Source organism: Zingiber officinale, chromosome 9B (assembly GCF_018446385.1).
Source record: "Zingiber officinale cultivar Zhangliang chromosome 9B, Zo_v1.1, whole genome shotgun sequence".
NCBI lineage: Eukaryota > Viridiplantae > Streptophyta > Magnoliopsida > Zingiberales > Zingiberaceae > Zingiber > Zingiber officinale.
The window spans coordinates 13,957,103-14,029,191 of record NC_056003.1 but is presented as its reverse complement, the minus strand read 5'-3'; the positions used below and the strand labels follow the sequence as shown (position 1 = coordinate 14,029,191).

The 72,089-nt window shown below is 39.1% G+C and overlaps 1 protein-coding gene across 1 annotated transcript; it reads left to right on the top strand.

Moving 5' to 3' along the window:
• The first annotated feature begins 30,430 nt into the window (after positions 1-30,430).
• LOC122022827 (NDR1/HIN1-like protein 10) lies at positions 30,431-31,228 on the top strand. The gene has a single exon (XM_042580941.1). The coding sequence runs from the start codon at positions 30,431-30,433 to the stop codon at positions 31,226-31,228; it is 798 nt and encodes a 265-aa protein (XP_042436875.1).
• The last annotated feature ends 40,861 nt before the right edge of the window (positions 31,229-72,089 follow it).

Genomic DNA, 72,089 nt, shown 5'->3' with positions numbered 1-72,089 from the left:
CGTCAAACGTCACCCGTAACTAGGTGGACTATAAAGGCGATTACTGGGTATATAACAAATTATGCAGAGGGATGTGAGTGATGTAGATGGGATCTATCCCTCCTATATGACGGGAGAGACATCGGTATTCTTGATAGAGTGAGACCACGAAGTGCATGGCCATGCCCAAATGAGTCAATATAGGATATTGAACTCATTTGATTTAGTGAGTCTACTTGGAGTTCAAGATTTAGATTGGTCAGAGGATGACACGGTCTAAGCCTCACATTGACCAATCTAGATGTCTAGGATAGGACACTTGTCATATATTGTGAGGAGTCACAACTAGTAGTCACAAGGTGATATTGGATCTCAACATTCTTGTAACTTGGGTAGTAATGATGTGTTGCTAGATACCGCTCATTACTTATGCTCCTAAATGGGTTTAGGGGCATTGCCAACGTTACAAGAACCTATAGGGTCACACACTAAGGACAATTAGATGGAGATTAGGTTCATATGATGAACCAAGAGGACTTGATTCATTTGATGGATCCAATTGGATTAAGAGTAATCCAAATTGGGCTAATTGAGTTAGACTCAAGTTGATTCATGTATACAATGAGTCTAATTTAGATTTTGACTCATTGAATCAATTTAATTAAATGAATTAGATTCATTATATATTAAGTTGGCTTGAATCAAATGGTTGGATTCAATCAACCATGGAAGAGATTTGGTCAAGTTTGACTTGACTTGAGAGGAAGATTAAAAGTCAAGTTTGACTTGACTTTATGTCACCTCATTGGTGAGTTGGCATTGATGTGGACCAATGATGTTACTACACATCATCATGGGTGTCATCTCATGGAGGTTACAACTCTTTAATGGCTCCACATTAATTGCACTTAATGTGGAAATGGGAGTTACATTCTTTTGAATGTGGCCGGCCACTATTGTAGGGGAATGAAATGAATTTTTCATTCAAGCCTCATTTACTTCATCTTCTTCCTCTCAAACTCTCCCTCTCCTCCTTCCTTGGCCGAACCACATAGGTGCTAGCACACCTTGGTTTTTGGTCACCTCCACCTAGTGTGTTCGTGTGGATACGTGTAGAGAGTTGTCTACGTTGACAACTTCGAGATCCGGAGTACCGAGGACGAGCGGGAACGCGAAGGGTTTCGCTACAAGGGTAAATTTCTAAACATGTAGATCTAAGTGTAGATCTAGATAGTAAACTTGTACTCGTAAGTTTTTCGTAAATTTTCTTCGCACGGATCCATGGCTAGGGGCTTTCAGGGTTTCCGACGCGAAAAAGCGGTTTTCGCGGCCCGAAAAACCCAACAGTAGTATCAGAGCCACGTGCGAAGCTTGTACGAGTTTAATTTGATTTTTATGAAAAATTAAAGCTTCTGTACATTTCTGTAAATTTATGATTTTTATAGTTTTAAGAGTAATATTTCTCGTAGAAGCGAAGCACAAGTGTTTATGCACTTGTAGGCTTCGACTACCGAGAAGTTTTTCCCAAAACGGCATCATTTCGACCCAAATCCTTTTGGGACAGCGGGATAAGGTGCATTTGGATCGCTTAGGAGCAACTCGCGATGGTTAGATCGCGGGTAGGGGTACTGCCCCTAACCCCGCAAGGGGATTTGCTCCGCGATTGCGCCCGAAATCACTAATCGGGACCGCCGGGAAAAATTTACTCATAAAATCTGTAAAATTATGAAAAATTACAGAAAAATTACAGAAATATATAATTTTGAATTATATATTAATTTTGTGATAGTCATGGCCCAAAGACCCAATTCGATTGGACAATTGTATTGTAATTCATAATACGGCCTGCGTGTCGTTATGTGATGTGTGTGCTTGTATTTTATTTTTATTTTATTTTTCGCGACCTGCGCGTCGTGCCTTTCTTTTATTCTGGTTGTAAATTAGATTTAGACTCGAATGTAACTCGAGTTTCAAAATTGTAATGTACAAAAATTGGAGCTGTGGAAGTGTAACACCCATAGGGTCCTAAGCAAAATTCTAGAATATTTTATCATGAATAAAGAAAAAAAATATATATGCTTTAGTTAAATTTTGCTCCTAGTTGAACACTTAAACAAATAAAATAGAAATAAAAATATATAAGGTCTAGGACTTGAACTCTAGATCTCTCATTAGATGCCTGAATAAGATAACCACTAGACCAAGAGAAATTATTGTTAGAAAAGAGAGGGAAACCATAATTAAATGTAAGAAGAAAAGGCTCTTCTCTTAGAAGGAGAAGTGAGAGTTGTCTTCTTCCTCTCTAATGAAGAGATGCTCTAGAATATTCTTTTCTTACTCACCAAGAAGGGATGTATCTAGACTTTTCTCTTAATTATGAAGAGAGTAAAAGAAAGGAGGAAGAAAAATATATTTTTCCTTCCTCCACTCATGATGAATAAAAGGAGGAAATTAAAATGAGTTGGCATTTTTCCTCATTCACCTTCCTACTCCCTCCTCCTCCACCGTGACCTCTTCTTCACCATTTCCTCTTCTTGCCGAGACCAAGGAGCAAGGAAGCTTCCCCTCTCTAGGAAGGATCCACAACAAAGGTTAAATCTCTAAGGAAAACAAGCGCAAGGATGTGAGTATCCCCTCACTGCAGTACAAGTAGCTTCGGTTTAAAATGTTTTTCGAAACTCTAAAAATTTTCTTGCAAGAATGTGGTCAAGATAAAGAATAGGTAGTCACTTAGGGTTAACAAGTGATAAGAGATGCTTCATGTTATAGAAAAAGAAAAAGAGAAATTTAGAGCCTTATTGCATGTTTCGGCCAAGGATGGAAGAGAGGACCTAGAACAAGTTTTCTTTGATCACATGCTTAATTTTTCTACTCTATGATATATGAATTTCACATGTTGTTAGTTAAGTCTTCATTCTTCATGTTGTGAAAAAAAAAAAGAGATACCTATCTATATGGTTCGGCCAAAATTGATTATAAGGCCTTAGGTCAAGAATTTTAGATAGAAACTATACTAGTTGTACCTCTTTGTGATGTATGAATTTTTACATGTTTATAACCAAGGTTTTTTTTATGCTTCTTATGGAATAAAATGGTATGAAACCCTACTGATATGTTTGGCCAAATTGAAATAAATGGGTTAGGGTTAAAGTTTTGAACTCAAATATGCTTAGATCATGAAGTACAATACCTTGTATACACTTAGATTAAATGGGCTTGTTATATGTTTAAGTTTTATGCTCCTTATGGAATAAAATGATATGAAACCCTACTGATATGTTTCGGCCAAATGAAAATAAATGGGTTAGGGTTAGAGTTTTGAACTCAAATAGGCTTATTCATGAAGTATAGTGCCTTGTAGGTACTTGTACAATGCTCTATAGGTACTTAGATTAAATGTGCATGTTACATGTTTAAGTCTTATGCTTCTTATGGAATAAAAAGACATGAACCCCTACTGATATGTTTCGGCCAAATGAAAATAAATGGGTTAGGGTTAGAGTTTTGAACTCAAATAGGCTTATTCATGAAGTATAGTGCCTTGTAGGTACTTGTACAATGCTCTATAGGTACTTAGACTAAATGTGCATGTTACATGTTTAAGTCTTATGCTTCTTATGGAATAAAATGATATGAAACCCTACTGATATGTTTCGGCCAAATTGAAATAAATGGGTTAGGGTTAGAGTTTTTGAACTCAAACATGCTTATTCATGAAGTATAATGTCTTGTATGTGCTTAGATCAAGTTTACATGTTATGTGGATAAGTTCTATGCTTCATATGGAACCAAATGATATAAGAACCCTACTGATATGTTTCGGCCAAATTGAAATAAATGGGTTAGGGTTAGAGTTTTGAACTCAAACATGCTTATTCATGAAGTATAATGCCTTGTATGTGCTTAGATCAAGTTTACATGTTATGTGGATAAGTTCTATGCTTCATATGGAACCAAATGATATAAGAACCCTACTGATATGTTTCGGCCAAATTGAGATAAATGGGTTAAGGTTGGAGTTTTGAACTCAAACATGCTTATTCATGAAGTATAATGCCTTGTATGTGCTTAGATCAAGTTTACATGTTATGTGGGTAAGTTCTATGCTTCATATGAAATGAAATGAGGTTGAAACCTACTGATATGGTTCGGCCAAGATGGATTAATTGGGTTAGGAAAGAGTTTAAACCTAACCAAACATGCTTATGCATTTTCATGATATGTAGCCTTTGATATATAAGTAGATTAAGCTTTCATGCTTTATGATGTGATGAAAATATGCTTACGATATGTTGCATTTCTATGTCTTATGATAAGATGTGCCATGTTTATGATATGATATGATAGACTTATGACATGATAGGCTATGGTCATGATATGATATGCTAGACTCATGATATGATATGCCATGTTCATGATATGTTATGCTAAGTTCATGAGATGATATGCCAAGTTTGATGATAAGAAAATAACATGTTATACTTTATGTTATGATAAGAACATGTTATATAATGCATGTGTGAATGGCTTATGTAAGAAGAAAAGCCTAAAGAGTTGCTTCCCTTAAGTTGGGACCAAGAGCATTCTTCATGTTATGAAAAAGAGTTGCTTCCCTTAAGTTGGGACCAAGAGCACTCTTCATGTTATGAAAAAGAGTTGCTTCCCTTAAGTTGGGATCAAGAGAACTCTTCATGCTATGGTAAAGAGATGTTTCCCTTAAGTTGGGGATCAAGAGCTCTCTTCATGATATGACAAGAATTATGACATGTATGATATGATGAGATATGATATGCATGATATTTTACTTTGTATGGTTTGTACCAAGGGTGGGCTCCATAAGCGCCCCGGGGTCGACGGACTATGAACGGACCTCGTTAAGGGATGGGCTCCTCAGTACGTCCCTAGGTCGACGGACTATGAACGGACCTAGATCCCTACTAGGTTCGGGGCTAGCTACCTTGTCCTAGGGATTGCGCGCATTTATGTTTACATGTGGTACAAGCCGGGGCCCTTCTCATGATGATGATATGATATTCAAGTATGTATACTATATGTTTTGAAAGAAGCATGATGCATATGTGCATTCCATGATACATGTTTTAAAAATATACATATTGCATCTACATGCACATATTTATGAAATTATGTTTATGCACCCTTATGAACAGGTATGAGTTATGATACATGTTTACATGATATGATAGGCTTCATGATATGTGCTTACAGAATGTGATATGAATCATGATATACACTCACATGCTATACTCTGATATGTTATGCTCCTTATGTGATATGATATATTATGTTCTGTTTTCCCTCATGTTATGTTATGAGATGTTATGGTTTTTACATGATAAGATATGTTCTATGTTATGATTCTCCATGCTATGTTATGCTATGCTATGGTTTCTACATGTTATGTTATGTTATGTTATGTGTTTTTTCGGATTTATGGGTAGGCAAGGATCTCACTAAGCCTTTGGCTTATAGCTACACGTTTTCCTTGTACTGCAGATAAAGGCAAGGAATGGATTGTTTAAGGGGAGTAGAGCAGGAAAGGCAATGAGGATGTGTGTGGAAGTGCTGGTGGATAGATCTATTTAAGTTTTTGAATTATCTAAGTTATGCATGTGAACAATGTTGGACCTATGCTTATGATAATGTTCAGCTAGTATGATATCCTACTCATGTTATGTTGGTATGTTTGACTTCACATGCCATGTTAAGAGAACTAGATGCATATGGTATATGTTATGATATGAAAAAAAAAATTAATTATATATGTCTTCCGCTGCCATGAATCCATATGCATTAGTATAATTGATGTCTATGTTTTAGTGGCGTCCGTCCCTCTGGGGTGACCTTAGTGCTACCTGGAAGGGCGGGCGTTACAGGAAGGTCCACTCGAGACGGAGTTACGAGGAAGGCGCGAGCAATACAAGGTGGTCAAAAGGAAGGCGCTTGAGAAGTTGACCTTAGGTTGACCATCCGGTCTTCTCATTGGCTTGAGAAGATCGTAGTAGGGCCATGACTAATCACAAAACTTAGTTAATTACTTGTGTATATGATGCATGTTTAATTAAGTAATTAATTAGTGCCTAGCGATTAAGATTAGATCTAAATCGTGCACAAGATGCACCCTTACGATTAGATTAGATCTACATCGTGTACAAGATGCACTCTATCGATTAGATTAGATCTATTTCGTGTATATGATACAACATCATTTAGATTAGATCTAAATCACGACAACTCAAAATGCCTACCATGCCGTGATACCTACCACTACCTCGATCGCATGATGTTGTTGAATCTACCAAAGCATAGCAACACATACTATCTTGGTAGGGTACGGAGAGACAATCTTGGTCCCGCCTATCAACGCATGGGCGAGTATAAACTCAATTAGATTGAGTATTTCTAGTTTACTCGGTTGGATCGAGTACAACTATAGACATTCTTCCAATGGTTGGAAAGGTAGGACAAAATCACGTTTATATTAATTCTCTGGCGTATTAGCCAAAGCTAACTCGAGTTTTAATATAAATGCGGATTTTATCCTATAAACAAGAGTTGCATAGAGATGTAATTGGTAATCGTTACCTACCGATCATACTAAGTCTTGGGCGTATTAGCCAAAGCTAACTCAAGGGTTAGTATGATGTGGATCTTGTCCCACATGAAATTATAGAATTCAGTGGGAGCATCATTTAGTTAAAGACCTAATTAAATGATTTAGAATATGGTATTTATTTCTGCTTTTATTTCTGTTGTAGATTACCATGACGTCGAATACGAACACCTTCTCTCTGCGATCTGTCCTTGAGAAGGACAAGCTCAACGGAGCAAACTTCCTGGACTGGTACAGGAACCTGAGAATAGTTCTCACTCAGGAACGTAAACTGTACGTTCTGGAGAAGCCCATTCCAGAGGCTCCTCCTGACAATGCCCCGCGAGCTGACAAAGATGCTTACAAGAAGCATCAAAATGACGCATTAGATGTGTCATGTCTAATGCTCGCGACCATCAACTCTGAGCTTCAAAAGCAACACGAGTTAATGGGCGCTTACGATATGGTTGAACATCTTCGTCAACTGTATCAAGGTCAAGCGAGGCATGAGAGATTTGAGATCTCAAGGGCACTGTTTCAGTGCAAGATGTCAGACGAGGCTCCTGTAGGCCTATATGTACTCAAAATGATTGGGTACATAGAGAACCTACAAAGGTTGGGGTTCCCACTTGGCCAAGAGCTGGCCACTGACCTGATCTTGCAATCCTTGTCGGATAGCTACAGTCAATTCGTTCTAAACGAGATTGACAAGCCACTGCCCGAGCTGCTTAGCATGTTAAGAACTACTGAGCTAAACCTTAAGAAGGCTAAGCCCAACACTGTTCTGATGGTTTAGAAACATAAGGGCAAGGGCAAGCCCAAAGGCAAGGGAAAGTCCCAAGCCAAGGGCAAAGGCAAGGCACTGAAGCCTAAAGGGGGGGTCGCCAAGGATGCTACCTGCTTCCACTGCGGTCAGACCGGGCACTGGAAGAGGAACTGCAAGGTATACTTGGAGGATCTTAAGAAGAAGCGAAGTGAGACTTCCACTTCAGGTATATATGTTATAGAAGTCAATCTATCTATTTCTACATCATGGGTATTAGATACTGGATGTGCTTCTCACATTTGTACTGATGTGCAAGCGCTGAGAAATAGCAGGGCATTGACAAAGGGCGAGGTGGACCTACGAGTAGGCAATGGACCACGGGTTACTGCTGTTGCTGTAGGGACTTACTTTCTATCTCTGCCCTCTGGGCTTGTACTAGAGTTAGTCGATTGTTGTTATGTGCCTGCATTAACTAAGAACATTATATCAGTTTCTTGTTTGGACAAGAAAGGTTTCTTGTTTACTATAAAGAACAAATGTTGTTCCGTCTATTTAAACGATATGTTCTATTGTAGTGCACCTCTGATTAACGGACTCTACATTCTAGATCTTGAAAGCCCTATCTATAACATAAATACCAAGAGGTTCAAGTCAAATGACCTGAACCAAACCTACATCTGACACTGTCGCTTAGGTCATATAAATGACAAGCGCTTATCCCAGCTCCATAAGGATGGTATGCTGGACTCATTTGATTTTGAATCATATGAGGTATGCGAGTCATGCCTACGAGGCAAAATGACCAAGACTCCCTTTAGTGGGCACAGCGAGAGAGCAACTGATTTGTTAGGACTCATACATAGTGATGTATGTGGCCCTTTCAATGTTGCTGCTAGAGGCGGTTATAGGTACTTCATCACATTTACTGATGATTTCAGTAGATATGGTTATGTGTACTTGATGACACATAAGTCTGAATCCTTTGAAAAGTTCAAAGAATTCAAGAATGAAGTACAGAACCAGCTTGGCAAGAGTATTAAGATACTTCGATCCGATCGAGGTGGAGAATACCTTAGCCATGAGTTCCCTGACTATCTAGCTGAGTGTGGAATTCTATCCCAACTCACTCCTCCTGGAACACCACAGTGGAATGGTGTATCCGAAAGGAGGAATCGTACCCTATTAGATATGGTACGATCGATGATGAGTCACACAGATCTTCCGACATACCTATGGGGCTATGCTCTAGACACGGCAGCTTTTATACTCAACTGAGTTCCATCCAAGGCTGTGATAAAGACACCATATAGGATATGGACTGGGAGAGATGCCCAGGTGTCTTTCATGAGGATTTGGGGTTGTGAGGCTTACGTTCGACGTCAAGTCTCAGACAAGTTAGGACCCAAATCTGACAAGTGCTATTTTATTGGATATCCCAAGGAAACTAAGGGATATTACTTCTACATTCCCAGTCAGCACAAGGTAGTTGTGGCAAAGACTGGGGTCTTTCTAGAAAGGGTCTTTGTTTCTAGAAAGACTAGTGGGAGCGCGTTCGATCTTGAAGAAGTTCAAGATGCGAACAATAGCACTGATGCCTCGATGGAAATTGAACTAGAACCACAAAGTGTTGTGGATGATGTTGTTCCACAAGGAGTTGAGGAACAACAACCAGTTCAAGTAGACATACCTCTTCGCAGGTCTGATAGGATATATTGTCAGCCTGAGAGATACTCATTTCTCTTGTCTGACCATGATGACGTTATGCTCATAGAGGATGAGCCTACCACCTATCAGGAAGTTGTGATGAGACCAGATTCCGAGAAATGGCTAGAGGCCATGAGATCCGAAATGGAATCCATGTACATCAACCAAGTATGGACTTTGGTTGATCCACTTGAAGGGGTAAAACCCATTGGGTGCAAGTGGGTCTTTAAGAGAAAGATTGACATGGATGGACTTATCTATAAGGGTCGCTTGGTAGCTAAAGGTTTCAAGCAGATTCATGGTATTGACTATGATGAAACCTTTTCTCCAGTAGCGATGTTTAAGTCCATTCGGATCATGCTTGCTATTGCAGCCTACCATGACTATGAGATATGGCAGATGGATGTCAAAACGGCGTTTCTGAATGGAAACCTACTCGAGGATGTGTACATGACACAACCTGAGGGTTTTGTAGATCCACAGCATACTAGCAGAGTATGCAAGCTGCATAGGTCCATTTATGGACTAAAGCAAGCTTCTCGGAGCTAGAATCTTCGATTCGATGATGCAATCAAACAGTTTGGTTTCATCAAGAACGAAGATGAACCTTGTGTCTACAAGAAGGTTGTAGGAGACATAGTTGTCTTCCTCATATTGTATGTGGATGACATACTCCTCATTGGGAAGGACATCCCTATGCTTCAGTCTGTCAAGACCTGGCTAGGGAGTTGCTTCTCAATGAAGGACTTAGGTGAGGCATCCCGTATTCTAGGGATACAGATCTATAGAGATAGATCTAAGAGATTGCTTGGCCTAAGTCAGAGTACATACATTGACAAGGTACTCCTTCGGTTTGCCATGCAGAACTCCAAGAAGGGATTTCTGCCGATGTCACATGGCGTGAGTCTTTCGAAGACTCAAGGTCCCTCTTCTAGAGAGGAGAGAGACTGCATGGATCAGATCCCTTATGCCTCAGCCATAGGATCGATCATGTACGCCATGCTATGTACTCGACCTGATGTCTCGTACGCTTTGAGCATGACGAGCAGATACCAGTCAGATCCAGGTGAAAGTCACTGGATAGCGGTCAAGAATATTCTTAAGTACTTAAGAAGGACTAAAGAATATTTCTTGATATATGGAGGCAATGATGAGCTAGCTGTAAAGGGTTACAGTGATGCTAGCTTCCAGACCGATCAGGATGACTATAGATCGCAATCGGGGTTCGTATTTTTCATTAATGGTGGTGCTGTGAGCTGGAAGAGTTCGAAGCAGGACACAGTAGCTAATTCTACGATAAAGGCCGAGTATATTGCTGCATCAGAGGCAGCAAAGGAGGCAGTTTGGATTCGCAAGTTCATCACTGAACTTGGGGTGGTTCCTAGCATTGCTGACCCCATTGAGCTCTATTGTGACAATAATGGAGCTATAGCACAGGCGAAGGAACCTCGCTCACACCAGCGGACCAAACACATACTACGGCGCTTCCATCTCATTCGAGAGATTATCGAGAGAGGAGATGTGAAGATTTGCAGAGTACCTACAGAGGCTAACATCACAGATCCCTTGACCAAGGCTTTGGCACAGAGGAAGCATGATGGTCACACTAGGTCATTTGGGCTTAGAGCCTACACTGATTGGCACTAGTGCTAGTGGGAGATTGTTAGCTAGAGCCCTAGAGCCAATCATTTGATGATTGTATATTGGACTTATTGTATCATATTCTATATAAATAAATGCATTTGGATTTTGGTTATTATACTTACTTGTATTGGTGCCAAATAAACTAAGTATAATAATGTCCCTGAGTAGACGGTTCTCACCTATATCAATCGGTTAGTTGAACCGATAGTGAGATGATATAGGGAACACTACTCTTAATCATTCCTAGTCGAGTATTAACATTCAGGGACAATGTTAATGCAATAAGACTAGCATGTAGGTCAACTCGATGACTTGATCTCACAGGTCATGGATATAAAGATATCAAGTTGACACATGGGTATACATTAGAGAATGTATATTGAATGACCCGCCATGAGAAAGTATCATGGATCGTTATATGAGTGTCATATACTTTCTCATGTGGCTATTAGTATGACTACTAGTCCTTAGATCTGAAGTCACCATAGATCCCTACATAAGGAGTTATGTACTTTGGTTTCGTCAAACGTCACCCGTAACTGGGTGGACTATAAAGGCGATTACTGGGTATATAACAAATTATGCAGAGGGATGTGAGTGATGTAGATGAGATCTATCCCTCCTATATGACGGGAGAGACATCGGTATTCTTGATAGAGTGAGACCACGAAGTGCATGGCCATGCCCAAATGAGTCAATATAGGATATTGAGCTCATTTGATTTAGTGAGTCTACTTGGAGTTCAAGATTTAGATTGGTCAGAGGATGACAAGGTCTATGCCTCACATTGACCAATCTAGATGTCTAGGATAGAAGGACATTTGTCATATATTGTGAGGAGTCACAACTAGTAGTCACAAGGTGATGTTGGATCTCAACATTCTTGTAACTTGGGTAGTAATGATGTGTTGCTAGATACCGCTCATTACTTATGCTCCTAAATGGGTTTAGGGGCATTGCCAACGTTACAAGAACCTATAGAGTTACACACTAAGGACAATTAGATGGAGATTAGGTTCATATGAAGAACCAAGAGGACTTGATTCATTTGATGGATCCAATTGGATTAAGAGTAATCCAAATTGGGCTAATTGAGTTAGACTCAAGTTGATTCATGTATACAATGAGTCTAATTTAGATTTTGACTCATTGAATCAATTTAATTAAATGAATTAAATTCATTATATATTAAGTTGGCTTGAATCAAATGGTTGGATTCGATCAACCATGGAAGAGATTTGGTCATGTTTGACTTGACTTGAGAGGAAGATTAAAAGTCAAGTTTGACTTGACTTTATGCCACCTCATTGGTGAGTTGGCATTGATGTGGACTAATGATGTTACTACACATCATCATGGGTGCCATCTCATGGAGGTTACAACTCTTTAATGGATCCACATTAATTGCACTTAATGTGGAAATGGGAGTTACATTCTTTTGAATGTGGCCGGCCACTATTGTAGGGGAATGAAATGAATTTTTCATTCAAGCCTCATTTACTTCATCTTCTTCCTCTCAAGCTCTCCCTCTCCTCCTTCCTTGGCCGAACCACATAGGTGCTAGCACACCTTGGTTTTTGGTCACCTCCACCTAGTGTGTTCGTGTGGATACGTGTAGAGAGTTGTCTACGTTGACAACTTCGAGATCCGGCGTACCGAGGACGAGCGGGAACGCGAAAGGCTTCGCTACAAGGGTAAATTTCTAAACATGTAGATCTAAGTGTAGATCTAGATAGTAAACTCGTACTCGTAAGTTTTTCGTAAATTTTCTTCACACGGATCCATGGCTAGGAGCTTTCGGGGTTTCCACGACGCGAAAAAGTGGTTTTCGCGACCTGAAAAATCCAACAACATGTAATTGTTAATTTAAACACTTACATTACATGAGTTAATTGACATATGTTAGTTTTACGAGACGTTTCGCATTTTCAAAAATATAGATGTTAGTTTTATATATTATTGCTCGAGTAGTGTCCGTTGCAACAAAAGTCAATCATTATGAAAAATCAATTATACCAGGAACATTGATTTTAAAAATGGATACTCGAGAGGATAAAAATAGAAAAGAATTAGACACCACTATAAAATAGATGCAACTAGTTGAAATTTGGCCAAAAAGTGAAAAGGATGGAATATCAGTTTGGAAAACTCAACAAACTTAACCAACTTTATAATGATCTCAATGAGAGAATCTTTTTCACTCTCTTGAATTTTTGATTAACATAGGCCATAGCTCAAGATAGAACAACCATTGAACCTTATTGATATTTGTGATTCACAATAAGCTACAATAAGTGTTTCACCCATCTATCTCACTCCATGTCTAATGAAAGAGATAACAATTAATCAAAAGATGATAATAGAGAATCACTCAATCAATAGGCCCTCAAATCACCTTATTTATGAGATTGTAATGTGATTCAGGTCATAGCTAAAGTTTATGTGGAAAATTACCAATCGACGCATTAAAATTTAGCAACAAATGCACCCTACTTTGAAAATTATCAAAAAGGCACACCTTTGAACATTGATATTCCCAAAATATCCCTCTAGAATAATAAATAAATCTTATCCCACTAGTGGGATCAGCTATATGGATCCTTTTACGTCATTGAACTCTTCTCCTACTATATCATCATTTATATTTAAATAAATTTTATCTACTAATCAAGTCTCTTTTTTTTTTGTCTCTCTTTTCATCGTTTGATGTGCATATTTTTTATAATTTCATATTTCCTAACTGAATCATTTTTCATTTTTTTATCCTATCCATCCTTATATACCCGCATATCCACCTTAACATTTTTTTCTCTACAATTCTCATCTTCTATTCATGTACTACAAGCCTCATCTTCTACTCATGTGCTCGATTTATAGCCGAATATTCAGCTCCATATAGCATAGCAGGTCTAATCGTATTTTGTAAAACTTTTCTTTAAGTCATAAAGATACTTATCGATCCCAAAGAGCATCTGATACTCTCCTCTATTTCAACCATTGTGCTTGTATTCTATGTAAAACATCTTTATCAATCCCTCCATCCTTTTACAAGATTCATCCTAAGAACTCATCATTTCCGATCTTAACAATTATCTCATTACATCTAATATTGTTAAACTTAAATTTTATATATTCTTCTTTACTCTATTAAGTCTAAAACTTTCACTTCTAGCGTTTTCTACCAAGATTCGAGTTTAGAACATACACCACGGTACTACTGTATTCTGTCTTTATTATGCTAACCATAAAGTCTTTCACTTCTAACGTTTTCCATCAAAATTCAAGTTTAGCAACATACACCATGGTACCGCATTTTGCATGTGTCAAGTAAGTTCGTCAATGATTAGTGTAAAAAACTAGTGACTTAGAGTTGATCCTTAATCTAATCCTATCTTTATGGAAACTGATTTGGGTAATCTACTTGAAGTCTTCACGCTTCTCATTATATCCTCATACATATTCATAATTACTCCAATATACGTTATGCGAACATCACTCTTTTGTTATAATTCTTAATGCAAGTTCAAATGATGTTGATATGAATAATTTCAAAAAAAGATGATTAATTGGAATTCCACTATTTTGAAAGGAGAATATGTTCATATGAGATGTGTAGCTTATATAATCAATTTGATTGTTGCTAATGGCTTAAAAGATATAAATCAATCTATGATGAGGAAGAGGAATGTGATTAAATATGTTAAGCAATCTCCCTCTAGATTAAGCAAGTTTAAAGAATGTGCAGAGATTGAAAAAACTAAAAGCAAGAACTCATTATGTTTAGAGGTACCAACTAGATGGAACTCAACTTTCTTGATGTTGAATATAGCTCAAAAATTTGAAAGAGCTTTTGATAGGTTTGATGAACAAGATCCATGCTTCAAACTAGATCTTGAATATACATATTGGCATGTTGTTCCGAATGAAAATGAAGATTGTTTGGATCAGATGATAAACCTAAAAGAGAATTAAAGACTTTTGATGGGAAGCCAACAAATGTAGATTGGAATAACGTTAGACCTTTTGCATCTCTACTACAAGTATTTATGAGCAACGTTAGACTTTTTGCATCTCTACTGCAAGTTTTTTATGAGCTAACATTAAAAGGTTCTGGATCTTTGTACGCCACATCCAATACTTTTGCATACGAGATTAGTTCTATTCATACCATCTTGAAGGAGTGGCAAGAAAGTGATGATCTTGATGTGTATTCGATGGGAATTAAAATGAAAATAAATTTGACAAGTATTGGGGAGATCATGAGAAGATGAATAAGTCGTTTTATATTGTGGTGGTGCTTGATCCAAGACATAAATTGGATTTCGTAGAATTTATGTTGATTGAAACATATGGAGATGAGAAGGGTGCAATAGTGGGAAAGATGATAAAGGACACTTTGCTTTGTACAAGAATTATAAGGAAAAAATGAAGTCTCATTACAATATTTCAAGCATTCCATCTATTTCAGAATCAATTAATGGCCATGCTTCAAAAAATATGAGTCAAATGGATTTGAAAAGACAGTCAATTGTTGAGAAGTATAAGCAGCAAAAAGTTCAAGTTTTTGGTGATTGCAACATGTCAGAATTAGACAAGTATTTTAATAAAATAGTTGAAGAGTACTGTGATACTTTTGATATTTTGGGATAGTGGAAGCAAAATGGTCAGATTTCCTATAATTGTTCAAATTGCTCGTGATGTATTAGCTATTCCAATATCAACAATTGCTTATACTTGATTGTTTTATGAGTTCATTGACTCCTAGGGTGGTAGAAAGTCTTATTTGTACTCAAGATTGGCTTTGGTTAAGTTTGAAACCACTCAACATTGAAGAAAGTTTAGAGGATATAGAAAAAATTAAAAGCGGTAAAATTTTCCTTTTTAAGAAAATTATAATTAGATTTCAATTTATAATTATAAACTTATAAAGCATTTATTTATTTAACTTGTATTTATTTTTGTTAGAATTTTCAAAAATTATATTGGACTCGTCTTCTTCGACAATACTAACGGATGGATTGTATGTTATGCCTATTGTAGTAATCTGATAGCAGTTCATTTTCTTTCATAATTTGCAATTAGCATGTCTATTCTCATATTGCAATGTAATATTCAATTTCCTAATTGAATCTCATATTTTGCCTACTTAATGCCTTGAATCTGTCTGACAATAGAATGCCTAATTAGATTGCCTTTGTTTTGTGCTGTAGCGATGTGATTATAACCGTGTTAAGTAAAATGTCTGTGCTTCTTAAGGACAAACTGTATAAAACACACAATTAGCAAAGACTTGCAATCTACACTTTCAGAATATCATGCTGTCTAAATCTGCAGAATATTATTTGTTTGGATTTTAAGTTTCAGGTTTAGTCATTGTCTATGAACATAGATGACCTATGGCTTTATATTTTATCCACAGAAAATTTTCGGAGGAAGTTGCTGTGGACAGAATGTTAAAGTGTATGCTTTTTCTTCCTAAAAGAGAATTGTCTCTCTTTAGTTATAATCAAACTTATAAGTATCAGAAAGTTCTTTTATCTAGATTATATCTGTTTCTTCATTACTCTTTTTAGTCCTTCTATAATCGGGTTCTGATGCTCACACAATTAAAATTAAATATTTACCGGAAAGAGTGGACATTAGTTCACTGGCGGTAAAAGTTATGCACTAAATTTTTCTATTTTCAGGGTGATATTTGGGTCATAATCATGAGGCATCATGAAAGGTTTAACCACTAACATTTGCTATTATACAAATTCGAATCCCTTCTGAATCTAGCTTGCTTACCACTAGACTAAGCAATCATTGACAAATTCAAGATGCTTTGTTATGGTTCTAACTGCTTTCTTTTCCCTTTTCATTTTTTTAGAGAAATATATGCATCATTCGGAGGACTGCTTATGATGATGGAGTAAAGGGTGACACCTCCAATGCTGCTCAATTCGAATTGAATCAGAGCCTCTTTCTTCAGATAAAAAAAGTGTAATCTGTATGTTCCATAGATAGAACAACTCTTCATCTCAAGGCTTGATAATGACTTGGTTTTGGGGAACATGAACAAGTTGTGGAGACTTTACTTTTTGGATTCTGCATGATGTGATGTGTCTTTTTCCTTATCATGACTTTAAATTATCTTGCGAGTTTGGTAATATTCAGATTTCAGGCATGTTACTGATTCTCAATTCATTATGGAATCCAAAATAATCTTGTTTTATCTTTGTTTGATTATAAATTTTTGTATTTGATTGGTTGGGGAAAAATTATACAGTATATTTTTGATCATTTTAAAACTGAAGATATAGTATCTTCCACATCCGTCTAACCGTCTCTAACATAATTTGACTTCAAGGAACAGGATCTAAATGTATTGTACAGAGAGATGATGATCTCTGTATGACTGTATATATTAGCAAATCAACCACTACCGAGTAAACTTTCAATACAAAATGGACCAATTATCATCTTATTCTGTCTTAAAATGTCTAATTCATCCAAAAGGTTCATAAAATTTTCAAAAGAATTACCTCTATTTTTTGAAGTTGGGAGTATTCCAATTCTACAAATTTTTGATAAAAGGTATAATTATGCATTTTGATACCACAAGAAAACATAACAATCCTTAATTAAAATAGCAATTCAAAACAGGAAACCATGGCGTTAACAATTCGAAACAGAAATCAGATAACGTATTAATCTATTTATGAGTATTTTATTTTTTAAAAATTATATAAATTAGTTAATTTGGTTAAAAACCCGAATTAATTGATATTTTCTCAGTTTGGTTATTTTGGTTCTTTTAGAAATTTTGATCGGTTCAGTTTATTCGGGAAAAAAATCAATTTGATCGATTTCAGTCTATTCAGTTCAGTTTTAGCCAAATACTCAACCCTATTTCTAACTACTCTTACAACTTTCATCCTTTAACGAATTATCTATAATAATACCCATTTTATTCATTGTTTTACTCTTTTGTGTACCATAACTTAAAATTCGAGGTCTCTATCTTTGCCTTTTTTGCCTACCCATTTTGTCTCGTACACAAAATACTAATTCTTCTTCTAATCATCGCATCAACTACCTCCATTGATTTACCAGTAAGGGTTCCTTTGTTCCATATTTCAAATATTAGACTATTAGTTTTACTATAATATTCGTTCTTATCCAACCTATGGTATGAGAACTTTTGTCTATTTAACACGACACTCAAGTTCTCATGAAGATGTAATGGCCCTTGCCGTACGTTACAGTTGGGTCCTATAACGCGAACTCTTGCATATTTTATTACTACACCCGAGTGCTAGAAATGTAGTGGTCCTTGCGGAGATGTTACAGTCGGACCCTGCAATGCGTTCCTTCCGGAGAATAACCTAGCATTAACATAATAGTTTAGTAAATTCATTCATTGAACATTTGTCATACTTTAACGTTGGCTAGCAACCTAATACAACCCTCCTCCTATGTCGTTCAGACTAACTAATACGATCTGAAAGTTGAATAATTATGATAAATGGATAAATTGAAATCCTATATCAAAGTACTCAACCGCCCATATGTTGTGGTAGTGTGGTCGCCCATAGTCTAGAGTACTTGACCATCCATATTTGTTGTAGTAGCGTGGTCGCCCGCAGTCAGTTGTTATTGTTATATTCCACCAGTGAGGTGACTTTTAGCCTATACATCATATGATGTTATTACTCTAAGGACATAGGCTCAAGTGATTCACTTCTTATTTGATTTATTAGCTTTAGATCATTGATATTCATGTTGATACTCACGTGATGGTGATATTTATCTATGTAGAAATTATACCTTTGATGACGGGTATACGTGTTGATTAAATAATAAGAATTAAGAATTTATTTTAATTGATAATAATAGATGATGATAATTCTACAAGAATATACATTTATGTATAACTTGAGAACTTAAAGAAGAACTAAAAGTTATAATAAGAAATTGTGCTTCCTTGACCTCTTAATTAATAGGATGATATTCATGCACATCTTTTCTAATTACTATCCACGGATACCTGGCCAAAATCGGGAGGTTTTGAGAACCAGACGAGTTTGAGAGGAGAGGAAGAAAGGCGAGAAAGAGGTGGCGGGTATTGAATTTTGGGAGAAGAAAGAGAAAAATATGACCACACTAAGGAAGAGATAAAAAAGAGAGAAGGAAAAGAGGGATATAAAACCCAATTTTTTATGCCGTGAGGAAGTCGCCCATGACCACCCATATAGGGGTGAGTAGGATATATATATATATATATATATATTTTGATATCTAGGCGATGATTTTGATCGATAGGCGCCTAGATCATTTCAATGTGTTTTTTTTTCGGATTAAGTCAGCTAAATTTTACCTTTAGGAGAGATATAATACTTAAGGTGCGTAATATTTAGGATTTTTTTTAAATAATTAAAACAAAATTAAGACGTCTGAATCACTTTCAGACACTCTTACCGAGCAGGGAGAGAGATACAGGGTATCATGTCTCAAAAGATGCTCCGTGTTGAAAGATACTGCGTGTTGAAAAAAATATCAAATTGGTTCGGAAGATTTCCAAGCTTTCACAGTACATGATTCATTTATCATCAACGTTTTGTTATTTACATCAAGAAATATATGCAATGGTAGTAGACACATCCCAGACTTGTTATTTTCTATAATAATCTTATAGTCTGGATAAGTCTGAGCATGGCGCATATGCTGGGAAATCAATTTGAACCGAATTCTTCATTCCATGGCTGTAGCTCCTCCCACTTGGTGGCAAAAAAGAAGAATATGTTCGCCCCTAACGCCTCCGTCAATTCGTCCCAGGACTAACACGGATGAGCTAAATCACGGACGACTACTAACCTTTGGAATGATAACTATATAGCTCCTCCCACTTGCTTTTCTGTAAGATTGGTCTGATCACTACCATCTCTTTCTGAAAGTCTCCGGCCTCACCTGAATTCAAAGGTAATTAAATAAAAGTTACAAGTTAGAAAAGCATTAGGATTTAGAAATCTAATGTTTATCCATCAAGCAAGCTAAACATATAGGGCAGCAGTTTGTGTTTGTGCCATCTTAATTATATCATAAATCAAGTTATTCTAGTTAATATAATTATTTTATATATTTCAAAAATAAAATTATGAAATTTGATATTAGCTGTCTCTAATAAATTAAATTATATGGCATAAAAAAAGTTATTAAAACTTTTTTAAATTAGTAAGCATGCAAATGCATATCACTTACTGTTTTATTCGGATGGTATCGTGTTGAGAACTGTATACTACAAATGCACTGTTGAGAGTCATATCGCCCATTCATATATTCCGAGCTCAATGTATAATACGGAATTAATGGTTAATTATGAAATATATGATTTGACAAATAACAAAACCCATCCTCCATATAAATCTCTACGACAGACTTTAGGAAGACTTTAGTTTATGCACATTAGGAGATAAGCAAGAATTAGTGGAGAAATTGGTTATCATCAAATAAACAATGTGCACTTGTTTTGCATACCAGAGATGATATTTCAGATGCCGATGCAAAGAAAGCATAACGTCGTAGTAGGAGATCACACATTTTTTTTATGCCATCATGAACAATCAACTTGATAGTGTTCAGAACGAATAGTTTCGTAGTAGTATAATCGATGCATAAACTAGCTATGCTCGAAGTTGAAACAAATTAGTCCAATCAGGCAAAAATCTAACACAAACAGTTAGGCTAAGATTTGTTGGGAGTAAACCCGTTACAATATGTGTGATTGTCTCAGAAGCTCTTTTCCACGCTTCTGAGTGCGTACCAGAGTCACAAGAAATTACAATCAAGTAGGTTGAGCAGATAATCTCAAACTGTCGACTCTAGCGAGTCGAGCCACGCGCCGAGTAGGTGAGTCGAGGACACCGTGAGTTGTCGAGCGGCGCCACGTTGCTGCTGAGAATTGCTGACAGGATGTCGAGAGCTGCAACACGAACTCAGAGTGGATGCCGAGTCCAGCAGAGCGCTGTCTTCTTAAAACAGATTCGGCCCCTCTGCGGTGCTCAGAGGATCAGGTGGGCGTCTGTTTCCCAGGATAAAACGGCAGGATCACAAACACAATCGAGCACTGGTTGTCGTGACGATCTGAACTAGATCCGAAAACTATCACTATTTCTGTTGAGCAAAAGAAGTGCACAATAAAAGAGAAGGAAACATAGGGATTCAAAGAGGAATTGCAGCATGCTCTTCTCACACAAAGCTCACTTGAGCTTTTCCTCTCACAAAGCACAAAGCTCACTGGTGTTTGTTTTCAAAGCTCACTGAAGTTTTTCCCTCGTCTGCTTCATTCCTCTCCACTCCAATGTCTTATATAGACCTTGTTGTGCTTGTCTTGCAAGCACAGCAAGCCACAATGTGGCTTGCTGGTGGCTGCCAGCAAGCCACGTGTGGCTTGCAAGCTTGCTTGCCATGTGGCCTTGCGTGCCATGTGGCACAAGCAAGCGTGCCACGTGGCGTGTAAGTAAGTTGGCGACCTTCCTTATCTTGTATGCTGGCCAACAAGTTGTCTGACTGATGTAACAAATAATGGGGTTCACAAAAATACCCCTCGGGTTGATGTCATCCGGGCCCTAGATTTCCAACCCCCTTTGTTCCGAATCAGTCGGAAAGCCTTGCTTTCAATCGTTGTGGGACTACAACCCACATGCCGCGTTTTCACTCAATTTTTTTTCAACAATCCCCCACATGAATGAAAACAAGAATTTGTGATAGTTTTTGACAGTTGAGTCGAGTATAGGATAGGTAGGTGTTATCCTTTCAATCTTCCCTTGTAAACTCTGTTTGCTCACTGGCTGATTAGTAGACGTGATGTCTTTGAACTGTTTGGCCGTTGATGTAAGCAGGACAGATCTTACCCAAGACTCTCCCTGATATAGCTCAGGTCTTATGAGTGTGTTCGTTCTTGGCCATGAACACGCTTGGTTCTGTGAGAAGCTCTTAGAATTGTGCCTCCAATTCTCTTCGAAGCGGCCCCACTTCTTTCTCACATAGGTGATCTATCAAGAGTTACCATCTACTCTTTTTTTCTTATCATTAAAAGCCCATCGGCTTATCCTGGTCTAGTCACTGTTTCATGGGACTTCCTCTACAGTGTGTCTAGTCAGTGCAGATTAGTTGTCCCTTTGAACCTAGTTCTTGAGATCTCCAGTCAGCATAGGTTGGGTGTCCTCTGCACTGATCGCTGACAACGGCATCAAGCTCATTCCCTGTGATGAGCTTGCAACTAACTCTCGATTTAACCCCTTGGTTAGCGGATCCGCTAGGTTATCTTTTGACTTCACATAGTCAACAATGATAACTCCAGTTGAGAGTAGTTGTCTAATGGTATTATGTCTACGACATATATGTCTATACTTACCATTATACAGATGGCTCTGTGTCCGACCAATTGTTGATTGACTATCGCAATGTATGCAAATCGCTGGCACAGGTTTTAGCCAACGTGGAATATCTTCTAAGAATTGTCGTAGCCATTCAGTCTCTTTACCACATTTGTCAAGAGCTACAAACTCAGATTCCATCGTGGATCTGGTTATTACGGTTTGCTTAGAAGATTTTCAGGAAATGGCTGCACCAGCTAGAGTGAAGACATATCCACTCATAGACTTAGAGTCTTGTATATCAGATATCTAACTTGCATCGCTGTATCCTTCGATCACAGCAGGATATCTTGTATAGTGCAGTCCATATTCACGAGTGTACCTTAAGTACCTCAGTACTCTTGTTATCCCTTTCCAGTGCTCAATACTGGGATTACTCGTGTATCTGCTCAGTCTGCTTACTGCGTAGGCTAAGTCTGGTCGTGTACAACTCATCAAGTACATCAGACTTCCAATCACTCGAGAGTACTCTATCTGCGAGATACTTTCACATCGATTTTTCGATAGATGTTGACTCATGTCTATTGGCGTTCGTGCCAACGCAATATCACCCTTGGTGAAGTTCTCAAGAATCTTGTCCACGTAATGGGTCTGACTAAGAACAAGTCCTTCTGCCGTTCTAAGAATTTTGATTCCTAGAATCACATCAGCTAGGTCCATGTCTTTCATGTCAAATCTTGAGTTTAACATAGCTTTTGTGGATGTGATTATCTTATCATTACTCCCAATGATAAGTATGTCATCTACATATAGGCACAAGATGACATAACTATTTTCTGTGACTTTCATGTAGACACATTTATCACATTCATTAATCTTGAAGCCACATTCCTTCATGGCATTATCAAATTTCTTATGCCACTGCTTTGATGCTTGTTTCAAGCCATATAATGACTTCACTAATCTACAGACCTTGTTTTTTTTGTCCTGGTACAAAAAATCCTTCAGGTTGGTCCATATAGATTTCCTCTTCTAAATCCCCGTTTAGAAAGGCTGTCTTTACATCCATTTGATGTATTTCGAGATTCCATAGAGCGGCGATAGCTAACAATACTCTAATGAAAGTTATTCTCGATACCGGAGAGTATGTATCGAAGTAATCAAGTCCTTCTCGTTGTCGATATCCTTTGATTACCAATCTGGCCTTGTATTTATCGATTGTGCCATCTGATTTCATTTTCTTCTTGAAGATCCACTTGCAACCTAATGGTTTACTTCCCGGAGGAAGATCCACGAGTTCCCAAGTGTGATTTTGCAAGATAGAGTCTATCTCAGATGTAATTGCCTCTCTCCAGTGAGGTCCATCAGACGAGCTTACTGCTTCTGAGTAACTCCGGGGCTCACTTTCCAGCATGAAAGTGATAAAATCCGATCCATAGGATTTTTCTACTCGAGCTCGTTTACTCCGTCTAAGCTCAACCTCCACTGGTTCAGCATTTTTTTCTTTGTCTTGTGTTTCATATGCCCGTTTTGAGGAGCTAGCATCCTCTCGGGTCTTAAAAGGAAATACATGCTCAAAGAATGAGGCATTTCTCGATTCGATTATCGAGTTCTTGTGTATCTCCGGTATGTGTGACTCAACCACACAAAATCTATACGCAGCGCTGTTTTGTGCATATCTAATAAATATGCAATCAACAGTCTTTGGTCCTATCTTAATCCGTTTCGGATCAGGTACCAACACTTTGGCAAGACACCCCCACATTCGTAAATATTTGTAGGACGGTTGTCTTCCATTCCACAACTCATAAGGGTTCTTATCTATTTTCTTCCGGGACACCTTATTTAAAAGGTAATTAGCTGTTAACACAGCTTCCCCCCACATGGACTCTGGCAATCCAGAGCTTAATAGAAGAGCATTCATCATCTCCTTAAGCGTTCGATTCTTTCGCTCAGCAACTCCGTTTTGCTGAGAAGTATATGGAGCTATTGTTTCGTGTCTGATCCCATGTTCAGTACACAACTCAGCGAATGGCGATACGTATTCACCGCCTCGGTCACTTCGGACCACCTTAATCTTTCTATTACGCTGGTTTTCAACCTCATTTTTATAGAGAGCGAATTTCTCTATAGCTTCATCCTTACTTTTGAGAAAATGCACATAACAGTATTTTGTGTTATCATCTACAAAAGTGATGAAATATTTATTACCACCACGTGTTGGCGTACCTTTTAGGTCGCACACATCAGTGTGGATTAGGTCAAGTGGTTCATTACTTCTTTCAATATGTTGAAAGGATGACCTTGTCATTTTCGCTTCAACACAAATCTCACACTTGTGTTTTGGGTCAAGGTGGAATGTAGGTATGCTTTGCATGTTTATTAATCGACGCAATATATCGTAGTTAACATGTTCTAGTTTACCATGCCACAAACACGAAGACTCAAGCATATAAGTGGAAGAGCTTTCATTTTTATTTATCTTGGGCCTAATGGCCATTACATTGAGCTTAAACAGCCCATCAGATACATAGCCTCTTCCTATAAACACTCCATTTTTGGACAATACAACTCTGTCCGACTCAAAAACAATGCGAAAGTCATGCTTGCTCAACAGTGAGCCGGATACTAGATTCTTTCGAATCTCCGGAACATACAGCACATTGTTTAGAGTGAGATCCTTGCCCGAGGTCATTTTCAGCACCACTTTTCCTTGGCTTTTGACGTCCGAGGTTGCTGAGTTCCCCATGAACAGTTTATCTCCAGTGACTTCTTCGAAGTTGTGGAGCAGCTCTTTGTTGCAGCACACATGTCTGGTGGCTCCAGTATCAATCCACCATTGCCGAGGATTGGAACATATTAGGTTCACTTCAGAGATCACGGTGCAGAGATCCATATTCAGTTCTCCTGCCAGGTTGGCCTCAGGCTTTTTCTTCTTTGGCCTTTTACAGTCTGAAGCTTTGTGACCCATACGATCACAATTGTAGCATTTCCCTAAGAACTTCTTTTTCATGTTTTGTCCTTTGGGTTGCGTCGTGGAAGATTTTGGATGCTTCCGTTTTGAGCTTTGTCCGTGCTCAACAACATTGGCTTTTACAATAGCCTGAGAGAACAGTTTTATCTCCGAATTCTTATTGTCTTCTTCTATACGAAGGCGAACAACAAGTTCCTCCAGGTTCATTTCCTTCCGCTTGTGCTTCAAATAATTCTTAAAGTCCTTCCAGCCAGTTTGTAGCTTTTCGATGATAGCTGCCACTTGGAAGGTTTCGCTCAGAGTCATACCTTCTGAGTGAACACTTGAAGCTCCTGGACTTGACTGATTATAGACTTCGAGTCACTCATCTTATAGTCCAGGAAACGACCAACAATAAACTTTTTGGCCCCAGCATCCTCCGATTTATATTTCTTGTCCAGAGATTCTCACAGTTCCTTTGCCGTTTTTATCTCACAATACACAAGATAGAGTGAGTCGGCAAGATTGTTAAGGATGTAGTTTCGACAGAGGAACTCAGACTCGTTCCATTTGTCGAGCAGAAGGAGGGTGCTCACCTCATCTACACCCTTAACAACCTTGGGAATTTCCTCGGTCAAGATACGTGTCAGACCTAGCGTGGTTAAGTAGAAGAACATCTTCTGCTGCCACCGCTTGAAATTCACTCCTGTGAATTTTTCTAGCTTTTCCCCGTGATTGATTGGCACATTCCCAATCGGGGCGGAGGAGGCCGGCACATGTTGAGCCTGTTGCATCTCAACATTGTCTGCCGCCATGGTAACAGAACGAATCTGTTTTAAGATTTGTTGGGAGTAAACCCGTTACAATCTGTGTGATTGTCTCAGAAGCTCTTTTCCACGCTTCTGAGTGCGTACTAGAGTCACAAGAACTTACAATCAAGTAGGTTTGAGCAAATAATCTCAAACTGTCGACTCTATTGAGCCGAGCCACGCGCCGAGTAGGTGAGTCGAGGACACCGTGAGTTGTCGAGCGGCGCCACGTTGCTGCTGAGAATTGCTGACAGGATGTCGAAAGCTGCAACACGAACTCAGAGTGGATGCCGAGTCCAACAGAGCGCTGTCTCCTTAAAACAGATTCGGCCCCTCCGCGGTGCTCAGAGGATCAGGTGGGCGTCTGTTTCCCAGGATAAAACGCAGGATCACAAACACAACCGAGCACTAGTTGTTGTGACGATCTGAACTAGATCCGAAAACTATCACTATTTCTGTTAAGCAAAAGAAGTGCACAACAGAAGAGAAGGAAACATGGGGATTCAAAGAGGAATTGCAGCATGCTCTTCTCACACAAAGCTCACTTGAGCTTTTCCTCTCACAAAGCAAAAAGCTCACTGGTGTTTGTTTTCAAAGCTCACTGAAGTTTTTCCCTCGTCTGCTTCATTCCTCTCCACTCCAAGGTCTTATATAGACCTTGTTGTGCTTGTCTTGCAAGCACAGCAAGCCACAATGTGGCTTGCTGTTGGCTGCAATTTGCCAGCAAGCCACAACGTGGCTTGCTGGTGGCTGCCAGCAAGCCACGTGTGACTTGCATGCAAGCCACTTGGCTTGCAAGCTTGCTTGCCATGTGGCCTTGCGTGCCATGTGGCACAAGCAAGCGTGTCACGTGACGTGTAAATAAGCTGACAATCTTCCTTATCTTGTATGCTGGCCAATAAGTTATCTGACTGATGTAACAAATAATGGGGTTCACAAAAATATCCCTCGGATTGATGTCATCCGGGCCCTAGATTTCCAACCCCCTTTATTCCGAATCAGTCAGAAAACCTTGCTTTCAATCGTTGTGGGATTACAACCCACATGCCACATTTTCATTCAATTTTTTTGCAACAAGATTCACGTTAAGCATCGCTCGATAACTATGTTGACACATTAGTGATATTCTTCTTTTCATTTTATAGGACTCAAATATTTCACCTTTTTGAACTATTTTGTAAGGTTGCTTTGTGTGTCACCAGCCATTTTATTTGTAGTTATAATTATATCTACTAGGAGAACAGGAATCTGATACTTGTGTTGATTTTATGGAAATGAAGATTCGTTGCTTGGTTTATTATACGAAATCCAGTTATGACACATCTTCAATAGATTTAGGGGCCTGTTATTATTTGGAAATGCAATAGCAAGTTTTTATGGGACACTTGCTTTGCATATTGTCATATTTATCGCAGCATAGACTTTCTTTCCTTTTTTGCTAATGATTTATAATTACGAATGTTTAGATGATTTCCCTCAGAAAACATAAGGTTTGAAATCCTTTTATATGCTGGAATTTTAATCCTTGGCATAAATAAATTGTATTCATATTGTGCGTGCAGGTGATGGTAATAAAGACACTTGCAGGAGGAAATTGGAGATGAGAAAAGGAAAATAGAAAATCATAACGATCTAACTGTTGGAGCAGACATTGCAAGAGATTTGCAACGTTAAACGTTGAGGAGATGATTGGTTCATCTCCCTCAATGTTTAGTCCGATTAAGAGCCAAGGATGATTAGAGAGTGCATAGTGGAGGTGACGGTGAGCATAGAGAACATACTGTCGAGATTTGGTTTGTGGATAATCTGAGGAGGTTTCAAACGATGATCTTCTCGGCGACAACAGCAGCATCTTCATCGGCATCTTCTTCGATTTCTTCTCGGGAGATCACTGTGAGTGGTTTACAATTTTATCTTATGTTTCATACATATTAGAGGCAACAATGCATCAGAGCGATGTCTAAACATGAAACATGTCTCTTCGTTGAAAAGAAATGTCTCTTCCGCCATCGCTAGGTGAGATCGGTCGTGATCTGCTGCAGTTGTCGAGCTCCGAGAGATTGTTGGTTATCGACTTCCGAGGCCGGAGAGGGCCGGTGATTACGTCGAGATGCTGGCGATCGACAGTTACAGCAACCACATTCGTTGCGGTAGAAGATCACAGCAGAGAAGAGAAGAAAAAATTTAATCGATTAAAATAGATTTTAATTGATTCAAAAATATGTGTAATCTAAGTACAGTCAATCTTTGTAATCGATTGAATTAATCAATTCAGATAATTTTTTAATAGATCTAGGCAATCGGTTAAATGAAGAAAACAATATTCATTATTGTTACTCCAACGAAAATAAAAGAAAATGAAATTTTAATCGATTAAATCAATTGATTGGATTCTTAATCGATTGAAACATTCAATCATGAAGGAAAATGAATCATGAACAGTAAATCATGCATAAACCGTTGTTTATATACCTGATCAGCTGTTTATTTGATTAATAAATCTTTTCACTATTTAATCAATTAAGATTGATTAATTTATGATTTAATTAAAAGAATCAATTCAGAGTCTAATCAAATTCGGGTCTGGTTCAAATCATTGGTTACTTTAATCAGACTAGTTTAATTCAATAATATCTAGATCGGGTTTAAATCATTGGTTGGTTTAAGCAGATCAATTTATTATTAAATTAATTGGGGTAATTTGATTACACAAGTTGGGTTGATCAAATATGATCAGATTAGTCATATTGTGTCAGATTTGATCAAAATGATTAGATTTGTTCTAATGGATCAGACTTAATACAATGAGAATTAGATTAATCAAACGGACCTGAGTTTGATCAATAAGTCTGAAATTGACTTAAATGGACTTAGATTAAAACAATAACAAAATATAGATCAGAAATCTCTGTCCAATTAGATTAGTCCTAATAAGGACAATGGACTAAGTTTAGAATCTGGATTCCTAATTGACCAGTTCAATGTGTCAATCCACTGAGACTCATCAAATAAAGAAAATTTATTTTTCTTATTGCTTATGTATTATGTATATATTTGTTCTATGTATATGTGAGAATTGAATTTAACCGGTTTTATTACTGATTTATTGGTTTTGTAATCCAAGGCGACTCTGCTTTTGCGTGGACTCAGACTTGGCATCCGCTTGAACCAATAATCCAAGGTGACTCGTCTTCTACGTGGACTCGGACTTGGCACTCTCTCGGACCAGGAGTCCAATCGAGTAGCACACTTAGAGTATTCGATCAGACCGAGAGGACTTGCTTCTGAATTTGAGCTAAGAGGGTCTGGGTTTCAGTCGATCCAGGAGGACTAACCGTCTGGTCGGCACAAATGCTCGCTTGACTGAAGCTCTCAGCCCCACTTTATTTTGTATTGAACTGAAATGGTTCGGGCTTCATTCGAACCAAGAGAACCAACCATCCGACCAAGCGGAGGTCCGCTTGGCTAGAGTACCCTCTCGTCTTAGAGCGCTCGGTTGACCTGAATGTTGACCACTCCTAGACTTTGACTATCATTTCAACCGACCTTCTTGACTCTAGCTCTAACTTAGGGGCCCCTATCTTATTTACCGTATCACACGTGGAAATATATTTATATATAAAATTAGAGGAGTGTTTTTCAATGCTTCTTTTATACATTTTTGTTGGGGGCAAAATACAACTATATATAGCAATGGATCTCCCTAAGAATCTTGTGTTTTGCCTCACACACACACACACACACACGTATGATCAAAAGAACCCATTTAAATAATATAAGATAAGATCTGCTATCGACATCTAAACCTAGCTAATTCAAAAGGAAAGAAGGTAGAGCAGGAATATAAAGTAGTATGATTCTATTATGAAATCTCTCTTGTATCTCAGATATATAGAGTCGTTAAAATACATAATAAAGGAGTATAAGGTCTTGTTAAGAATTAGGTATTGTATCATGTTGGAATCATTGTTCTAAAACTTCTTTCTCGATATCAAAACTTGTTTTTGAAATGTATTTCCAAACTAAGTTTAGCAAATCCATAATAATGATTAACTAGTTCATTTTTTTCTAACTTAAATGAAAACTAAGATGAGAGGCCATAAATGCTGAGTCAAAGAGGCCAAACTGAGCCACCATCCAACCAATCTGCCATTAAGTAGGATATAACAGAAAAGACCACAATTGTATCGACTGAAGTTATACAATTCAATGCACTGTCCTACATAGTACTCATATTTATAGGAGATCGAATATTTATTCTATTCCTTTTTAATATTTTCTATATTAATAATTTTTTTATCATCATTTGTTTTTAAAAAAATTAAAATTATAAAAAGGGATAGAATAAATATTCGATCTCCTATAAATATGAGGGCGGAATATATATAAAATTTGACCGACTAATTGTCATCCATAATCCCAACAGAACCGGGCGGGTATCCGCAGCTAAATCTGGTCACATATTTATCCTCTTATTTAATTCTAAATTGGAAGAAATTTCTATTTATTTTTTTCTTATATAAATTAGTTTTTTTTTTCTGGAAGAAGCATCGCTTGGCCGAACCGCTTACGCGATTGGATTTGTTGAGTCACTTGCTTTAATTTGCCATGAGTTCCTCCGCCGGCAATCCCAAGACTGCCGTCGTCACCGGCTATCCCAACACTGCCGTCGTCATCGGCTGCCCCGTCCCCGCCTCCGGATCGAACGGCTCCCCTCTCCCGCGACACTTCTACCCTCCTCCTCCTCCTCCTCCTCCAGCGTACGCTCCTCCTCCTCCCCGCTCCCGCTACACCACCATATGCATATTCCTTACCCGCCATTGGAACCTCGCCATGGGGGTCTTCATGGCCCTCGTCTTCCTCGCCGTTGTCATCATCATTCCCGTCCTCTTCCTCGTCCCCCGCATGTCCGAGTTCGCCGTCTCTTCCGCTTGCGTCACTGGCTTCAACCTCTCCTCCGCTCAACAGCAGCAATTGTCCGCTTCCTTCGACCTCAACCTCACCGTCCACAGCCCCAACCGTCTGATGCGCATCTACTACGAGCAAGTCACCGCCAGCGTGGTATATGCCTCCGACATCTTGTCCGAAAACACTCTCGCACCCTTCGATCAAGGGAAGGGCGAAACCACCGTTCTCAGAGTTCGGTTGGCGGTGGTCGGGGAGTACGTCAATTCCGATGTGGCGAGGGGGATCGAGTCGGACCGTGGGCGAGATGGTGCAGTAGGATTCAATGTTAGGGTTTTCTCCTGGGTTATATTTCGATCCGGAGCACGGACGACCAGATGGTCTATCTTGAGTGTTCACTGTGATGACGTTCTGATTGGGTTCGGGAATGGTACGGCTAGCACCGGTTGTCTGCTTGGCTCGGCACCAAAGAAGTGTATTGTAATCTCTGACTCTAAGTAGGTGTGTGAATACTAATTACCTTGTTCAACCTCTTTACTATATATATTATATATAGTATTATTTACCTTGTTCAACCTCTTTATTTTAATCTTATTTCTGTTAATTAATTATATGAGTATGAATATTTAATCTTTTTTTCTTGATCCAATTATTATATTTAGGACCCATAATCTCTGAGGCTGATTGGGACAAGACATAGACAAGGATACTCTATGCTTTAGATCAACTCAAAATACCAAAGGTTATTGCTTCGAGTATAAATTTATCATCTGATCCGGTGGTAAGAACGGGGGACCCCCTTTTTGGAGAAGTCAACGCCACGAGGAGGTCAAAGTATCCGATGTCCGACCGGAGAAGCGGAGACCAGTCGGCCGAACGGGGTCACAGCTGAACCAAAGACGACCCGACGGGACTAGGGGTTCCGACGCTCGTTGAACAGAGGCATATGGCCGAACGGACCCTCATGGGCGGAGGGTCAAAGACACGTGGAGGTCAACCCCAAGTTCGCGCCGAACGGAAGCATGCCGGGCCGAACGGAAAGATGTCGGGCCGAACGGAAGGGTGCGGGGCCGAACGGAAGGGTGCCGGGCCGAACGGAAGGGTGCAGGGCCGAACGGAAGGGTGTCGGGCCGAACGGAAGCATGCCGGGCCGAACGGAAGGATGCCGGGCCGAACGAAGGATGCCGGGCCGAACGAAGGATGCCGTGCTGAACGGAAGGATGCCGGGCCGAACGAAGGATGCCCTGCCGAACGGAAGGATGCCGTGCCGAACGGAAGGATGCCCTGCCGAACGGAAGGATGCCCTGCCGAACGGAAGGATGCCGGACTGAACGGAAGGATGCCGGGCCGAACGGAAGGATGCCGGGCCGAACGAAAGGATGCCCTGCCAAACGGAAGGATGCCGAGCTGACCTGACATTCGGCCAGGAGCTTCCCGGGCCGAACAGAAGACAACCCGACCATGGGCGGGTTTCCGACGCTCATAGTGAAAAGGGTCACCTGGCCGAGCGGATAGCCCGCTCAGCCGAAGCATAAAGCATCGTTGCTGTGGAACACTCTCAGCCGAGCACCCGGTCGGGCCTATGCCTGCCGAGCGGCTGGCCGCTCGGCGCGGGAACAGAAGAGACAAGGACAAGGGGAACATCTCCTGACAGCGGGTATGTTCAACGACCAGGCCATACGCAAGATCTTACAACAGAGGATCCCGCTGTCCCATCATAGATGTGCTCGGACTGTAGCAGTATGGTGTCAGGTAAGCTCTTCTGATAAGCTCATACCGAGGTATGGACAGAGGACACGTATGCACCTCGGTATGTGTGCCCGAGCCTCTTCACAGCTCTATATAAAGGGTCCTCACCCGTCGCCGGAGGTATGCATTCTCTGAGATTTGGAGCCACTTCTTTGCTGTTCGCTTGCCTGACTTGAGCGTCGGAGGGTCGTCGCCGGGAACCCCTTCCCGGCCCGACTTCTGTGCAGGTCCGCTGGAGCCCCGTCCGACCGGCCGAGGATCTATGTCAGCTGCCAGGAGAGCGCCACGTGCCCAGCGTCCGTTGGTTCAGCGATTCGGACAGGATCAATTTGGCGCCGTCTGTGGGAACGCACCTGCATCCGAGCGGAAGCAATGGACGAGGCTGGACGACCGCCCACGGTGATGCTCTCCACGAAGGAACTCGACGCTCTAATCAAGGCAAGAGCAACTAAGCTCATAGAGAAACAGAGAGAGAATGCGCAAGCCGAGCGGCTAAAGCAACAAACAACGTCAGCATCAGGTGGCCGAGCGGAGGCAATTATCCCAGAGTGGAGGCAATGATCCCCGAGCGGACGCCTCCCCCAAGACAATGATCCAACCGGCATTCAAGGGGGAGCACCGCCGAGCGGATGAAGATGGATTGGGACTTGGATCAATCATGAAGCGCAAATCATCTCCAGCATTACCGAGCTGGGTGAGAGGTGCGCTGATGTAATTTTATATATGTTTTGGTCGCCTATGTCCTTGTAATGCAGGAAGCAGAAATAATTAAAGGATGGCAAATAGCTTCGCCGAACGGCAGTTTCAAAATTAGCCTTAATGGCCGTCGAGCTCCGACGTTAAAAATCGAGAGACGAGCCGGCGTCTATAAACCCGCCGAGCGGAAGACCGTTGAGCTCCGACATTAAAAATCGAGAGACGAGCCGACGTCTATAAACCTTCCGAGCGGAAGACCGTCGAGCTCCGACGTTAAAAATCGAGAGACGAGCCGGCGTCTATAAACCTTCCGAGCGGAAAACCGTCGAGCTCCGACGTTAAAAATCGAGAGACGAGCTGGCGTCTATAAACCTTCCGAGCGGAAAACCGTCGAGCTCCAACGTTAAAAATTGAGAGACGAGCCGGCGTCTATAAACCTTCCGAGCGGAAGACCGTCGAGCTCCGACGGTAAAAATCGAGAGACGAGCCGGCGTCTATAAACCCGCCGAGCGGAAGACCGTCGAGCTCCGACGTTAAATATCGAGAGACGAGCCGGCGTCTATAAACCCTCCGAGCGGAAGACCGTCGAGCTCCGACGTTAAATATCGAGAGACGAGCCGGCGTCTATAAACCCTCCGAGCGGAAGACCGTCGAGCTCCGACGTTAAATATCGAGAGACGAGCCGGCGTCTATAAACCCTTCGAGCGGAAGACCGTCGAGCTCCGACGTTAAAAATCGAGAGACGAGCCGGCGTCTATAAACCCTCCGAGCGGAAGACCGTCGAGCTCCGACGTTAAATATCGAGAGACGAGCCGACGTCTATAAACCCACCGAGCGGAACACCGTCGAGCTCCGACGTTAAATATCAAGAGACGAGCTAGCGTCTATAAACCCTCCGAGCGGAAGATCGTCGAGCTCCGACGTTAAAAATCGAGAGACGAGTCAGCGTCTATAAACCCTCCGAGCGGAAGACCGTCGAGCTCCGACGTTAAAAATCGAGAGACGAGCCGGCGTCTATAAACCCTCCGAGCGGAAGACCGTCGAGCTCCGACGTTAAAAATCGAGAGACGAGCCGGCGTCTATAAACCCTCCGAGCGGAAAAAGGCGATCAAGGGGACTCGTACTCACCGTCAATATCGTTCGACCACCTACGTGTTCCGCTCGGCCCAGTACCCAAAGTTACTTCACCAACATTCAATGAATAACCTCTTCTGTCGAAGCAGAATATATTCGTCCGAGCGGATGGTATTTTCATGTCGCCGCTCGGCCGAACTGATGGTCCAGTCAGTCGGACTAATCGCCTCCTTCAACTAGACTTGAAGGGGAGGCAAGTGATCTGGTGGTAAGAACGGGGGACCCCCTTTTTTGGGGAAGTCAACGCCACGGGGAGGTCAAAGTATCCGATGTCCGACCGCAGAAGCGGAGACCGGTCGGCCGAACGGGGTCACAGCTGAACCAAAGACGACCCGACGGGACTAGGGGTTCCGACGCTCGTTGAACAGAGGCATATGGACGAGCGGACCCTCATGGGCGGAGGGTCAAAGACACATGAAGGTCAACCCCATGTTCGCGCCGAACGGAAGCATGCCGGGCCGAACGGAAGGGTGTCGGGCCGAACGGAAGGGTGCCGGGCCGAACGGAAGCATGCCGGGCCGAACGGAAGGATGCAGGGCCGAACGGAAGGGTGTCGGGCCGAACGGAAGCATGTCGGGCCGAACGGAAGGATGCAGGGCCGAACGAAGGATGCCGGGCCGAACGGAAGGATGTCCTGCTGAACGGAAGGATGCCGGGCTGAACGGAAGGATGCCGGGCCGAAAGGAAGGATGCCCTGCCGAACGAAGGATGTCGGGCCCAACGGAAGGATGCCGGGCCGAAAGGAAGGATGCCGGGCTGAACGGAAGGATGTCGGGCCGAACGGAAGGATGCCGGGCCGAACGAAGGATGTCGGGCTGAACGAAAGGATGCCCTGCCGAACGGAAGGATGCCGAGCCGACCTGACATTCGGCCAGGAGCTTACCGGGCCGGACAGAAGACAACCCGACCATGGGCGGGTTTCCGTCGCTTATAGTGAAAAGGGTCACCTGGCCGAGCGGATAGCCCGCTCAGCCGAAGCATAAAGCATCGTTGCTGTGGAACACTCTCAGCCGAGCACCCGGTCGGACCGATACCTACGTCCGGTCGGGCCTATGCCTGCCGAGCGGCTGGCCGCTCGGCGCGGGAACAGAAGAGATAAGGACAAGGGGAACATCTCCTGACAGCGGGTATGTTCAACGACCAGGCCATACGCAAGATCTTACAACAGAGGATCCCGCTGTCCCATCATAGATGTGCTCGGACTGTAACAGTATGGTATCAGGTAAGCTCTTCTGATAAGCCCATACCGAGGTATGGACAGAGGACACGTATGCACCTCGGTATGTGTGCCCGAGCCTCTTCACAGCTCTATATAAAGGGTCCTCACCCGTCGCCGGAGGTATGCATTCTCTGAGATTTGGAGCCACTTCTTTGCTGTTCGCTTGCCTGACTTGAGCGTCGGAGGGTCGTCGCCCGGAACCCCTTCCCTGCCCGACTTCTGTGCAGGTCCGCCGGAGCGCCGTCCGATCGGCCGAGGATCTACGTCAGCTGCCAGAAGAGCGCCACGTGCCCAGCGTCCGTTGGTTCAGCGATTCGGACAGGATCAATTTGGCGCCGTCTGTAGGAACGCACCTGCATCCGAGCGGAAGCAATGGACGAGGCTGGACGACCGCCCACGGTGATGCTCTCCACGAAGGAATTCGACGCTCTAATCAAGGCAAGAGCAACTAAGCTCATAGAGAAACAGAGAGAGAATGCGCAAGCCGAGCGGCTAAAGCAACAAACAACGTCAGCATCAGGTGGCCGAGCGGAGGCAATTATCCCCGAGCGGAGGCAATTATCCCCGAGCGGATGCCTCCCCCAAGACAATGATCCAACCGGCATTCAAGGGGGAGCACCGCCGTGCGGATGAAGATGGATTGGGACTTGGATCAACCATGAAGCGCAAATCATCTCCAGCATTACCGAGCTGGGTGAGAGGTGCACTGATGTAATTTTATATATGTTTTGGTCGCCTATGTCCTTGTAATGCAGAAAGCAGAAATAATTAAAGGATGGCAAATAGCTTCGCCGAACGGTAGTGTCAAAATTAGCCTTAATGGCCGTCGAGCTCTGACGTTAAAAATCGAGAGACGAGCCGACGTCTATAAACCCGCGGAGCGGAAGACCGTCGAGCTCCGACGTTAAAAATCGAGAGACGAGCCGGCGTCTATAAACCTTCCCAGAGGAATACCGTCGAGCTCCGACGTTAAAAATCGAGAGACGAGCCGGCGTCTATAAACCTTCCGAGCGGAAGACCGTCGAGCTCCGACGGTAAAAATCGAGAGACGAGCCGGCGTCTATAAACCCGCCGAGCGGAAGACCGTCGAGCTCCGACGTTAAAAATCGAGAGACGAGCCGGCGTCTATAAACCCTCCGAGCGGAAGACCGTCGAGCTCCGACGTTAAATATCGAGAGACGAGCCGGCGTCTATAAACCCTCCGAGCGGAAGACCGTCGAGCTCCGACGTTAAAAATCGAGAGACAAGTCGGCGTCTAACCCTCCGAGCGGAAGACCGTCGAGCTCCGACGTTAAATATCAAGAGACGAGCCGGCGTCTATAAACCCTCCGAGCGGAAGACCGCCGAGCTCCGGCGTCAAAATTCGCGAGACGAGCCGTCTATAAACCCTCCGGCGGAAGACCGACGACAACTGATCGACATGGAGGCGAACCACCTCTAGCCTTACCGAGCGGGGTGAAACGAGCGCCAACGTAATATCGAGACGAGTATAAACCGTCCGGCGAAACCGAAATCAGGCGTTAAAAATCAGAAAACGAGCCGGTATAAACCCTCTGAGCGGAAGACCGTCGAGCTCCGACGTTAAAAATCGAGAGACGAGCCGGCGTCTATAAACCCTCCGAGCGGAAAAAGGCGATCAAGGGGAATCGTACTCGCCGTCAATATCGTTCGACCACCTACGTGTTCCGCTCGGCCCAGTACCCAAAGATACTTCACCAACATCCAGTGAATAACCTCTTCTGTCGAAGCAGAATATATTCGTCCGAGCGGATGGTATTTTCATGGCGCCGCTCGGCCGAACTGATGGTCCAGTCAGTCGGACTAATCGCCTCCTTCGACTAGACTTGAAGGGGAGGCAAGTGATCCGGTGGTAAGAACGGGGGACCCCCTTTTTTGGGGAAGTCAACGCCACGGGGAGGTCAAAGTATCCGATGTCCGACCGCAGAAGCGGAGACCGGTCAGCCGAACGGGGTCACAGCTGAACCAAAGACGACCCGACGGGACTAGGGGTTCCGACGCTCGTTGAACAGAGGCATATGGCCGAGCGGACCCTCATGGGCGGAGGGTCAAAGACACGTGGAGGTCAACCCCAAGTTCGCGCCGAACGGAAGCATGCCGGGCCGAACGGAAGGATGCCGGGCCGAACGGAAGGGTGTCGGGCCGAACGGAAGCATGCCAGGCCGAACGGAAGGATGCAGGGCCGAACGGAAGGGTGTCGGGCCGAATGGAAGCATGTCGGGCCGTACGGAAGGATGCAGGGCCGAACGAAGGATGCCGGGTCGAACGGAAGGATGCCCTGCTGAACGGAAGGATGCCGGGCTGAACGGAAGGATGCCGGGCCGAACGGAAGGATGCCCTGCCGAACGAAGGATGTCGGGCCGAACGGAAGGATGCCGGGCCGAACGGAAGGATGCCGAGCCGAACGGAAGGATGCCCTGCCGAACGGAAGGATGCCGGGCCGAACGGAAGGATGCCGGGCCGAACGAAGGATGCCGGGCCGAACGGAAGGATGCCCTGCCGAACGGAAGGATGCCGAGCCGACCTGACATTCGGCCAGGAGCTTCCCGGGCCGGACAGAAGACAACCCGACCATGGGCGGGTTTTCGACGCTCATAGTGAAAAGGGTCACCTGGCCGAGCGGATAGCCCGCTCAGCCGAAGCATAAAGCATCGTTGCTGTGGAACACTCTCAACTGAGCACCCGGTCGGACCGATACCTACGCCCGATCGGGCCTATGCCTGCCGAACGGCTGGCCGCTCGGCGCGGGAACAGCAGAGACAAGGACAAGGGGAACATCTCCTGACAGCGGGTATGTTCAACGACCAGGCCATACGCAAGATCTTACAACAGAGAATCCCGCTGTCCCATCATAGATGTGCTCGGACTATAGCAGTATGGTGTCAGATAAGCTCTTCTGATAAGCCCATACCGAGGTATGGACAGAGGACACGTATGCACCTCGGTATGTGTGCCCGAGCCTCTTCACAGCTCTATATAAAGGGTCCTCTCCCTTCGCCGGAGGTATGCATTCTCTCATATTTGGAGCCACTTCTTTGCTGTTCGCTTGCCTGACTTGAGCGTCGGAGGGTCGTCGTCGGGAACCCCTTCCCGGGCCGACTTCTGTGCAGGTCCGCCGGAGCGCCGTCCGACCGGCCGAGGATCTACGTCAGCTGCCAGGAGAGCGCCACGTGCCCAGCGTCCGTTGGTTCAAGGATTCGGACAGGATCATCATCTTTTCATCTGGATCATTCATCTTCTAATTTGTATTTGTGACACTCTTATTTAGGTCATGTTTCAGAGTCTCGTTTGCAGTTTTTAGTTTTTATAAGAGTATTAGAATCTTCAAAAAGTTCTGATATTTTTGATTGTAGCGGTTGTAAACTGATCAAATTTTCTGTCTTACAATTTTTCTAAAAGTCTTTCTTTTTCTTCTTCTTTATTTGATTTTATCCATTTTAATATATGAAAACTCTCTCCTATTCTTACAGGAGGTTCAAGGTATTATGTTTCATTTATTGATGATTACACTCGTTACTTTTGGATATATTTTATGAAAGATAGATATGATTATCTTATCATTTTTAATGACTTTAGAGTTCTTGTGAAAACTCAGCATTCTTGTGTTATAAAGTGTTTTCGTTATGATTTGGAGGATGAATACACTTTATATTATTTTTCATATTTACTTATTTCTGATGGTACTATTCATCAAATCTCGTGTATAAATACTCCTGAACATAATGATATGGCTGAACGAAAACATAAACATATTGTTGAAACAACTCATTTATTTTTATTACTTACTAGCGTTCTTAGTACCTTTTGGAGGGATTGTAAATAATCCTAGTATTTTTTAGCTAAAATGAAAATAAGACTATTGTATTAAATGATTTCTATCTAGTAACATTTATTTTTTAATTAATTTTTAAAATATTTATGTTATTCAACTCTTTATTCGATTGTCCAATTTGTAGACTCTAAAAAATATTAATTACATATTGAAAGGAGAACCATATTTTTAAGTGTAGATAATTTTTATAGTTAAAATAGACTAAAATATTGTAATTGGTTTTGTTTTTAAAGCTCAATTCAGACCATCAAAATTTCAAATACAAGACTATTGGAAGATGAAGAAAGTTGATTGTTGTCGGTTGCTTTGGAAAAACGAACAGCAATATCTCTGTTTTCAAAGAAGAACAAAGCAAAGGGAAGAAGTGAAAAGGACAACTAGTAGGCGTCCCAAGACGGTTGGTTACAACGTGAGGAGTGGAACAAATAAAAAAAGATGTTTTCTTTAGAATATACTAATTTATTTTACATCGACTTGGTCGAACTATAACTTATTAAATTAAGTGTAAATTTATCTTGGCTTCGAATAAATATAATCTTTATCTCTATATCTACTGAATGAATTTAGATCAGATCCAATCCAATTTAAATTCTGTATTTTTATTTCATGTTGGACGATTCAATTTGTTTATTTTATTTAAAATTTAATATTTAACAAAATTTATAACAAATTGAGAATTCTAAATCTATCATACTAAACTAATTTTTGAGTCCCCCTATAAAGTGGACTTTGAGTCGAGCACCTCGTCAGCCTCACCTCATGTCCGGATATTGGCCGGAAGAAACATAACGTGAAGTGTGTAAGATATAACATAGATGGTGACTTAGTGCAGGGCCTTACTTGTGTAAAAATAAGATTAAGCGGACTTTTAAAAAAATATCACAACAAAATTATTAGAATTTTTATAAATTCTCTTATAATTCAACAACGAAACATTATAATATTTTATTTATAATTCTATAAAAAATATTAGAATCACTATCAAATATCTTTTGGATCTTGAGTTTGTGTCTAAGATTCCTAGGTCGATGTCAACATCATGATCTTCTTTGTCAATTCTTCGAATCAACCGAGAGATAAAAATGTGAGCTAACTTTCTTAACTTTTTTCACAAATCAACTATAAATTTTTTTACTAAAGTGGGAGGGACATGTATTATATAGCATGATCGAGAGAGAACTGTGCATTATAAAGTGGGAGGAAAAAAATTGTGTTATAGATTTTATTAGAATATTTATAATATTATAAACATTTGATTTCTTCCTTTATATTTCTGTTGTAATCAAATTAATATTCCCTCTAGTTTAAATAATAAATAATTTTACTATTTAATGAATTTTATGAGAATAAATAATTAATCAAATTAATTATTTAAGAATATCCATCATAATTATACGAAGATGATTCCAATAAATTTAGATAAAATTAATTAAAGTTCTTTAATTAATTATCTAATTCATTAACTCTAAAATTATTCCACTAAAATTTGGAATTGCACTCTTGAGAATTATGGAACATGTTTACTCAAAATATTTGAACAGTTCATTGATATAATCATTTACATGTTAATCAACTCTTTATTCATAGTTCACAAAATAGAGCTGGGTGAAATTACCATTTACCTCTCTGTTTGTGTTTAAAATCTTAAGTACTATTGATTCACTAGTGAATAATTAATTCATACTCTAATTATGAATTAGAGCACTCAAACTATTCAGTGCTAGAATCGACACTCAAAAGAACCATTTTGCCTCCTTTCGAAAGTTACAGATTTCATATCTCTAAATTATATTCCCCGTTGAATGTATAATTGAGTCTCCAAAATGTATGCATTACATCTATTATTAAAACAGATTTTAACAAACAAATCAAGACACTTGTTAATACAAACAAAGAGTCTATGACTACTCATGATTTAAATTGATCTACATATGATCATCTTAGCGATGTTGATTTGAGTCTTTGTAATGATACTTTAAACATAGACTGTTAAATCACATCGGATTCTTGTCCTATATAATCATATTATATAAAATATCCTTGCTTAGTGTCACTATATTGACTGTCCTAGTAAGACTATCATATTCATAATGTTAGCAAACTTTATTAATGATTATTAATTAAAGATCCATACTTTAATCAAGCATAGACATTTTAAATATATTATTTATTATTTTAATCCTATTGTATATAATAATCTTATATACTAATAAATAAGTAATTAATAATAAATATTTATTTTATGGGTATATTCCTCTCTCTCTCTATCTATCTATCTATATATATATATATATATATATATATATATAGGGAGAGAGAGAGAGAGAGAGATTTTATGATTAGGATGGATATGAGAAAGGATACCCAACTCATAATTTTGTTTAGCATCCAGCCACCTCCCTAACTTGATTACTCTAACCTCTTCTCTGAGACAGGGCTGACCCTGAGGCATGTTACCGGGGGCGACGACCTAGGACTCTCAATTTTTAGGAGCCCCAAATTTGATATGCATATATAATATATATTACATATAATTAGACTGTTTTAATAAAAACAAAAAAATATTTTATTGGATTATTTTAATAAAGGTCAAAAAATATATATACAACATAATGTTTTATAAAAAAATATATTTTCCATTAAAATTTAAGAACAAAATCTAAAAAAGAAAAGAAAAAAAAAGAAAAAAAATGTAAGCAATATTTTTTTTTCCCTTTTCAAGACTATATTTCTTGTACAACTCTTTCTTTATTAATTTGTTTACAAAAGTCAAAAGACTATGAAGAGTAAAGTTTGAATCATAAACACTAATTTTCTCCCTTCTTCTCCTTTGAATCTCTTCTAATTAAATTAAAAAAGTCTATTCTCCAATTAAAATTTTAGTTTCATCAATATCATCATTCATCAATATATAAACTTACAACATAATTAAGTTACCTACTTATCTATATTTTTTCTTATTGTCAATATTCAATATTAATTTTTAATATTATATTAGAGTCTAATATTTTATAAATTTTCTTATAGATTTAAAAGAGTTTAAATAAATCATCCTAATTTTAATTATTATAGAATAGATTATATCGATTGCTTCAACCATAAAACCAGAGTTTATTACTCTTTAACTTCACTACTTGTGTTTGTTTCATTGCTAGCTTTGTTGATAGTTTTATGTGTTTTATTTGCATTTGAAATTTGTAGTATAAACATGTTTCTAAAGAAATATCAATCTAGGAGTAAAAAAAAAAATGAAACAGATTATTAAAACTCACAAAGGTGTTCTTCATAAGTTTTTTTAAAGCTAGCTCTTCAATTGAAGATTCAGTTGATGAATTATAAGAAAAAAGTCAAGAAGAACTAAATGATCATGCAACAAATGAGCAATAATCGAGTAATTAAGAAGAACTAAATGATTTTACAATCAATGAGTGAGAAGAATTAAGAGAAAATGATGATCATAGTCATGCAACGAATGAGCAGGAAGAATTGAGAGAAAATGATGATAATGATTTGAATATAAACATCTTGACAATTTTATGCATCGAAAATGAGGTATTAGAAAAACTTGATTTTGAAGACTTTATTATTGATTTTACTTCTCAAAATACTAGAAGATCTAGATTTTTTCAATGATTATTCATATTTGTTTTTTTATTTGTAGGTATATCACTTTTTGGAGAAACTAATTGGGAAATATATTTTTGTATGGTGTTGCACTTTTTAAAGAATCTTGAAAAATATATTTTATATAGAGTTTATCATATTTTAAATAAAATATATTAATTTTTAAATTTTTTATTAAACTCTATTATGTTAGTAAAAAAAATTTCCTATAGAGCTCACTTTTCTCTTTTCGCCCATGCTCCTAAAAGTCAGGACCAACCTTGCTCTGAGAATGTGGTATGGCAGGATCAGTTTTTTGCTCGCAAAGCAAACCAAGACTTCCAATTTGTAACTTGTCGATCAACATGCATAATATTTTTGACAAATTAAATGACAACATGATAGTTTGAAAATTCCATTAATAATGATATAAATAACATTAATTTAATAGAGTGCAATTCCTGCCCATATCTTTTTGCTGTCATTTATTATATGAGGGTTACATGTATAAATTATAATACTAAATATATGAGTGTTACATATGTATATCTGTGTTTTTTTATACATTAACAATGTGTGATATTTTTTAAAGAAAAATTTTGTTGGTCAGAATTTAATCAGTTAGAATTTTTTATTTTTTAATCATAATGTATGTATATACATATATGTAATTAATATATACATATATTATTACTAAAATACCTTTGTATATACATGTAGACCAGATTGCCATTTAGCATTATCCTATTTTTTATACATTAATAATCTGTGATTTTTTTATACATTAAAAATCTGTGATTTTTTTCCTCTTAAAATGATTTTATGCATTAAAATATTTGATTTTTTATACATAAAAATCTGTGATTTATTTCCCCTTAAAATCACATATTTATTTCCTTAAAATCACATATTTTTTCCGTGTCCCTGTAGGGTAAAAGCATAGCTTGGCCGAACAACTTGCGTCATTCCATCCATCTCTTCACAGCTGCGTTCTCTCGGATTGCTCAATGAGTTCCTACGCTGGCAATCCCGAGACTGCCGTCGTCACCGGCTACCCCGTCTCCGGATCGAACGGTGCCCCTCCCCCGCGACCCTTCTACCCTCCTCCTCCTTCTCCTCCTCCGGCCGACGCTGCCCCTTCCCGCTTCGAAACCTTCTTGGATAGCCAATACTTCCTCATCGCCTGGGTGGTCTTCATCTACCTCGTCGTCCTCTACGCTGTCATCATCGCTTTCGTCCTCGACCCCCGCATACCCGAGTTCACCGTCTCTTCCGCTTGCGTCACTGGCTTTAACCTCTCCGCTCAACAGCAGCAGTTATCCGCTTCCTTCGACCTCAACCTCACCGTCCACAGCCCCAACCGTGAGATGCGCATCTACTACGAGCACGTCACCGCCAGCGTGCTATATGCCTCCGACATCTTGTCCGAAAACACTCTCGCACCCTTCTATCAAGGGACGGGCGAAACCACCGTTCTCAGAGTTCGATTGGCGGCGCTCGGGAAGTACGTCAATTCCGATGTGGTGAGGGGGATCGAGTCGGACCGCGGGCAAGGTGATGGTACAGTAGGATTCAATCTTAGGGTTTTATCCTTGTTTAGATTTCGATCCTGGTCAGAGAGCACCAGTTGGTCTACCTTGAGTGTTTATTGCGATGATGTTCTGATTGGGTTCGGGAATGGTACGGCTACCACTGGTTGTCTGCTTGGCTCGGCACCAAAGAAGTGTGTGGTAATCTCAGACTCTAAAAGGTGTGTGACTACTAATTAATTACCTTGTTCAACATCTTTACTATATATTTATGCTGTTAATTATCTCGTCATGTTGACAGTTTAATTCTGTGACATTCTTCTATCTTGATGCGATACAGATGCTAAAAGTTTTCCTGAAATTAATATGATTTTTAATGTCCATTATTTCTCTTAGGTATATCATGAATGCTATATATGGCAGTTATTCGTCTCTTGGTCAACTATTTGTTCTTATATGTATGACTACTGCTTGACGGTTGCTACGGTTAATTTTAACAAACCATCTTGAGTTTTACCATCCACTTTGAAAATGTTGTTAAGGCCATTTTAGATCCACTACAAAGTGCTATGGTCAACTAGATTTTGATTCTTTCTCCTTTCGCCTTTAAGGTAAATATGCCAATTCAAATTTTTATTCATTTTCAATGTGCATGATTGAGTAAGATATTAATTGTTGTCTTTCTCTTATCTCATTTCTTTATTATTAAAGTCAACCTATATTGACTTTCTGATACAGTTGACACGCTTAATTGAACCCAACATGGCTGGGTCGTATGGACAAGCATGGCTGAGGGAGCTTTGATCCACATCTTTAGATTTTTTTCTTAATTGATTATCCGTTTATTAAATTTAGTTAAAACTTTGTTCTTAATTCTAGCATCCCTTAATATATTAGGAACTAAGTCTTTGTTTTTTTGGCTCTAAGAACTATATAAACTTATGTTTAAATAATGTTTAGGATAAATTTTTGAATATTGAATCAATTTATTTCGCTTAAATCACACTACGACTACATCCTTAAATTTTCTGATAATAATTTAAGCCTAGTTTTCGGCTATTCTTTTTATTATTTCTCTTTTGTTTTCTCATTAATCCCTCTGAAATTTCACATCCGAGAATAATTTATACTCTGCTCGGCGTCGATTAGTATTAGAGTCCATTAATATCCAATGGAGGGTCATTGTGGGTGTGGACATGATCGTAATAGGCAATTTCTGATTGAGGAAATGCAGCACCGCGATCGTAACATTTAATATATAATGATAATTGAGGATTTATAGAAGCAAGTTGTAAAATTAACCCAACGTCTGGCAGTATGAGATTTTAAAGATTTTAAGATCTATGATTTTAACTTTGAGTCTACTTTTGAGAACTCGTATCACCATCGTACTACGTATTGGGAACACCATTGTCGAGAGGAACGATATGAGGACTTTGGTTTCTGAGTAATCTTTCTGATTTTAGGCACCTTACAAGCGAAAGACTTCATTGATTGGATCAATAAAGTAGGGATAATTTTTTAATATAAAAATGTACTTGATCTCGGCAATATAAATTGGTCGTTATCAAGTTAAATGACTGAGCATCAGTATGGTGGGAGCAACTTCAACGATCACGAGAGAGACAAGGTAAATCCAAAATCATCGAGTGGGAAAAAAATAAATTGATGAGAACCCACTTTCTTCTCTTTGGCTACACTCAAATATTGTTTCAATGGCTCTATACGTTGAGGCAAAGAGCTAGTACCTTTGACGACTATACGGAGAAATTCTATCAGCTTATTGCTCAGAACGATCTATCCGAGACCGAGAAGCAGACAATAGCATAATATTTTGGGGGATTACGTCAACCCTTACAAGTTTCCCTAAGCTTCCACTCACTCTGAACCATTTTAGAGACTTATCAGCGAGTCTTGACAGTTGAAAACAGTTAAACCGAAGACCAACAATTAGGAGTGATCAAAACAATAGAGTTGTTCACCCTCAGGAGTTGTACCCTTCCCAACAACCGTCGTAAGATAACCCTTAGACCCCTATCAAGTGCTTTTGATGTGGTGAACAGGGATATTGAGCTTCGGATTGTAAACGATCCTTAAATAAAAAAACAATACCCTGCTGGTTGAGGAAGGCATGGAGGATGAACCCAAATAGATTGATGAGTCGATTTACGACGACGATATCGACGACGAGGTTCTTTATGGCGATAGCCATGAGACTCTTGTCATACACAAGAGTCTACTGGTCCCAAAGGAAGAATCGAAAGATGATTGACTGAGAACCAATATCTTTCACACAACTTGCACAGTTGCAGACAAAGTTTATAAGATGATCATGATAGTGGAAGATATGAAAACATTGTATCCGAAGAAGTTGTTCAAAAGCTATGGTTGAAGACATATCATCATCCAAAACCTTACAAGTTGTCATGGTTGAGCAAAGGGAGCGAGGTAATCATAGATAGGCGGTGCCTTTTGTCTTTTTCTTTTGGCAGTAAGTATTACGATTGAGTATAGTGTGATGTTATGTCAATGGTTGCATCACGCATGTCATGTATTGTTGGGACGACCTTGGCAATATGATTGCAGCGTCATCCATGATAGATGGAAGAATACCTACACCCTCAGCATCAAAGGGAAGAACATCGTGTTGGCTCCCGACGAGAAGGAACCCATTCAACTTTAGTAATAAAAAACTCTACACTACTTTCTATGTCCAAATTTTTGAACAAGATGAAGCACAGAGACTTGGTCTAAGCTTCACTTCCTTGTGGAAGCAATGTAATAGACCTAGAATTGGATATGTTGGTGTAGTAAGCATCAATGATCAGTCTGAGATTTTGATGAATGAAAAATGGATTAAAGTTAGATGTTGTATTATCTAACCTTGCTACCAAGTGTACACAACTTGTCTAGTCTAGAGGATTTGACACCAGGCTGAAATCCAGTTAGGTTTGTTGGATCTCATAGCTGGTGTGAAGTCTAGATAGGTCAATGAGTGACCCGATATCTGACGGGAAGTCTAGCTGGGTCCGCGAGACCTGACAACTGGCTGAAGTCTAGTTTGGTCCGCGGGCCTAACAACTGGAAGGAAGATCTCGTGAGTCAAAGGAGAGTCAAGCAATTCTGTATGGTAAGTGAGGTAAGTCACTGGAGGAGAGAAATCCAGTGAGAACAAGTCCCAATTAGGGACTTTTGGCACTGGTCAAGTTAGATATATTTTGGAAGTCTAAGCTGAGACCATATTGGATCTGAGTTTCAGGGAGACATAATTTAATTAATAATATTATTTTATTATTATGCTAACTCTGTTTTGTGAGATATATTTTGTTATGTGGATTAACTCTTTTTTGTAAGATTAAATACAAAAGTAGCCTCAGATGAACAGTGTCCGAGGCATCTCAGAGGTGTGCGGAGGCACCCTAGACTTGTCAGAGGCATCCTCAAGGAGATAAAATTGGTGGATAAGACTTCGTGGTGCCGAGGCGCCCCGGAGGCGTATCAGAGGTGCATTGGAGGCACCTCAAAGAGCTTAGAGGTGCCCTCGAGCATACAGAAACTGAAGTTGGTGGAGATGATCGAGTCTGAGACTTTGGGGATCAAAATTAAGGTTGGAGGCGCCTCAGATGAGGTTGGAGGCGCCCTCAACACTCAATAAAAAAAGTGTTTTGCCAATAGAACTGATAGAACTTCAATACAAGCTAATACAACTGTTCTACAAGCTTCAATGATTCTCCTGCTACACCGTCTTTGCGATACTGCTATTGCGCTACTGTTTCACGACAATCGATCGTAGACAAGAGACCGACACCAACATGTGAGCTCGACCAACTTTAAATTCTTCTAAGTGTTCGTAACGAATCCTTAATTGTGCATTTTTTTTACATATTAGCAAAAGAAAAGTGTAGGATTATTACACTTTCTCTGTTCTTGTACTTGATATACTCTTCTGGCGATTCCGAAAGAGATTTTTAGTTGATTGCCCCATCAATATGGTTCGAGGGATTGTAAGTCTTGGAATAAGAGTCGACGAATGCTCCGAATCAAGTAAACCGCTCGTATTCATTTTTTCGTATTCATTCTTACTTTTAATTCCACTGCTAACTCACCTTCTTTTTATCTTAAAAAAAAAAGTTTTTAAAATACACATGATTAACTCCGCCTGCCTCAATCCTACAAGTAGTATCAGAGCCAGATTCGCTTTGAATTGGCGTGGCCACCAATTGAGCAGGGGGATTATTTCTTTGCTTTCGTTCGTTTAACTTTTCATTTCGATTTTAAGTTTTTTGAATCTATGTAAATTGGCATAATTACCTCTTTAGATAATTTTTTGTTGCAATTTCTTCGAATTGCTTGATATTGGTGCAACACCATTTGAGCCATATCTTTCTTTATCTCACACACTACTAATCTAAGACCTATCATTGAGATTTTTCTGGTTGTTTTTTTGTGAAAGGTCCTTTTACCGAATGGCCCAAAATAAAGGTTACAGCACTGCTCGCCTCCTCTCCCCCACGCTCTTTAATGGGAATAACTTTCTGTATTAGAAGAGGCGGATGGAGGTGTACCTCAAGACTGGAATCGACCAGTGGTACTCTATCCGATGAGGATACATAGATCTAATTGATGAAGTGATAAAAGTGTCAATTAACCTAGAAAATTAGAATCAAGACCAAAATAAGAAAGCCTAAGTCGACTCAAAGGCAATGAACACAATCCAGTGCAGACTCACAAAGGAAGAAATGAACAGCGTCGACCCACACGGGAATGCAAAAGAGTTATGGGACAAACTCGTCTAACTACATGAAGGAACAAATGATGCTAAGGTAACTATATGTGGCCTCCTCTTAAATAATCTATTTAATATTAAGATGCGGAATGGAGAGACGATGAACCGACTACACGTGAGGATCAATGACATCATCAACGGACTCCACTTGATCAACCACCAGTTGGAGAACTGAGACATGATAAGGTACGCCCTAAACTCATTTTCCCGAAATGTACTGCGGGCACCGATAATAGATTCCTATAAAGTTTCAAGAAAATTATCCAAGTTAAAATTAGACAAATTATTCTGTGAATTAGAACTGTACGAACAAACTAACTTCAAAAAGAGCGAGAAAGATATTGTTTATCTTGCAGACTCCTTGAAACAAGTAAAGACCAGAACTCAACCTAAACCAAAGACTGAGTCTAACTCAGACTCAGATGAAGAAGAGTCAGCTGGTGAATATGGTAAGGAAGATGTTCAATAGGGGGAAAAAGGATTTTAGCAAAATGGCCATTCAAAAGATGATCAAACCTAACCTTAACAAATCAAACATCACTTGCTATGGGTGCAACAAAAAGGGGCACTACAAGCACGAGTGTTTGAATCTCAAAGAAGACAAGCCAATGAAATTAAAGAAGAAGGAGACCCTCAAAGCGACTTGGGATGAGTCATCCTTGGAAGGATCAGATAACAACAAACCAAGGTAGACCAACTACCTCACACTAATGGCATTCAGACCAGAATCTAAAAGTGAATCAGATCAAGACAATGAGTCTGAACATAAGTCAAGTTATGAGTCCGTACTTATTTTCAAAGGTTCTGATGAGGTATACCCAAATCTGCCTGCCAAGTTTTTCAAAATCATTACATGCATAAATAGGAGATTGACTAGTCATGAAAAATAAAATAAAACACTCATTAAAGAAAATTAGCATCTTAAAGAACACATTAATTCCTAAACAGAAAATACTAACTCAACTCAAATAAAAAACCTTGAGGAAGAAAATTGCAACAAAAAAACTGAAGTAATTCATCTAAAAAACTTACTAAAAAATTAACAACCAGATCCAACTACTTGATATGATACTTGGATCTCAAAGAGCCATGTACAATAAATTCAGACTCAGATACAAGTCCAGCTTAATAAACACAACTTTTATCTCATTAATAAGTCAAAATAAAAATCAAACCAAAGCTTAGATTCCAAAAGCTTGTCTAACCAAGCCAGTACGACCAAATTAATATTTAGATACCCAAAAATGAAATCCACTACCTAAAAACAAAATGAGATAAAATCAATAACTCAAATCCATAGACAAACTACAAACTTAAATCCAATAACTAAAATCCAAAATAAACTACAAACTCAAATTTAAATCAAATCCAAACTTAAACTATAAATTCAACTCTAACAAATCAAATCCAAACTCAAGCTATAATCAAGTTTATTACAACTACAAAATAAATTGACATAACTTAAAACAAAACCCTAGTTCAATAATTCAGGGGGAGACACCAAACTAGTTGACACCTCCAAAATAATAGTCTACCCAATTGGGTAATTAGGTCTAGATTAAAAAGATAAGTTGACTCTTATCTAACCAAAGTACCAGGGTGGGATGAGATGATAGTACATTAGGAAAACTTAGTCTAGGGAGTCAAGTAAGATAAAGTGTACCCTTCTTGATCTACTTAGCTAAATGGAACTAACCGAAGCTATCTCACCACATCCTAAACTAGTTAGATCAAGGTTTATCAATAGGAGATTAAATGTCCGATTTCATAAAAAGTCTTTGTCTAGAAGCGGTCATTGACTCATCACTCTGATACTAAAAAGGGCCCCTATGCCTAACCAGAACATGAAAGCCAAGTTTTGAAATGTGTATTTAATTAAAGTCAAACGATTTTCTAAAATAAAAACATAAATTATCTCATAAAATTATAGGATACCTTTGGTTGAAAACATAGATCGAGTGAGATGAGTAATGATATAATTAATGAATTTTTAAAATTAATAAAATTTTAAAATTAATGAAAACTTTTTAATTAAACTTTAAAACTAATTAAGCATTTTAATGTTAATTAAACATTTTAAAATTTATTAATTTTTTTAAAAACCTTTTAATTAATGAAATTATTTTTAACCATTTAAAATGAATTAAACTTTAAAATTAATTAATTAACTTAATTAAAATTAACTAAATCTTTTTAACCTTTTAAGTTAATTAATTAAATCGTTTAAAATAACTAAATTTAAATTTTTAAACTTAAATTTTTAATTTAAATCGAAGTAAAACTTAATAAAAATTAATTAACACTTAAGTAAAACTTAATAAAAATTAATTTAAACATAATATTTAAACTACATAATTAAAACTCAATTAAATTTAATTTTTTAATTTCAAACTCAATCAAAATCTTAAAACTTAAGCTTAATCTTGACTCCTACTTTTTTAGGAATCTAAGTAGATCTTGGATAGCGGTTGAACTAGACACATAAGTGGAGATCACACCAAATTTATAGAACTAAAATATAAAAGCATAGAAAAAGTTGCCTTTGAAAACAATAACAAACTTAAGATAATTGGTATAGGTAACATTGAGCTTGAATTTGATTTCTTTAATCACAAAGTATTACTTGTTGAAAATTTTAAATTCAATTTACATAGTAGTAGTCAATTATGTGATTCTAGTTATAAGATTAGGTTATTATCATCTGAATGTTTAATTAAACACATAAGAAACCCTACTATAAAATTGAAAGGATTTAGACATAATAATATTTATATAATTAACCTAGTCAGTTCCTCACTTAAGTGTTACTTGATACAAAAGAGGAAATCTGGCTATGACATAGAAGACTGTCCCACACCAATTTTTGAAACCTCACTAAATTAAATGAATTAGTTAGAGGACTACCAAAATTACCTAATTTAGAAGTAACAATTTGTAATATTTGTCAACAAGGAAAACACACCAAATCAACTCACAAATCAATTAATGAAACTCAAACCAATTCTATACTAGACATTTAGATCTATTTGACTCACATGAAATTAAATCAATTAATGGTATCATATATTATTTAGTAATAGTTAATGATTATTCAAGATTACCTGGGTAAACTTCTTAAGATAAAGATGAAATATTTGAAATATTTAGTAATTTTTGTAAGTAAACTGAAAATGAAAAAGAATTCAAAATTGAAAGAATCAGAAGCGATAATGGTGGAAAATTTAAAACTCATAGGTTTATAAAATTTTATTTAGAAAATGATTGTCCCTATGAATTCTCATGTCCTAAAACACCTCAACAAAATGGAGTAATTGAAAGAAAGAACAGAATCCTATAAGAAGCCACTAGGACAATTCTTAATAAATATCAACTACCTAAATACCTCTAGGCTGAAGTTATGAGTACAGCTTGCTATGTCCAAAATAGAACAATAATTCATAAAATACATAATAAAACTCCTTATGAAATTTATCATAATAAAAAACCTAATATTAATTATTTTAAAGTATTTAGTTGTAATGTCTATATCTTAAATATAAGAGAACACTCGGAAAAATTTACATCAAAAATAAAAAATGGAATTTTTGTAGTATAATCACTAAATAATTGAGCCTACCGAGTATACAACAAAAGTACCCAAAGAATTAAGGCAACTACAAATGTAAAATTTGATGAAACCTCTAGCCCTAAAGAATCTAATCAAAGTCAAATCCAATTTGAACTGATAGACTTTGTCAGATCTAGCTCTGATAAATGAGGAGATAGTGAAACCCCAAATCAAATAGAAGAACAAGAAAATGAACTAACTCATCTAGAAGAAAATCAACAAATACAAACTGATTCTAGAATAATAAGAGTTAGCCTAGACTATCCAATTGACCAAACAATAGGTGACCCATATCTAAGGGGTTAAACTAGATCAACCTTTAGAAACTTAAGTCAAATTATCTTAATTTCTAAGATTTAACCTAAAACTATAGAAGAATCCTTATTTGACCTAGATTATAGTTATGCAAGAAGAATTGGCCCAATAAAATGAAATGAAGTCTGGGACTTAATACCATTACCCAAAGACAAAAAGGTTATAGAAACAAAGTAGGTTTTAGAAACAAACTAGATGAAAAAAGGGGAAATAGTAAAAAATAAAGCTAGGTTAATAGTTAAAGAATTTAGTCAAGTAGAGGGACTTGAGATGATGAAACTTATGTCCCAGTAGCTAGACTCGAGTCTATTAGAATGCTACTAAGTATGCAGCGCATAAAAGGATTTAAATTTTACCAAATGAATGTAAAATCATCTTTCTTAAATGGGTTAATTAAGGAAGAAGTTTATGTGAGCCAACCACCTGAATTCGAGAGTTTACATCATCTTGACCATGTGTTTAAACTAAAGAAAGCATTGTATGGTTTTAAACAAGTACCTAGGACCTAATATTTAAAGAATTCAACCAAGGTCGAGTTAATCGAACTTTTTTTTTTTGTAAAAACCCTTAAACAAGACATTTTCATAGCCCAAATAATCAACAAATTCAGAATTTTTACAAGAATTTATTACTTTGATGGAACAATAATTTGAAATGAGTTTAGTAGAAAAATTAATCTATTTCTTAGGTTTGCAAATTAAACAAACAAATGAAGAAAATTATGTTTGTCAACAAAAATATACAAAAAAATTACTTAAAAAATATAGAATAAAAAATACTAAAGAAATAAAAATATATTGAGGAGGCTCATCGGCGGGGCATGAAGTCAATCGAACTAGGCTAGTCGAAGAGGAAAAGGATTGATTGAAAAGTAATTAAAGAATAATGAAGCCAAAGAAGAAAAACAAGAAACAAGTGAAATTCAAATTGAAGCATATCAATTCGCCAATTGGTTAAACCTTCTATCCTTAATCCATGGTTCAACCGAGTGGTTAGTCTGTAGACCGTTTGTTGGGATATGCTTGATGCGATATGTGCTAAAAACACGTTTCGAAAATATATATAACAGAAGATTTAACGATAAATAAACTAATTTATTACACGCACACACACCGCACGCATGCAAGATACAATCGCACAGATTAGATCATAAAATAAAATGAAATCAAATAACAATTATTCTAGGTATACCTTACAGATGACATGTAACGAGAAGGGTATCAACCTTTTGCCACATTATCGAACCTCACCTCTATTCGTATCCACACCAATCTCTTCAAGACAATTCCAAGAGAACAAGCTTCACCTTTGGAAGGTACTAGCCACGAGCGAAGAAGAATGATCAAGAAGAGGAAGAGGAAGCAAAAGGAAGTTCTTCCTTTAGGTGGCTCACGGCAACAAGAGGAGAACCTCTTATTATGGCCCGCGGCAAGAGAGGAAGAGGGAGAGGGAGAGGGAGAGGGAGAGAGAGGGTTCAAAACCTTATTAAGCCAATAATGAATTGTATATAAATTTCTCTTAACCATATCAATATATACTCATCTTTAATGAGTTGGATTAGAAAGCCCAAATCTAACTCATTATTCCTTAATAAAAAATTAGTCTATTAACTCCTTGGTTTGGTTCACAACTAAATCAAGTTGGTTCATGGCTAAACCAAATTGGTTCATGAATAAACCAAATAGGGTCCAACTCTTTCATAAGAGATGTGACCCATCCACACTTTTGTTCTGACAAATATTTCGATATTTGTCTTATATATGGTCTAGCTAAATATTTATCTCTTGATCTAAAAATTTTATTCTGTAACTTGTTTTACATCTTTTAGACTCGTAGTACGTATGACCCAATAGGTTTTCGATTTATCTTGATTGTCCATAATTAACTACTTAATTATAGAACGATCATGAGTGACAGCTAATAGTACATCATAATCCTCAATTAACTGAAAAATCACAGTTGATCTCAAAACTAATTCTGAACCCTTCAGCAGCTACAGTGAGTCATATTTCGTTCATTTCACTCATCTTATACTCAATTTGTTCAAGACATGGTCTATGTGTCTGCCCCTACTAGGCTGACTATGTCACACCTAGCCCATATAATACTTTCTCGTTCTACGGATTCAAATTACTTATACATATGTACAAGAGTCACATACTCTTAACACGTGATGCTTTGGCCACAGACTTTAAATAATAATCCTAACAAATGGTTATAGGGTATACGTCTCATCGTAAGGAGCAGTAAATCTTCTGTGGGTTATCAAAATACCTAGGGCACTTCGACTTATACTCAATCATCTCGGGTCCACACCTCCAAGAGATGTTTACTTAAGATGTTAAAGTATAAGTCTGCATAAGCAAGATGACTTATCTATCTAAGTCAAAGGAAACTTGTACTCGAGTTACAATAAAAACTTCACAAACATATCCATATATGTAAATAACCATATGAAGTTTTACAGCAAATCACTCCAATGAACTAATTACCATAACTAGCATCCACGTTTAACTCTCGATATCCTAATGTCTTCAGCTAGTGAGAAATAGCTGCTTGGCCGAACCAAGAAGTATAACCCGTGCTAGTTTCACATAATTGATGATGTTCGAATGCACAAATTTGACGACTAAGGAAATTCCAATATGTTCATATTTACACATGTAAAGATAATCATAAGTTGTGATCCAATCATAAATTCTCTCCTGCTATAAATTGCATTGTGGATATTCAATAAATGAGTTTAAAATTATTCAAACATGTAATATACATTCAAATGAGGAATTTATATTTATCAAATATAGTAAAATCATAAGGTGATTGTCTTAGGATATTCCTTAAATCTAACACCGTTCACATTGACCAAATTATGGTTCTGATATAGTAACTAAGTTAACAAGTACCCAATCTGTTGACCTGATTATAAGCATGGGCCAGGGTTGAGTCTATCCCTACTAATCATCCAAATTGAGCGAGGGAGGTTCTGGTCGAGATCGATAAGGCATATGAATACCTCGCATGCTGACCATCCAAATCCGATCGAAGAGGCGACATCAACGAATACCTCCCCCAATAGAGGAGGTTCTTGTCAAGATCGAGGAAGACATCGATAAATACCTCTCCGCTGACTATCTAAATCCTACGGGGAGGTTCTTGTTGAGTTCGAGGAGCCGGAGACATCCGGTCTGATCTCACCTAAACAATAGGTGTAATTACTCACGCGCTATTATCTAAATTATTATAACTTTTCATATCTTTTAAAATAGATAATGAAATAAGACTTAATTACCTGGAGGAAATAATTGTGATATTAAAAATTGAAATCAATGATTTAAAACAAAGCCTCCTGACAAAAATAAATAAATAAATAAATAAATATATATATATAAAATAAAATTTACGGACTGCTGCAGATCTATCCTTATGGCAGGTCCACATAATTTTTTTTTTCTAAAATCTAAAATATTCTCGTGTCTTCGTCTTCACGTTGCCTCATTGGGGTCACGTTGATGGATCCCCCTGGTCGGACCTCAATCGGACCCCATCCAAATCTTGGCTGGATTCCAATCGGATCACGTACGGTCAGATTTTGACTGGATCATGGCCATATTTCGGTCGGATCATGTCTTGCCAGATCGAGGCCAATTGCGATTAGATTTCGGCTGTAATTCAGCCACGAATCGGACGGGGTTCGATAGCTACCAAATTCCGACGCAATCGCACTGGATCATGGTTGGAATCTGACCACAATTGGTTGTGATCCCCTTGGATTCACATTCCCCTTAGGTTGTAGTTTGAATTGGAACAGGTGGTCGGAGGCTGCGGGCGATGGGCGGGTGGCCGAGCCGCCAGGCACCAAGTGAGGGATGGGGGTGGGGGCGGCATTATTATGGCCTACATTAAATTCCTAATGCCGCTTATATTCAATGTTCATTATGGGCTCATAGATACATGAGAAAGGGAAGAAGCAAATTAATAGTTAAGTGCATTCATTATATCCTCATCAATTAAAGCCCCATTAAAAGTTTGAAAGGAGAAAAAGATCTCTTATAATTAATGAATCAATAATTGGTTCATTACTTTCTTGTAAAAAATACAACCTTATTAATGAGGAAGGTGAAAGATTTGAGGGAAAACTATATAAAAGGATAGTAATAAGAAAATGCAAGAGAGGATTATGATCATTTTCTCTTCTCTAATTTGATTAACCTAGGTATTGCTTAGTCGCGTCAATTCTCTTGTTGACACACCGTCGAGTCCTTCTAGAGAACCTTGGAATAAGATCAAATTGACACTATCTGTGAAAATCTATACATGAGCTGAGATACTCATGGAGGACATCGAACATGTTACTCTGACGCAAGCAGAGCCAGCCAAAATTGTAGTAGATGCTCTGAAAGATGCCTTAGAGCAACATCAAGTAAATAAGGTACAACAACAAACAAACTTGGCACATCAATTGCAGGTAGCAGTGATAAGGGAGCAAGTGAACCCTTCTCCACTCATACCTCCTATACATGTGGAACCAACTCACTTATCTCATCCTATATCGAGGCCGACCGGGGGTTCAGGACTGCATCCGACCGAGCAGCAAGGGGGCGGTCGATTAGCAGAGTCATCCGCTGGGAATACTCCTCTACATGATATCGCTCGACCAACGACACCGATGAGAGACCGATCAGGGAACTCGATCATTTCTCCTTTTAGTCTTCACATCCTAGAAGACCCCTTGCCTTGTAATTATCAACCTCCTACCACCATGGAATACAATGGTTTCACTGATCCGGAGGACCACATCTGCAAGTTCTAGAATATGCCACTACTACATCAATACTCGAATAGGGTAAAGTGTAGATTATTCTTAACTAGACTATTGGGACCTGCACAAAGATGGTTCTCCTGGCTGTCATCAAACTCTATTCATTCATTCAAGGAATTTAGAGTTATATTCCTACATGATTTCGCAAGAAGTAGGAGATATCACAAAACCTCCATGAACCTATTTGCCTTGAAATATAAACTAAAGGAAACACTAAAGGATTATATTCAAAGATTTAACAGAACGGTGCAAGATGTTCCTTTAGCCACCTTTGAAATATTGATGAGTGTCTTTCACAAGGCCTTCTGGAGGGAGATTTTTTCAGATCTCTAGTAAGAAAGCCTCCATGTTGGTACTGGAAGTATCGGCTAATCAAATTTGTGTTTTAATATTAGCAAAGGTTCAAAGTTAAGCTGTATTGTTATTCTAACAAGTTGAACTAAATGTGTAGGAAAGTCTTAAGTGATCTTAGGCAAAGGAAAATCCTAATTGAGGCTAAGTAGGTGGAAAGTTTTAACTGCGATTAGGAAATAAAGTCCTAGTCCAGAGGTCTGGGCAAAGTCTAGACCGATCGAGGATATTGGGCGAAATCCTAGGGTCAAGGATGCTAAGTGAAAATCCTGGGATTCGCGGACATCAGGTGGAAGACTGGGCGGGTCGGGGTTCAGACGTCTAGCAAGAACTCCTGATGTCTCAGACCCTAATCAAAAGTCCAAACAGTCTGAATGACTGGTCTGGCAAAAGATAATCTCTCTTGAGAGGAGTAGGTGAGGACGCGTTCCTCTAAGAGGAAATAGTAGGCGTCGATTTGATCTATAGTTTCAACGAAACTCAATGTCAGAACCGGACAGCCTAGAGGCTATCAAATATAATTTTTGCTTCATATGTTATTGCCTGAACTAACTTTATTTTGCAAAAAGAAGAATTTAAAAAAGTTGGTCTGAGTGCCCGGAGGGGGTCCATGCGACGAGTTCGAGCGCCCAGAGTTGTTCCAAGCGCTAAGGCAAACTTCGATGAAGCAGCTCACCCGGGCAGATGCCTAGTCAGGCCGCGGTCCGGGTGCCCTGAGTTACTCTAGGTGCCCGGACAGCCAAAAACTTATCATTACGCTAAGTTGGAGTGCGACGACTGACCTGTTAGAATTTGAGAGATGTCCTAAGGTAATCGCCTTACGAGTTTTTCTATTTATTTGATAAGTATAGATTCACTATTTGAGTGCATATTATATATTTGATTATCTTAAAGTTTATTAAATGTCCATAATATAATTTATAGCATGAGAGAATTTGTGATTGAATCGCAACTAGTGATTATCTCTACATATGCAATTATGAATATATTGAAATTTCCCTAGTCATTGAATCGATGCATTCACACATCATCAATTCTGTAAGACTAGTATGAGTTTTACTCCTTGATTCAGCAAAGCAGCTATTTTTTAACTGGCTGGAGACATTAGGATGTTGAGAGTTAAACGTGGATACTGGTTATGGTAACTAGTTCATTGGAGTGACTCGCTGTAAGACTTCATATGGTTCTCTACATATATATAGATATATCTGTGAAATTCTTATTGCAGCATGAGTGCAAGTTTCTTTCAACTTGAGGTATACAAGTCATCTTGGTCATGGAGACTTAGTCTTTGACATCTTAAGCAAACATCTCATTGAGGTGTGGACCTGGGATGATTGTATAAGTTGAAGTGCCTGAAGGTATTTGGATAGCCCACAGAGGATTCACCGCTCCTTGCGAGGAGACGTATACCCTATGACCACTCGTTAAGATTATTACTCAAAGTCTTTAGCCAAAGTATCACATGTTATGTAAAATACCATATTATATAATAATTAAATAATAAGGTTTAATAGGCAAATAGCTTTAATGAAATTTTTGAGAATTTTTAAAAAATTTCTGGGATTTAATCGGAGCTCATATGATGTATTTTGAGGGGATGCGTTTATAGGTTTGAGAAAAGCCCGTTTGGGATACCCGGAGGTGGGAGTTGATTGAGAAATTGATTTAGAATTTAATTGAAAAATCCCTAAGTTATAAATTAAATCCCATGCCCTAGCTCCCAAATCCACCGCTGACTCCTCTTCCCCGAGCCCTCACGCGACGCCACCCTCTCCTCCTCACGCCGAACCCTTTTCTCCCCAAATCCACCGTTGACTGGCTTCTTCCCTCTCCCTCTCGTGAGTTCCCGCACCACAACAGCCGACAATCTTCTCCTCCTCCTCATGCGAGCACCACAGCCGCCGGCTCTCCCCCTCACGCAAGCACCACAACCGCTAGCCTCGCTCCCTCGCACGAGCACCACAGACGCCGCCGGCCTCTCCTCCTCACGTGAGCACCAGAGACGCCGCACCACTGCCGGTACAACGAGCCAGTGGCTAATGTGACGCCTCTCCATCACATTCTGTCGTGCCCTGATATTGAGTTCCCTAGCGATTTTCCTCCTTCGTCAGCCACCAGGTTTCGTTGAGGTGGGTTCCAACCAGAGAGGAAGCTGTGGATGCCGAAATTGGGTGAGGCATTTACAGTTTTGGGATGTTAGATCTGTAGATCGAGGTTTTGAGTTTCGGTTTGGATTACATGTTCTTGAATGTAGCTTCACAGTAGACCCGACTATAGATTTTTAGTAGCAGGCATCACCAGCGAGCAATTTTCCGGCAATTGTACTTCCTGGCAGTGGGTCAGCAGAGGTGAATTCGTTGTAGGGTAAGGTTTTGGATATCTATTGTAGCTTAATCTGTATTTGTTCATTAATAATTAGGGGCTAAATCATGGTTGGTAATCCTAATTGTGATGGTGTTTGGCTGGAATTGTGAGAATAGAGGGCTTTACATAATCTAAACATTTGATGGTTTAAATTTGGGTTTGGTAAATCGGTAAAGGGAATTAACAGAGGGTAATGTATGAGCCAGGATTAGTTACTTGTTTTTGTAAATTGGTGTAGTTATTTTAATTCATATGAAGTTAGTTAAAATTGATGTGTTGACGTAGGGCTTTGATTGAGGCAGGCGTTGTGACGAAGGGGGTATTGGATTCAGACTATGTTTAGAGGCAGATACTTCTTACTTTAACTTTCTTTAGTTCTTTGGAATTTGGTGCATGAGCTATTTTTGGATAAGGACTGCTTTACCTTGACTCCACTCGTAATATTTCCTGTTCTTGATACTTCCACTCAAACCTTTGAGATATTCATTTATATATCCATACAGTCTCTTGATGTCATCTATGATATTTAACAGATATTGGATACCAATCTTGTATGCTTTGATTGTTGTTTATTTATGTACTGTATTGAGCATGCTGACTTCATGTAGCATACCTGATTCCTATTTATATGTATATGATGACTGTTGTATTTTATGCATCATATCATTGCATGCATGTTAATGACAAATTCTCCCTTGCGGTCGAGAGAGTCGTTGACTAGGGTCGCACACTCGACCACTCGAGAGAGAGGCAGCTGGAGCAGATGCCGCTTGTCCTGTCGTGCCCCCACTCGCTCACTCATGAGTAGAGAAAGCTGAAGTTGCGAGTAGCAGGGACCCTCGTCATAGATCTAGTTAGTTAGCTACTATGCAACTGTCCACTCGGCCACTCGAGAGAGTGGCAGCTGGAGTGTCGTATAGTTTGTCACTGACTTGACCTCTCGACCATACAAGGTGTTGGTTGCTACTCGAAATATCGTACTGGTTCCCCTGTACAAATTTTTTTTATAAGTCCCGAACCTTTCCTAACAACCTACTGTATTCTTTAGAAATTAAATTTGGAATCGCAAACATAACTTAACATTATTGATTTCAAATTCAACTTATCTGTTCTTATAGGTTTAGACTTGGATCGCAAACGATACTTAACATTATTAATCCAAATTCACCCATGTTACAAATTTGATTAAATATTTATTTCAGAGATCGACGTCCAGGTTAAACATGGCGAGGCACTAGGCCTTCTTGGATATGAGATCATCCACCACTTCCTAGACAAAGCCTTTCAATGAAATTCAATATTTAATCTCCTTATAGTAATCCTAGGTTTAACCATTAAGAACAATCGAATCACAAGATCGAAAAACAAAAGAAACACAAAATCGAATCATAAATCCGAAACCTAGAATTGTTAGCCTCTTGTGTTTGGTATTTCAAAATCCATACAAAGAAAACTAGTATGATGCGGAACAAGACAACTAGTTATACCTTTCTTTGTAGCTATAAACCCCACGATCTTCTGTCGTATTCCTCTTCTTATCTCGAACGTCGTGTGAGCGACGATCTACCAAGATGAGAATCCACCCAAGCCTTTCTTCTTCCTTCCAAAGTTTCGGCCACCACCACCAAGCTTCAAGGGATGCTAGGAAACAAAGCCTCCTTTCTCTCCTTCTTCCCCAAACAAGATCTGACCACCAAAAGTTCCAAGAGATGTGATGCTGCCGACCTCCAAGGAAGAAGAGAAGAGGATGAACAATTGAAGAGGGACGACCACCACCAAGGAAAAGAGAGGAGAGGAATAATAAATGTGTTGTTGTGAGGTGAGACACCTCTACTCTCTCTTTTATATTCCTTGGTCTTGACAAATAAGGAAAGTTTTAAAACATAATTAAAACTTTCTTATTTTCCTTGCCTATGGCTAATAAGGAAAATTTAATTAAAATATCCTTTAAACCCTTCTTGTAGCCGGCCCCTACAAGCCCTCCAAATAAGGAAAGTTTTAAACATAAAATTAAAACTTCCTAATTTATTTCCGGAAATTTTTAAAATAAAAATTTCTCTTTTAAAATTCCCTTCATGGTTGGTTATAAAAGGAAACTTTTATAAATTAAAATCTCTAATTTGTTTCTGGAAATTTTTAAAATAAAAATTTCTCTTTTAAAACATGTGGATGATTACAAAAAGAAAATTTTTCTCCAAAATTAAAATATTTCTTTTAACTACAAATAAGGAAATATATCAAACCTTTCTCTTAATCCTTTGTATAAACTATAAAAGGAATGATTTAATTTTAAAACTCTCTTTTAAAATCATGACTTCCACATAAGGAAAGATTTTAAAATAAACTCCCTTTTATTTTTAATGTGGCCAGCTACCTAAGCTTGGGATCCAAGCTAGGCCGACCACATCTTAACCCATCTAAGGCTTGGTTTGGCTGACCCTTGGGCTCTAAGCTTGGCTTGGCCGGCCACCTAAGGATGGGTAAGAAGGTGGGTTTGGGTGAGCATAAAACTTTATAAATAAGAGGCTATGACAGGGACCGAGAGGAGGAATTGGTTTTGGTCTCCCGATGAACTTGAGCTTCCCGTGTTCGCCCTGAACACCCAACTCAAGTTCATCAATAATATCTCATTCCACTAAAGAGTTATTATTGCACTACCGCACCAATCTCATATTACTATATGGACTCCTTCTTATCATGAATGTATTAATCTCCCTGTGTTTAAGATATTGAATGACCACTAATTAAATGAGTTACTGACAACTCACTTAATTAATATCTAGCTCCAAGAGTAGTACCACTCAACCTTATCGTCATGTTGAACTAAGTCCACCTGTAGGGTTTATATGACAATCCTTATGAGCTCCTCAAGGGGACATCATCAACCTAGATTACTAGGACACAGTTTCCTTCTATAATCAATAACACACCATATAAATAATATCATTTCCCAACTTATCGGGCCTATTGATTTATCGAGCTAAATCACACCCTTTGATAAATTAAAGAAATAAATATTAAGTATATATTCTTGTTATTATATCATGATTAAGAGCACACACTTCCATAATAACAGAGGTATTGTTCTTTTATATAGTCAGTATAAAATGAAACTACCTCAAATGGTCCTGCTCAATACACTCATAGTGTACTAGTGTAGTTTATTAGTCAAGGTAAACTAATACCTAATTACACTACAACCACTCAAATGGTTTGCCCCATTCCATCTTGGTTGTGAGCAACTGTTTATAATTTATAAGGTACTGATAGCATGATCTTCTGTGTGTGACACCACACACCATGTTATCTACAATATAAATTAATTGAACAACTACACTTAGCATATAAATGTAGACATTTGACCAATATGATTCTTTATTTCAAAATAAATGTTTACAAAAAGCTAGGCTTTTAATATACACTCTAACACAAGGGTCATGAAGCAGAGGGGTGGGCGGGAGTGACCATCAGTGCATACATTTTTATTATTGTTATACCTGCCTATGTTGTTGCTTTCTTATATTTACAGTTGTTCGGTTTGCCATGTGATACATTTATACTTGTTGAGCTATATATGTATTGATCGCATGTTGTTCGACTCTGGTTTACTTATTGATAGAATGTCTTTACCTCACATGATACCTTCATAGTGATGACAATTCAGTAGTTGATCAGTATTACTCCTGATCTTCTATTACCTAGACTAGGATATGGTTTCAGGTATAAGCATATATTACAATTTTATTTTAGTATTTGGTATTCCTCTTATGTGACTATATATCTGTTGGTGCGGGAAGCATCCGACGATCAAACTTAAGTTTTGATAATGACAAAGGGATTCAAAGTTAAGATTCCTTGTTATCTAATGTGCTTAAATGAGATTGCAGGAAAGTCCTAACTGCGGTTAGGCAGGTGAAAAATCCTAGGGGGTGGTAACCCTAGGTCATAGCGGGTGGTAACCCTAGGTGGTAGAAAACCCTAAGGGGCGGTAACCTTAGGTCCTACGGGGTGGCAACCCTAGGTGAAGGAAAACCCTAGGGCGCGGTAACCCTAGGTCCTAGGGGGTGGTAACCCTAGGTGGAGAAAAATCCTAGGGGGCGGTAACCCAAGGTCCTAGGGGGTGGTAACTGTTAGAGTGTATACTAAAAGCCTAGCTTTTGGTATAAACATTTATCTAGAAATAAGAATCACATTGGTCAAATGTCTACATTTATGATAAATGTAGTTGTTCAATTAATTTATATTGTAGATAACATGGTGTGTGGTGTCACACACAGAGGATCATGTTATCAGTACCTTATAAATTATAAACAGTAACTTACGACCATAATGGAAAGGAACAAACCATTGGAAGGTCGTAGTGTAATTAGGTATTAGTTTATCTTAACTATATAATTACACTAGTACACTTAGAGTGTATTGAGTAGGACCATTAGAGGTCGTTTCTTTTATACCGACTTTATAAAGAAACAAAGACCTCAGTTATTATGGAAGTGTGTGCTCTTAATCCTAATATAATAACAAACACATATATTTGATATTTATTTCTTTAATTTATCAATGGGTGAGATTTAGTTCGATGAATCAATAAGCCCGATAAGTTGGGAAATGATATCACTTATAGTGTGTATTGTTGATTATAGAAGGAAACTGTGTCCTAGTGATCTAGGTTGAGAATGTCCTCAAGAGGAGCTCATAAGGATTGTCATGTTAAACCCCGCAGTGGACTTAGTCCGACATGACGATAAGGTTGAGTGGTACTACTTGGACTAAGATATTAATTAAATGAGTTGTCAAGAACTCGCTTAATTAGTGGACATTTGACATCTTAAACATGGAGACTAACACACTCATAATAAGAAGGAGCCCAAATGTAATTTGGGATTGGTGCGTAGTTCAATAATAGTTCTTTAGTGGAATGAATTATTATTGATGGAATTAAGTTGTGTTCGGGCGAACACGGAAGCTTAATTTCATCGGAGACCAAAACCAATTCCTCCTCTCGGTCCCTATCGTAGCCTCTTGTATATAGAGATTTATACCCACCACATACCCACCTTCTTACCCAACCAATAGGGGCCGGCCAAGCTAAGCTTGAAGCTCAAGCTTAGGGCCGGCCAAGCCTAAAGGTTGGCCTTAAGATGGCCGGCCAATAGCTTGGAGCCCAAGTTTAGGTGGCCGGCCACATCATATTAAAAAGGATTTTTTATTAAAATTATTTCTTATGTGGATATCATAGTTTTAAAAGAGAGTTTAAAATTAAATCTTTCCTTTTAAAGCTTTCTACAAAAGATTAAGAAAAGATTTGAAATCTTTCCTTATTTGTAGATTGAAAGGAGATTTTATTTTAAGAAAAACTTTCCTTTTTGACCATGATAATAATTTAAAGAGAAGTTTAAAATTAAATATTCTCTTTATTAGTTTCTATAAAAGATTAAGAAAAGATTTGATATCTTTCCTTATTTGTAGATTGAAAGAGATTTTAATTTTAGAGATAACTTTCCTTTTGGAAATTATCCACATGTTTAGAAGAAGAATTTTAATTTATAAAATTTCCTTTTATTAACCAATCATGAAGGGATAAAATTATTGGAGAAATTTTTATAAATTTCTAGAAACAAATTAGGAAGTTTTAATTTTGTGTGAATTAAATTTTCCTTGTTTTAGGAGAAGAGTGGTCGGCCATTATTATTAAAAGAAGAAAATTTTTTTTTAATTAAAATAATTTTTCTTTTTTATGACAAAAGAATTAAGGAATATTTTATTAAAATTTCCTTATTTGTCAAGACCAAGGATTATAAAAGAGGGGTAGAGGTGCCTTCAGGGTGATCAACTCTATTATATTCTTCCTCTCTTTTCCTCCTTGGTGTGGCGGCGCTAGCTTCTTCCTCTTCTCTTCTTCTTATGGCCGGCGGCAACCTCTCTTGGAGCTCTTGATGGTGGCCGGTTCTAGCTAGGAGAAGAAGGAGAGAAAGGTGGTTTTGTTTCTTGCATCCCTTGGAGCTTGGTGGTGGTGGCCGGACCTCTACTTCTCTTGGAGAATTGTGGTGGCCGAAACTTGCAAGGAAGAAGAAGGTGCTTGGTGGTTCTCATCTCGGAAGATCGTTGCTCACACAACGTCCGAGGTTAGAAGAGGAATACGGTAGAAGATCAAGAGGTCTTTTTAGAAGGTATAACTAGTAATTTTTCCTTTCCGCATCATGCTAGTTATTTATGGAAATAATACCAAATACAAGAGGCTTACGATTCTAGTATTTCGAATATGTTTTTTGAAGTTGTGTTCTTTTATTTTTCTTTTCCTTATGATTTGATTGTTCTTTTTGGTTGACCTAAAGTTATTTTAGGAAATTAAATATTAGCTTTCCATAAAAGGTTTTGTCTAGTCGGTGGTGGTTGTTCCCATATCCAAGAAGGCCATGTGCCTCGCCACGTCAGTACTGGGAACCAATTATGGAAATTAATATTTAATGGAATTAATAACTTAGGTGATTTGGATCAAACGTGTTAAGTTCCGCAGGAGATCCAAGTCTAAACCTTAAAGAACAAATAGATTAAGTTTTGGATCAAACGTGTTAAGTTCCGCAGGCGATCCAAAATTTAATTTAAAAGAACACATGGTAGCTAGGAAAAGGTTCAGACCTTTGTACAAAATTTTTGTACAGTGGAACCTCTAGGTTTTCCGAGTAGCAACCAACAGTAACCCTAGGCAGAAAGTCTAGTCGGTCTGGAGGACCGGACTGGCATCAGGTAACTCTTCTGAGTGGAGTAGGTGAGGGCGCGTTCCCCGTAGAGGGAACAGTAGGCGTTGGGTCGACCTAGGGCTTCCGGTCGGAAATCTGAAGTCAAACCCGGACAGTCCGATGGCTGTCAATTACTTGATTTATCATATTTATATATGTTCTTGTTAGGATCGTTCGTACTCGGCTAGAGAGGGGGGGTGTGAATAGCCGCCCCAAATTCTCGCGTTCTTCCTACAATTAGGGTTAGTCGCAGCGGAAATACAAGGAAGAAACTAAGGAGAAGAAAAACAAACCGATGTAACGAAGTTCGGAGATGAACTCCTACTCCTAGGCGTGTCCGTAAGGTGGACGAAGCCTACCAATCCGTCGGTGGATGAGTCCCCGGAGAACCGGCTAAATATGAGCTCCTTATGGGTGGAGAAACCTCGCCACAACTACTTCTTGCAACAGCAAGATAAGGAGTACAAATACAAGAGAAGCAAGAAGTAAATACACAGCAAATGTAAACAACCCTTACCTTCTCGTCGACTGTTGAAGAAGCAACAGCTTCTCAGACGCCAACCATAGCAGCAGCTCAGTCCAGTCAAGGAAGAAGCTCACGCGAAGCTTGCCAAGAAGAGCTCAACAAAGCTCAAGCACCGTAATGCAGCTCAGAAAGCGTAAGAGAAGAGGAAAAGCAGAGTACGTAAGATGCCCTAGTCTCCTTTATACCGCGAAGAAGAAACAATGAAGAAACTAGCCGCTATGCTAACGGTTAGAACCCCGATCGGCTCAGGACCGATCAGCTCATACCGATCGGTCCCCTGCATCGATCACCGCACGTAAACATTCGCAGATTCGATCGGCCGTGGACCGATCAGACATACCGGATCGGTCGCCACGACCGATCGGAAGCTCCCGATCGTCCACGCATCGATCAGCGCCTTCTCGTGGCTACCGATCACCTTCGATCGTCGCACCGATCGAGCACATCGATCGGTTACCGATCGGTCACCAGCACCGATCAGATAACCAGTGACTTGGTTTTGCCAAACCAAGTCCCAAGCCTTCCAAACCAACATTCGGTCAACCTCGACCTGTTGGTACTTCATTCCTAGCATCTGGTCACCCTTGACTGCTAGAATTCCTCGCCAAGTGTCCGTCAATCCTTCGACCTACTTGACTTTCTCAACACCGGATGTCCGATCATCCATCGGATTTCCTCTGCCCGGCTTCACTCACCCGGACTTTCACCGGCTTCACTCACGTGATTTTCACCTCACTCACCAGGATTTCCACACTGCCTAACATCCCAGTTAGGACTTTCTCACTGTCTGGCTTCACTCACCAGGACTTTCCAACTGCCTAACATCCCAGTTAGGACTTTCCCACTGCCTGGCTTCACTCACCAGGACTTTCCACACTGCCTAACATCCCAATTAGGACTTTCCCACTGCCTGGCTTCACTCACCAGGACTTTCCACCTCGTGCCAAGCTCCCTGCTTGGACTTCTCCGTGCCAAGTCTCCATACTTGGACTTTTCCAGTGCCAAGTTCCCTGCTTGGACTTTTCTGTTGCCAAGTCTCCATACTTGGACTCTTTCCCGAATCAGGTCAACCAGGTCAACCTTGACCTACGGTTGCACCAATAATCTCCCAAACATCTATTCTTGTCCCATATCAAGAATACAACTCTTCCACGAGTGTCAAACATCAAAATACAACTCAACTAGGTCAACCTTGACCTAAGGTTGCACCAACAATCTTCCTAAGTCAAACATCAAAATACAACTCGAGTCAGGTCAACTCGAGTCAGGTCAACCTTGACCTAAGGTTGCACCAACAATCTCCCCCTTTTTGATGTTTGACAAAATCCAAAATCAAATTAGGTTAACCAGATAACCTAACTTAGGTTTTCCAATGTTCTTCCTTGAACATTCTTCCAAAACCTACACTCTCCCCCCTGAGACATCTCTCCCCCTTTTTGACACACATCAAAAAGAGGGAATCAAGGTCAAGAGTTTCTTCCTAATGAAAGTCTCATACCTTTCATTGAAACCCTTAATTTCCCCCTTGATACTAAACCCAACAATCAACTTAGTGGCAATCTCATATCACTAATCCTCAAAAAATCTTAAGGAGTAAAAACTCCCCCTAAAAGTCAATTCCCCCTTGACAATTAGTTAAGACTCCCCCTAAAGGTCAACTCCCCCTTGACCATTGCACCAACAATGTCTTGGGGAGTTTCAAACCTTTAGAAAACCCGAAACTCAACTCCCACAGCTGAAATTTCAGACCACAGTCGAAATTCAGCAAATTCAGCACGCCTGATCGATCACCGGACCGATCATGACCCCTCTGGATCGGTCCCCAGACCGATCCATCCTTCCCTGGATCGGTCCAGTGACCGATCCAGCCTTGGACAGACTCGAGTTCTGATTTCCTTCTCCCGAAATTCAGAAACTCACAACAAATTCCAGAAAATTCCAAAAATTGTGAAATTTTGAGGATACATTCCTCATAACATATACTATCATGGAAAAATAGTTTTCTATGAAAATAACTTCCATTTTTCAATCTTGATACAAAGTTCAAAAACTTTGAAATAGTTCAAGTTTAACTCAACTTTGTATCACAATGTTCAATGATGAATGCAATCACTAAGATGGCTTCATCAAGGTTTTCCAAATCAATTTCAAAATGATTTTAAACCTTTTAATTTAGGACAATAATCTTAGGGCTAAATGTACATGACTTGTACACAAGCTTTCCCTATGATCCTCCATTTCTTGAATTATGCTCATCTAGGTACAAGAACTATGCACCTTGATCCTAATTCATGATCCTAATGTCTCACACACATCTAAAGTGTATCAAACACATCCATGGCAATTTTGATGTGAGATATGGGTTTAGGTATCTTAGACTAAGGTCTCATGCATTTTCTAAACACAAATTTGATCTCAATATCAAAATGTGTTTTTCATCCTTAAATCAATTCAATTGATTATTAATGCAAGAGATGATGACATGGCATAAAATGGTATCATAAATGAAAACATGTGCCAATGTCATGATGTCATGGCATAAAGTTTGAAACTTAAATAAACATGACATAAAAACTAGCCTGAGCATTATCATGACATTTCAAATGATAATAAAACTAAACATGATGTCATGACATGTGAGGACAAACAATCATGGCAAGATTTAGCATAAATAAATATACCTAGATTACCTATCTAAGTATCCTTAACCACTTGGCTAACTTCAAATTTAATCCTAGATTGCCCCAAAATGCCAAAATCCTAATTTTGACACTTCTTGAACTCTAGATTAATTCATGCCACTTAAAGATCAAATTTATCCTCAAAACTTGGCATGTTTCATTTTTTTTTCTTCGAGAGTTCTCTAGATTTTCCCAAATTGTGCCAATTGAGATTAAAAATGAAATTTCCAATCTTTAGGCACATTTAACTCTTCAAAGGAGTAAATGATAATTCCATTTCATTTTCAAAAGTTCTCAAAACCTTGAAAATGCTCCTTGAGTGTCAATTTCCTCAAAGTTGGGTTAACTACCCTTCTAATCGGAGTTGACACTCTCTAACCCATCTATGGGGTAGAGAAGATGCTCCTAGGAATCCAATACCTATTAGAGCTCATTGGGTTCACTAAATATTCACTAGGGATAACTTCCCTAGCAACCCTCCTAATGACCCTCTTAGGCTTTAAAGCCTTGGTCATTTGGGTCTCATCAAGGTCAACTATAGGGGTGACTCCCCTTGTGACCTTGGTAATGGTCTTCCTAGCCCTAGGTTTTGTTCCATAATCGAATGAAACATTATGATAAGTGGGCTTGACCAATTGGGACTTAGATTTGTGACCCAAACCTTTCTTGTCCTTGGACTTGGGTTTTTGACCCCTAGACCCTAGAGTCAAATCCTTAAGAGCCTTTTCTAGAGAGTCAAGTCTTGACCTCAAGACTTGATTTTCTTTCTCTAATACCTCAAGTTTTGATTTATCATTTTTCTTTGAGGTATTCCTAGGCATGTGTCTAGATGATTTGAGATTTCTATCTAGATTTTCCTTAGCCTTAGATGAGTTAATTCTAGGGTTAGCATTTCTAGAATTGTTCTTATCTAGGCTAACATGCTTGGCTCCTAAGCACATGTATCGATTTCTAGTGTTAACATGCTTATCATTATTGACAATGGCAATAAGACTACTAGCATGCATCCTACTAGAATTGCAAGAATGAGCTTTAAATGTTACCTTAGGGTTTGCCTTAGCTCCCCCTTTACACGTGTTTGGCCTCTTGTCCTTGTGAGGTTGCCTCCCCCTTGGACATTGACTCCTATAGTGTCCCCGTTGCTTGCATTGGAAGCACACCACGTGCTTCTTTGCATGTCGGGACTCCGGCTTCCTTGACCTTTGGTGCCGGTGGAGTCTTTCTAACCCTCTTTGGACACTTACTCTTGTAGTGCCCAAACTTCCTACACTCAAAACACATTATGTGTAATTTGCTTGAAATCACAGTGTTTGAGTTACCTAGGGTTGTGGATGTAGATGAGCTTTCTTCTTCATCCCTTCCGGAGGTAGATGCCTCTTCTTGCTCCGAT

Coding starts and splice junctions, on each gene's coding strand:
- LOC122022827 (XM_042580941.1), top strand. CDS start 30,431: ATGAGTTCCTCCGCCGGCAATCCCAAGACTGCCGTCGTCACCGGCTAT.